At 42.6% G+C, this 72089-nt stretch overlaps 1 protein-coding gene and 12 pseudogenes across 13 annotated transcripts; all 13 read right to left on the bottom strand.

The window, feature by feature from the left end:
• Positions 1-743: 743 nt before the first annotated feature.
• On the bottom strand, positions 744-1751 carry LOC310794516 (P2Y purinoceptor 1 pseudogene; annotated as a pseudogene). Its single transcript has one exon. The product of its transcript is annotated as a P2Y purinoceptor 1 pseudogene (transcript).
• Positions 1752-6992: 5241 nt separating this feature from the next.
• Positions 6993-9983, bottom strand: LOC310794514 (P2Y purinoceptor 1 pseudogene; annotated as a pseudogene). The gene is made up of 2 exons: positions 9717-9983; positions 6993-7733 (listed from the first exon to the last, which is right to left on the bottom strand). The product of its transcript is annotated as a P2Y purinoceptor 1 pseudogene (transcript).
• A 5907-nt stretch (positions 9984-15890) lies between these two features.
• Positions 15891-18285, bottom strand: LOC310794513 (P2Y purinoceptor 1 pseudogene; annotated as a pseudogene). The gene is made up of 2 exons: positions 17948-18285; positions 15891-16539 (listed from the first exon to the last, which is right to left on the bottom strand). The product of its transcript is annotated as a P2Y purinoceptor 1 pseudogene (transcript).
• A 2049-nt stretch (positions 18286-20334) lies between these two features.
• On the bottom strand, positions 20335-21342 carry LOC310794512 (P2Y purinoceptor 1 pseudogene; annotated as a pseudogene). Its single transcript has one exon. The product of its transcript is annotated as a P2Y purinoceptor 1 pseudogene (transcript).
• Positions 21343-22055: 713 nt separating this feature from the next.
• On the bottom strand, positions 22056-23036 carry LOC310794511 (P2Y purinoceptor 1 pseudogene; annotated as a pseudogene). The gene has a single exon. The product of its transcript is annotated as a P2Y purinoceptor 1 pseudogene (transcript).
• Positions 23037-26879: 3843 nt separating this feature from the next.
• Positions 26880-27910, bottom strand: LOC310794510 (P2Y purinoceptor 1 pseudogene; annotated as a pseudogene). Its single transcript has one exon. The product of its transcript is annotated as a P2Y purinoceptor 1 pseudogene (transcript).
• A 1781-nt stretch (positions 27911-29691) lies between these two features.
• Positions 29692-30681, bottom strand: LOC310794509 (P2Y purinoceptor 1 pseudogene; annotated as a pseudogene). The gene has a single exon. The product of its transcript is annotated as a P2Y purinoceptor 1 pseudogene (transcript).
• A 2432-nt stretch (positions 30682-33113) lies between these two features.
• On the bottom strand, positions 33114-34103 carry LOC310794508 (P2Y purinoceptor 1 pseudogene; annotated as a pseudogene). Its single transcript has one exon. The product of its transcript is annotated as a P2Y purinoceptor 1 pseudogene (transcript).
• Positions 34104-37998: 3895 nt separating this feature from the next.
• On the bottom strand, positions 37999-39018 carry LOC310794641 (P2Y purinoceptor 1 pseudogene; annotated as a pseudogene). Its single transcript has one exon. The product of its transcript is annotated as a P2Y purinoceptor 1 pseudogene (transcript).
• A 1591-nt stretch (positions 39019-40609) lies between these two features.
• On the bottom strand, positions 40610-41590 carry LOC310794507 (P2Y purinoceptor 1 pseudogene; annotated as a pseudogene). Its single transcript has one exon. The product of its transcript is annotated as a P2Y purinoceptor 1 pseudogene (transcript).
• Positions 41591-53127: 11537 nt separating this feature from the next.
• Positions 53128-54108, bottom strand: LOC310794506 (P2Y purinoceptor 1 pseudogene; annotated as a pseudogene). The gene has a single exon. The product of its transcript is annotated as a P2Y purinoceptor 1 pseudogene (transcript).
• Positions 54109-55658: 1550 nt separating this feature from the next.
• LOC310794505 (P2Y purinoceptor 1 pseudogene) lies at positions 55659-56651 on the bottom strand (annotated as a pseudogene). Its single transcript has one exon. The product of its transcript is annotated as a P2Y purinoceptor 1 pseudogene (transcript).
• A 2997-nt stretch (positions 56652-59648) lies between these two features.
• ccn5 (cellular communication network factor 5) lies at positions 59649-68943 on the bottom strand. Its single transcript, XM_083656737.1, has 5 exons — positions 68795-68943; positions 65305-65521; positions 63686-63934; positions 62031-62272; positions 59649-61228 (listed from the first exon to the last, which is right to left on the bottom strand). The coding sequence occupies exons 1-5, from the start codon at positions 68855-68857 to the stop codon at positions 60950-60952; spliced, it is 1050 nt and encodes a 349-aa protein (XP_083512863.1). The 5' UTR covers positions 68858-68943; the 3' UTR covers positions 59649-60949.
• Between the last annotated feature and the right edge of the window lie 3146 nt (positions 68944-72089).

Genomic DNA, 72089 nt, shown 5'->3' with positions numbered 1-72089 from the left:
TTAATTCAAAACACACACACACCAGGGGCATAGGCAGAAATTAAATTATGGGTGGGCCTGGATAAAATTGGGTGGGCCTGGATAAAATTGGTGGGGCAATTGCATGACGAAATTTTGCACGTGAAGCGCGCAAAATTCCTAGATGTCACGAAGTCGTCATGCATTAGACTCTGGAAATGATGTGCCCTGCGTTTTTAAGCTACAAAACCATTAGCTAGCAAGGCAGCAGCAAGTTTGACTCTAGAAAACTGCCCGAGTGACACACCGCCCGGACACCGGGACACCACTTAGCCAATTTAACCTAAAAAGATTATTGCTCTTGTGTGTTTCTGTTTTATGATATGTTTCATATTTTATCACACATTGCTTTTTGCTCATATTTGATGTCCTGTGGAGCCTCCCGGCCTAAGAATTTCACACAAGTGTACTTGTGCAACCAGAGTGACAATAAACATGTTGAAAGTTGAATCTTGAACGTGCACCGTGACTGCGCCTATACCCTCCCCACAACACTTCCTGAAACATCACAGTGACAAGAATCGTGGTTTGAGTACACTTCATGTCTTTAATTTGAGCTTTTTTCCCCCTCACATGTGATAACAACAATCTGCCCAATGCAAAAATCCAGGTACAGCAAATGTATTAATGTTGCAAAAATGGCGCTTCTCAGTTAGAAATGAATATTACAAAGATGCAGAAAGAAAAAGAGCCAGTTAAGAGAATGAATGGCAAAATGTTCCATTTCATTCACAAATTGCAAAATGACTTTCCACCATTGGAACTTGATTGTGACTGGTGGGAACTTGAGTTTGAATGATGGACCGTCGCGTGACCTTCTGACGAGCTTGCTGGAACAGTTGTCTGAGCTGAGCTGGAAGGTCTTCATTTCCGTGGAGGTAAACCAGGGGGATGAGGGCGCTGTTCAGACACACAAGTCCACGACTTATTTGATGAGCAACGTAGGCTCTGTTATTCCATTCAGGGCACAACCCCTGATTTATCAAAATTCTGGCTCTGAGGTTGAGGTTCCTCAATACATGATATGGAATGTAACAAACAGAGAAGAGTAGGATCAAAATTAACAACAACTTCAAGCTTCTCTGCTTTTGTACCTGGTCAAGTCTCTTTCTGGTACACAGAACTACAGCCACGTGTCCATAGCAGCCCAGTGTGATGAGGAAAGGGATGCAAAATCCAGTGACGGTCCATCCAAGGCTGTAGTTCAGGTAATCCTCAACGTAGAACGTAGAGGTGGTGTCATAACATTTCTGTTCATTTCCATCTGTCTTGATGAAGAACATGTCTGGGAGGATTTGAATGCTCACCAAGACCCAAACCATTATCGTGATAACCACAGAGTGGGTGACAGTTATTCTTCCCATCACTCTCACTGGGTGGACAATGGCCAGGTACCTGTACACACTGATACAGGTGAGGAACCCAATGCTGCCATATAGATTCAGGTTGAAGAAGAATCTTGTTATCTTGCAGAACACATCTCCAAAGATCCATTTACTTCCCAATAAAAAGTACACGACCAGAAACGGCAGCGTGAGCAGATACAGAAAATCTGTGAGTCCAAGATTGAGAACAAAAATGTTGATGATCTTAAGTTTGTTCCAGTTCTGGATCAAGGACTTCAATCCCAAACCATTAGCTATCAGGCCGACGATGAATACTAAGATGTAAACAACAGGCAGGAAGTTATGTGGAAAGTCAAAGCTTTGTAGTTTACAAGAGATGTTCTTCATTGTGTCTTCTGAAAAGCACAGAATAAAAATGTTGCTCTCACAGTGGATGCTCTGGTGCTTTGAAGGTGTGAGACGTCAGTGTATTTGTGTATTTGATCTGTATCTGTTTAAAGCAGCTACGAGCAACTTTTTCGATTGTTATTAAACAGTATAAATTTAATATCAATGCATCACATCTTACCTCTAATAGTCGACGAGACCAACGCAGAGTAGTCTTGCTTGAACCCCGAGTGAATCGGCCAGTGTAGTCTGTCTGTAGCCAGGGCAGATCAGGAAGTGAAATGAAACGGTTTGCAGCAGCCACTTCGGCCATAACCACAAAATAACTTCCAAAAAACCTGTTAGAATATAACGAGAGATGTTCCCGAGAGTGTCCGTGGCGTTCACATTGTTTATGTTATGTTGCTAGGCAGCGCAAACGGCGTAGGCAGGCATCTGCGTTTCACTTCTGGGTTTCACTTCCGCGTTTCACTTCCGGGTAGCCGGGCCGGCTGTAAGGAGAGAGAGAGAGAGAGCCCCCTGTTGACGCGAGTTTAGACAGACACAGAGTTATTAATCACCTAAGGGAGCAATCTCAGATACACACGGCTTTGGTCTCGTCGACTATTAGAGGTAAGATGTGATGCATTGATATTAAATTTATACTGTTTAATAACAATCGAAAAAGTTGCTCGTAGCTGCTTTAACCCATAGACTGTATAAATAGGTTTAACCAAGAAAACAGATAGAAGTAGGGGTGTGTGTGGTTTTTTCCAGCACCAGAGATAGAGAGAGAGAGAGAGAGAGAGAGAGAGAGAGAGAGAGAGAGGGAGAGGGAGAGAGATAGAGAGAGGGAGGGAGGGAGAGGGATAGAGAGAGAGAGAGAGAGAGAGAGAGAGAGAGAGAGAGAGAGAGAGAGAGAGAGAGACAGACAGAGAGAGAGAGAGAGATGCACTCGGCAGAGGGAGGGGGGCTGCCACAACTTCCGGTCGCAGACCGCTTGCACCACCCTGTGGGTGGAGTATGTCATGAGGCACAAGGGAACATATTTGATTAACCTTGAAACTGCCAGTGATATAGACTATGTATGCATGGGTTAAGTAACTATAGATGAAAATGCAAAAAGTGTAAAATAATTAGAAGTCTTTGCTATTTTTGTGGAAGATTTAAATCTTGTGATTTTCTAGAATCTTTGCAGAATATTTAGTTAAAAAAAAAAAAAATTTTTTAATTGTAATTGTCAGCTTGTGAAGCTCATAACTTTTACATCTTGTTTATTTACACTTAGGGCGCGTTCTTAAATGTCACTCCCAGCACCCAGAGCCCACCCTGGCACAAACTGGACCGTTCGGAAATTGGGAACGCTGTTGGAATACAGCGTTTGGTTATTCAGACTTCGCGCTACACTCTCGGCACTCCATCTGAGGAGACGGAGCAGCAGAGCAACAAGAGCAGATGAACTGCTAAAATGGTTAAAAAAAACAGAGGAAGAGAATAGAAGGGAGGAGAGGAGCTGAGAGCAGATAGGAGTGAGTTGTTGTATGTGTACAGTAGCAGTTAGCTAACTGCTAGCCAGTAGTGTGTTTGTAAAACTAATGACCCGTTCCTTCATTCGTACAGAAAGAGCACGCTCTCATTTCAGTGTAGATCGTCAGATTGGATTTATGAACACAACCTTACTGCAGGCATCCACTTTCTGTTGAACTGATGCAACACATGCAGCCTGCCCACCGCACCATATGATAGGCTACTCTGGGGACACCTCGCCATTCCGAAGTGTCGGCATTCCGATCATTGACTTCTATGCTTTCGGAGAGGCGGCCCTTTTTTATCTCCAAAAAATGTTTCGCCGAGAGGTTAGGTTAGGCTTAGGCGTGGGGGGTGGGAGAGGTTAGGTTTAGGGTTAGGGTCTGGGGGAGGGTTCTTTCGCAATGGCGAGGTTAGGGTTAGAATTTTGTCGGAATGCCGGTATTTCGGAGTGCCGACATTTCGGAATGCCGAGGTGTCCCCGGCTACTCTCCCCACACAACACTTCCTGAAAGGTCACAGTGACAACAAGGTCACAGTGACAAGACTTGTGTGGCATTTGATGTCTTTAATTTGAGCTTTCCTCCCACATCATCAAACCAAATGCAAAAATCTAAGTACAGTCAAATGTATTGAATCAGTACAATAGGCTGAATGTATTAAAAGTGGTGGAATCTGTGCTTCCAAGGTTGAGAACAAAAATGTGGATCTTAAGTTTCTTCCAGTTCTGGAGCAACAACTTCAATCCACAACCATTATGCTTGATGAATGAATACTAAGGTGTAAACAGCAGGCAGGAATTGTGTTGAAAGAGTTGCTTCTTCATTGTGTCTTCTGAAAAGCAGTGAATAATCACAGTGGACTCTCTGGTACTTTGAGTGGCGTAAGGTGATGTCTTTCCCCATAAAGGAGGTTTTCTCTTCCACATTCGTAGAATCTTCTTTACATGAGAGGGAACAGGAAATGTACAAGTCCTCTGCTTGTGAATTTCTGTGGAAAGTCAAAGCTAACGTCACCATGTCAGCACCATGTCAAATGTCTTTAACACCTAAGGCGGTTGAAGTTGCTTATATAAAAAAAAAAAAGTAATTATATTACAGATCATGTAACTTGGATTCAATACTCTTGAAATGATGTGCCTGTGTTCTTGTTCACTTCATCATTGTTATTATTTTTACTCCGTCACTTCATTTTAAAATATTGTATACCCTGTAGGGATGGGATGGGGCGGGGGTGGGGGGGATGGGGCGGGGGTGGGGGGGATGGGGCGGGGGTGGGGGGGATGGGTGATTTTTTATTTTTATTTTCATAATAGTATATTCCTGTATACTGTATGATACATTGTAATAAAAACACTTTGAAAAAAAAAAAGCTAACGTCACAAGTAAGAGGCACCACAAAGGGGGCAGATGTTAACTAATAGATGGGGGAATAAATCTGATTTATGGTCTGAGATTCCAATACGAGGGATCAGACGAGCAGCTGTCATAGGCATTGTGACATCAACAGTGATGTCATAAGAGCAGGTGTGATGTCATCAGTGATGCGAAGTTGTGACATCATCAGTGATGTCATAAGAGCGAGGGAGCCCGCACAGCGGGCGAGCTGCAGGGCGGCGAGGCTGCGCACCGGCCATATCTAGGAATTAGCCGAGCCTAGGAATTACTGGGAGCAAGTGGCACTGTTTGTTTCCATTTTTGTCCCACTGATGATGTCACAATGTTTATGACATCATCAGTGATGTCGTCAGTGACATCATTATTGACCAAAATCAATGGGGGGGACTGCTCTGGGCCTCGGTGCAGGAGTGAGCCAGCTAGCGAGCAGGCAGTCCACGGAGCTCTATTTATATTATATTGTTATAGCTATCCGTCTCTTTCAGTGGATGATGTTTATAGAGATGGAAACTGAATTATGAGCGGTGGAAGAAACACAATGTGTCTTCCTGTTTGAAACCCTGCTCTTATCTTTGTTCACTGATGTGAAAGTCATGTCTCTGTTTTTTCATGTGCCACGCAGAAAAGGCATGATTAACATCTGATATCAGAATCAGAATCAGAATCAGAAAGACTTTAATGATCCCCGGGGGGAAATTGGGACAAGTTACAGTTGCTCGTTCACATAACACACATAGCATAATACATAGATCAGATCAATATTCACTGAAATCATAGCAGTGCACACCATCACCCTTTTCCTCTTTCAGAAAGACAGAGGAAATTAATCTTGGCTAAACAACATAGAACAATTTATGAGCTGCTAATTGTCTGCCATTATGGAGTGTATCTGCAAATTAATCTCAAATACTTCATAAATCTTCAGAATTCCACATTTGATTGAAATTTGAATTGCACCATTTGAAAAGAAAAAAAACATACAGGATAGGCTAATCAATTTAGTAATAAGATCACAGTTATTCAAGTGACATCACTGATGACATCACAACTGCCTGAGTGACATCACAGTTGAGCAATTGTGTACCATGCCAACTTTTGCCCAGGAAGTGATGATGTCTCTCCGTCACTTTTGTGACTGACAGACAGACACCGCCCACGGCCACTTAGCCACTTTTAACTAAGAAAGATGAAAGATAAGATCACGGTTGCTCAAGAGATATCACAGTTGAGCAAATGGCAAATTAATTCAAAACACACACAGACCAGGGGCATAGGCAGAAATTAAATTATGGGTGGGCCTGGATAAAATTGGGTGGGCCTGGATAAAATTGGTGGGGCAATTGCATGACGAAATTTTGCACGTGAAGCGCGCAAAATTCCTAGATGTCATGAAGTCGTCATGCATTAGACTCTGGAAATGATGTGCCCTGCGTTTTTAAGCTACAAAACCATTAGCTAGCAAGGCAGCAGCAAGTTTGCCTCTAGAAAACTGCCCGAGTGACACACCGCCCGGACACCGGGACACCACTTAGCCAATTTAACCTAAAAAGATTATTGCTCTTGTGTGTTTCTGTTTTATGATATGTTTCATATTTTATCACACATTGCTTTTTGCTCATATTTGATGTCCTGTGGAGCCTCCCGGCCTAAGAATTTCACACAAGTGTAATTGTGCAACCAGAGTGACAATAAACATGTTGAAACTTGAATCTTGAACGTGCACCGTGACTGCGCCTATACGCTCCCCACAGCACTTCCTGAAACATCACAGTGACAAGAATCGTGGTTTGAGTACACTTCATGTCTTTAATTTGAGCTTTTTTTTCCTCACATGTGATAACAACAATCTGCCCAATGCAAAAATCCAGGTACAGCAAATGTATTAATGTTGCAAAAACGGCGCTTCTCAGGGTGCTGCGTCTATGTGCCGACAGGCCGCAGTGCCGACAGGTCGCAATGCCGATAGCCCACAAGCAGAACCAGCTGAGCGAGGCGGCGTGCAGCGTGTCGGTGGAGCTATACCTCTCCCAGCCCCCACGCCAAACTTAACCTCCCCCCATGCCTACCAGACCCTAACCCAAAACCTAACCTCTCCCAGCCCCCACGCCAAACCTAACCTCCCCCCATGCCATGCCTAAACCTAACCTCCCTCAGACCCTAACCCAAAACCTAACCTCTCCCACCCCCACGCCTAAACCTAAGGTCGGCATTGCGGGTGGTCGGCATAGCAGGTGGTCGGCATAGCGGGTGGACCCCGCTTCTCAGTTAGAAATTAATATTACAAAGATGCAGAAAGAAAAAGAGCGAGTTAAGAGAATGAATGCCAAAATGTTCCATTTCATTCACAAGTTGCAAAATGACTTTCCACCATTGGAAGTTGATTGTCACTGGTGGGAACTTGAGTTTGAATGATGGACCGTCGCGTGAGCTTCTGACGAGCTTGCTGGAACAGTTGTCTGAGCTGAGCTGGAAGGTCTTCATTTCCGTGGAGGTAAACCAGGGGGATGAGGGCGCTGTTCAGACACACAAGTCCACGACTTATTTGATGAGCAACGTAGGCTCTGTTATTCCATTCAGGGCACAACCCCTGATTTATCAAAACTCTGGCTCTGAGGTTGAGGTTCCTCAATACATGATATGGAATGTAACAAACAGAGAAGAGTATGATCAAAATAAACAACAACTTCAAGCTTCTCTGCTTTTGTACCTGGTCAAGTCTCTTTCTGGTACACAGAACTACAGCCACGTGTCCATAGCAGCCCAGTGTGATGAGGAAAGGGATGCAAAATCCAGTGACGGTCCATCCAAGGCTGTAGTTCAGGTAATCCTCAACGTGGAACGTAGAGGTGGTGTCATAACATTTCGGTTTGTTTCCATATGTCTTGGTGAAGAACATGTCTGGAAGACTTTGAATGCTCACCAAGACCCAAACCATTATCGTGATAACCACAGAGTGGGTGACAGTTATTCTTCCCATCACTCTCACTGGGTGGACAATGGCCAGGTACCTGTACACACTGATACAGGTGAGGAACCCAATGCTGCCATATAGATTCAGGTTGAAGAAGAATCTTGTTATCTTGCAGAACACATCTCCAAAGATCCATTCACGTCCACAAAAAAAGTACACGACCAGAAACGGCAGCGTGAGCAGATACAGAAAATCTGTGAGTCCAAGATTGAGAACAAAAATGTTGATGATCTTAAGTTTCTTCCAGTTCTGGATCAAGGACTTCAATCCCAAACCATTAGCTATCAGGCCCACGATGAATACTAAGATGTAAACAACAGGCAGGAATTTGTTTGGAAAGTCAAAGCTTTCTAGTTCACAAGAGATGTTCTTCATTGTGTCTTCTGAAATGCAGTGAATAAAAAATGTTTGTCTCACAGTGGACGCTCTGCTGCTTTCAAGTAGGTTAGATCTTTATCTGTTTAAGCAACACAACGGATAGAAGGCCGGAAGTGTGTGTGTGTGTGTGTGTGTGTGTGTGTGTGTGTGTGTGTGTGTGTGTGTGTGTGTGTGTGTGTGTGTGTGTGTGTGTGTGTGTGCGTGTGTGTGTGTGCGTGTGTGCGTGCGTGTGTGCGTGCGGACAAACAGGCTTCGTTTATTTCGGATGGGAGTCTATAACACCCAAATTTTCCATTTTAGGCAATATAAAATATATATATATATATATATATATATATATATATATATATATATATATATATATATATATATATATATATATATTGATGGGGACAAATCTGCCATTTCAGAAAGTGGTGGGGACATGTCCCCAGCACCCCCAGTGTGAATGACATCTAAGGATGCAACACATGCAAGCGTGCCTACTACTCCCCTCACAACACTTCTTCAATGGTCACAGTGACAAGACTTGTGTTTCTTAAATGCATTTCATGTCTTTAATTTGAACTTTGTTCCATATGTCATAACAACTATCTGCCAAATGCAAAAATCCAAGTACAGTTATGTATTTTATGTATTTAACCTTTATTTTACCAGGTAGTCACTTGAGATCAAAGATCTCTTTTACGAGCAAGACCTGGCCAAATTAAATCAACTATTAAATCCAGTACAGCAAATGTATTATTGTTGCAAAAAGTTGTGCTTCTCAGTTAGAAATACAGTTTACAAAGAAGCAGAGATGAGCAAGTTAAGAGAAGAACTGTCAAAATGTTGACTGAGTTTCCACCACTGGAACTTAGTAAATGTACAGTAAATGTATTTAATCCAGTACAGCAAATGTATTATTGCAAAAAGAGGTGCTTCTCAGTTAGAAATATATGTTACAAAGATGCATGAGCGAGTTAAGAGAAGGACTGTCAAAATGTTATTCATTCACAAGTTGCAGTCTGAGTGAGTTTCCACCACTGTAACTTTTCTGTGAGTGATGGACGATCGCGTGAGCTTCTGACGAGCTTGCTGGAACAGTTGTCTGAGCTGAGCTGGAAGGTCTTCATTTACATGGAGGTAAACCAGGGGGTTGAGGGCGCTGTTCAGACAGACAAGGCCACAACTTATCTTATCTGCAACGTAGACTCTGTTGTTGTTCCATTCAGGGCACAACCCCTGTTTTATCAAAACTCTGGCCCTGAGGTTGAGCTTCCTCAATACATGATACGGAATGTAACAAACAGAGAAGAGTAGGATCGAAATGAACAACAACTTCAAGCTTCTCTGTTTCAGTACCTTATCAGTGTTTCTGCGGCAGAGAATGACAATCACGTGTCCATAGCAGCCCAGTGTGATGAGGAAAGGGATGCAAAATCCAGTGACGGTCCATCCAAGGCTGTAGTTCAGGTAATCCTCAATGTAGAACTTAGAGGTGGTGTCATAACATTTCCGTTTGTTTCTATATGTCTTGGTGAAGAACATGTCTGGAAGACTTTGAATGCTCACCAAGACCCAAACCATTATCGTGATAACCACAGAGTGGGTGATGGTTATTCTTCCCATCACTCTCATTGGGTGGACAATGGCCAGGTACCTGTACACACTGATACAGGTGAGGAACCCAATGCTGCCATATAGATTCAGGTTGAAGCAGAATCGTGTTATCTTGCAGAAAACATCTCCAAAGATCCATTTATTGCCCAAAACATGGTACACGACCAGAAACGGCAGCGTGAGCAGATCCAAAAAATCTGAGAGTCCAAGGTTGAGAACAAAAATGTTGATGTTCCCCAGTTTCTTCCAGTTCTGGATCAACGACTTCAATCCCAAACCATTAGCTATCAGGCCGACGATGAATACTAAGGTGTAAACAGCAGGTAGGAATTTATGTGGAAAGGTAAAGCTTTCTAGTTTACAAGAGATGTTCATCATTGTGTCTTATGAAAAGCAAAGTACTAATCCGTCTCTTTCAGTGGAGCTCTGGTGTTTTCTAGAGATGGAAAGTGAATTATGAGCGGGGGAAGAAAAACAGGTGACTTTTTTCACCGAAGACTTCCTGTTTGAAACCCTGCGATCTCTCTGCTTCATTTTTAGACATTGCAGGAAATTGTCTGGAAGTGTGACCGTTTAACACATTCAACACTGATGTGAAATTGGGGCACGGTGGCTCAGTGGTAGAGCTGTCGCCTCACAGTCAGAAGGTCCTGAGTTCGATTCTCGCCTGGGACACTGTGGGCGCTGTGGTTGTGTTCCCCCCATATCTTCAGTGCCTACTGCCCAGGTGGGGTATATCGTCGTAAGGGCCTTTCTATCTGTGTGGAGTTTGCATGTTCTCCCCATGCTCCCCCAGGGGGTTCCTCCGTATATAACCCCCCCACTAAAAACATGCAGAAGATCAGATCGTCATCGTCATCCGACCAGTGACCACAACATCCAAAGTTGGTCCCCGGGCGCTGTATGAGAAAGCGACCACTGCTCCTGGCCTGCCCCCCGGAGGAAAGGACATGCCTGGATGGCTTAAATGCAGAGGACACTTTTCACCGGCCACCGTCAGCATGAGTGTGTTGTGGCCGCATGCGTGTGTTGTGGTGTTCGTGTGACAATAAAAGACGGGCTTGTCCCGTTACGAGAGAAATTAATGTGTTAAACATGTCAAACCATTTCACATGTGAAAATGATGACACACAAACAGTGTCGCTATTGTTGTTTTTTGGAAAGGCATGATTAGCATCATCTGATCCATAGAATCAGATCAAGAGGATGTGCATCTGGATGCATATTTTAGCTTTTTGCCACGTTTTGTGCTTTTTTTAACCCATTGATACCTGATGCAGCATTTGTGTGTGTATCCCTGTGTGACGCGGTTCGCGGTCTTAAAGGCATACACACACAAATGAGGGATATACACGCAAATGCTGCATCAGGTATCAATGGGTTAAGGACAATAACATTGTTTTGGTACCCATTTCATTATGCCAATTACCACTTACAGTGTAACCCAGGTCCACTTTAGGGACCAGGGCAAGATTTCAGACTGGTGGTCCACTGCAAGCAATCCAGTCCTCCCACGTTCTATCCATTTTGGCATTTCTAATCAATCAATATTCACACCATCACACTTTTCCTCTTTCAGAAAGTCAGAGGAAATTAATCTTGGCTAAACAACAATTATAATATAATTAATAATAATAGAACAATATTATTATTGTTCACAATAATAGAACATAGAACAATTTATGAGCTGTTAATTCTCTGTCATAGTCTTGTACTTGCTGCAAATGGATATCAAATACTTCATACATTTTCATAATTCCACATTTGATTGAAATTTGAATGGCACCATTTGAAAGAATTAGGCTGGTTACAATGAAATTGCTTCAAGTATTAGCTACATTAAATCTAATATAAGTAACATCACTGTTACTGTGCACTGTCCTAAGCCTAAACAGTAGATCCAGTGGAGTCCACACCTGTTACTGTGCACTGTCCTAAGCCTAAACAGTAGATCCAGTGGAGTCCACACCTGTTACTGTGCACTGTCCTAAGCCTAAACAGTAGATCCAGTGGAGTCCACACCTGTTACTGTGCACTGTCCTAAGCCTAAACAGTAGATCCAGTGGAGTCCACATAACGGTCCCTGTTAATGTGCACTGTCCTAAGCCTAAACAGTAGATCCAGTGGAGTCCACACCTGTTACTGTGCACTGTCCTAAGCCTAAACAGTAGATCCAGTGGAGTCCACACCTGTCATGTACATTGTCCTAAGCCTAAACAGTAGATCCAGTGGAGTCCACACCTGTTACTGTGCACTGTCCTAAGCCTAAACAGTAGATCCAGTGGAGTCCACATGTGCACTGTCCTAAGCCTAAACAGTAGATCCAGTGGAGTCCACATAACTGTTAATGTGCACTGTCCTAAGCCTAAACACTAGATCCAGTGGAGTCCACACCTGTTACTGTGCACTGTCCTAAGCCTAAACAGTAGATCCAGTGGAGTCCACATAACTGTTAATGTGCACTGTCCTAAGCCTAAACAGTAGATCCAGTGGAGTCCACATAACTGTTACTGTGCACTGTCCTAAGCCTAAACACTAGATCCAGTGGAGTCCACACCTGTTACTGTGCACTGTCCTAAGCCTAAACAGTAGATCCAGTGGAGTCCACATAACTGTTACTGCACATTGTCCTAAGCCTAAACAGTAGATCCAGTGGAGTCCACACCTGTTACTGTGCACTGTCCTAAGCCTAAACAGTGGATCCAGTGGAGTCCATAACTGTTACTGTGCACTGTCCTAAGCCTAAACAGTAGATCCAGTGGAGTCCATAACTGTTACTGTGCACTGTCCTAAGCCTAAACAGGAGATCCAGTGGAGTCCATAACTGTTAATGTGCACTGTCCTAAGCCTAAACACTAGATCCAGTGGAGTCCACACCTGTTACTGTGCACTGTCCTAAGCCTAAACAGTAGATCCAGTGGAGTCCACACCTGTTAATGTGCACTGTCCTAAGCCTAAACAGTGGATCCAGTGGAGTCCACACCTGTTACTGTGCACTGTCCTAAGCCTAAACAGTAGATCCAGTGGAGTCCACACCTGTTACTGTGCACTGTCCTAAGCCTAAACAGTAGATCCAGTGGAGTCCACACCTGTTACTGTGCACTGTCCTAAGCCTAAACAGTAGATCCAGTGGAGTCCACACCTGTTACTGTGCACTGTCCTAAGCTTAAAAAGTAGATCCAGTGGAGTCCACACCTGTTACTGTGCACTGTCCTAAGCCTAAACAGTAGATCCAGTGGAGTCCACACCTGTTACTGTGCACTGTCCTAAGCCTAAACAGTAGATCCAGTGGAGTCCACACCTGTTACTGTGCACTGTCCTAAGCCTAAACAGTGGATCCAGTGGAGTCCATAACTGTTACTGTGCACTGTCCTAAGCCTAAACAGTAGATCCAGTGGAGTCCATAACTGTTACTGTGCACTGTCCTAAGCCTAAACAGGAGATCCAGTGGAGTCCATAACTGTTAATGTGCACTGTCCTAAGCCTAAACACTAGATCCAGTGGAGTCCACACCTGTTACTGTGCACTGTCCTAAGCCTAAACAGTAGATCCAGTGGAGTCCACACCTGTTAATGTGCACTGTCCTAAGCCTAAACAGTGGATCCAGTGGAGTCCACACCTGTTACTGTGCACTGTCCTAAGCCTAAACAGTAGATCCAGTGGAGTCCACACCTGTTACTGTGCACTGTCCTAAGCCTAAACAGTAGATCCAGTGGAGTCCACACCTGTTACTGTGCACTGTCCTAAGCCTAAACAGTAGATCCAGTGGAGTCCACACCTGTTACTGTGCACTGTCCTAAGCTTAAAAAGTAGATCCAGTGGAGTCCACACCTGTTACTGTGCACTGTCCTAAGCCTAAACAGTAGATCCAGTGGAGTCCACACCTGTTACTGTGCACTGTCCTAAGCCTAAACAGTAGATCCAGTGGAGTCCACACCTGTTACTGTGCACTGTCCTAAGCCTAAACAGTAGATCCAGTGGAGTCCACACCTGTTACTGTGCACTGTCCTAAGCCTAAACAGTAGATCCAGTGGAGTCCACACCTGTTACTGTGCACTGTCCTAAGCCTAAACAGTAGATCCAGTGGAGCACACCTGTTACTGTGCACTGTCCTAAGCCTAAACAGTGGATCCAGTGGAGTCCACACCTGTTACTGTGCACTGTCCTAAGCCTAAACAGTAGATCCAGTGGAGTCCACACCTGTTACTGTGCACTGTCCTAAGCCTAAACAGTGGATCCAGTGGAGTCCACATAACTGAATGGACTGTAGGAGAAGAAAAGGCACCAAAGAGTAGTTTGGCTTCATTTCGATTGGGACTACCCAAAATGACATTTGTGGTGCTCACCAGCATGGGGGAAAATATATCAATGTTATAGTAAAAAATAAAGTGATGAATGAGCAAGTGAAATATTATAAACATGTATATAAAAGACTATGTACAGAAATTACAAGTATATCTGACATTTAAACACCAATGTCATGCATTTACCATGAGTGAGGAAAAAGGAAGTGAAAAAAGGAAATGCAGACATGTTCGTGAATACCGGTAGTAAAAAAAAAAGTGTGAATACACACGCACACACACACACACACACACACACACACACACACACACACACACACACACACACACACACACACACACACACACACACACACACACACACACACACACACAAAACATTGTAAGTGTCCAAATGTAGGCCTATACGCAACATGAAATATTTCTATTACATAAGAAGTGTTTGTCTAAAATTATTTACAACAAAATAGAGAAGGAAATGAAAATAAGTGCAATGTCATCTGGCTACAAACACACAGATACAAATGTACAAGCTACACTTTGCATTGTTCATACATATGAGGAAACAGTAGGCTATCTGTCAACACATAAGTTGGTGTCATTCTGTGGAATACTAATTCCACAGAATTAAAACTAATATATTTGCTTCCCACAAATACATACCTGGATTTTCTTTTAAGTATTTTTGATATTTGCCCTTAAAGTCATACTTACAGATCAGTAGTGTAAATATGTCTTCAAAACTAAAACATCTTTTTGCCTACCATGGACATCATGGTCAACTGTCCTCAATTCATAGTTTATAATCAGCCACAACAAAAGTCTATATTTGTATTAAAACTCCAAATTGATGGGAAATCTCACTTCCTTGTTTCTCCAGATTTGCTAAATAATTTTAATTCTTGGACCAAGTGTAAAATAATAATATAACCCAAACTAGTTATGGCTTCACATGGTGCAGGAGTGTATAGGAGTGGAGTTGTGAGTTCTTAGTGCAGACTGGGTTTGTCCAGTTGTGAGGACTTTCATCCCAACTCGATCACAGTTCATTACCTACATCAATCTAGACCTGTAATACTTGACACATTATCTCCCTATATCCTGTCCTGTGTGGACAAGCTTCAGTGATGGAGGATCAGTCAGTAAGGGCTAATGTACACAGCGAACAGACCCGAACTCATGTAATCTGTCAAAGTTCAAGGTCACTGTGACCTTACGAACGCCATTTCCAAGCTCGTTAACACGATATCTCAGGAACGCCTTCACGTAACTTCTTCGAATTTGCCTCAAACGTCCACTTGGACTCGCGGATGAACTGATTAGATTTTGGTGGTCAAAGGTCAAGGTCACTGTGACCTCATGACCGCTCCTTTCATGATCGTTAACGCGATATCTCAGGAACGCCTTGACGAAATGTCGTCAAATTTGCCTCAAACGTCCACTTGGACTCAAGGATGAAGTGATTAGATTTTGGTGTTCAAAGGTCAAAGTTCAAGCTCACTGTGACCTCACGACCGCCCGTTTCATGCTCATTAAGGCGATATCTCAGGAACGCCTTGAAGGAATTTCTTTGAATTTGGCTCAAACGACCACTTGGACTCAAGGATGAACTGAGTCGATTTTGGGCATCAAAGGTCAAAGTTCAAGGTCACTGTGACCTCATGAACACCATTTTCTAGCTTGTTAATGCAATATCTCAGGAACGCCTTGACGGAATTTCTCCGAATTTTGCTCAAAAGTCTTGACAGACATGAATGTTGACTGCTCACTTGTTGGCAGAGGCATATATCCACGGTGCAGTCATTCTAGTTTCCACATGTAATAACAACTATCTGCCAAATGGAAAAACCCAAGTACAGTAAATGTATTTAATCCAGTACAGCAAATGTATTATTGCAAAAAGTGGTGCTTCTCAGTTAGAAATATATATTACAAAGATGCATCAGCGAGTTAAGAGAAGGACTGTCAAAATGTTATTCATTCACAAGTTGCAGTCTGAGTGAGTTTCCACCACTGTAACTTGTCTGTGAGTGATGGACGATCGTGTGACCTTTTGACGAGCTTGCTGGAACAGTTGTCTGAGCTGAGCTGGAAGGTCTTCATTTCCGTGGAGGTAAACCAGGGGGTTGAGGGCGCTGTTCAGACACACAAGTCCACGACTTATCTGTTGAGCAATGTAGGCTCGGTTGCTCCATTCAGGGCACAACCCCTGATTTTTCAAAACTCTGGCCCTGAGGTTGAGGTTTCTCAATACATGATATGGAATGTAACAAACAGAGAAGAGTAGGATCAAAATGAACAACAACTTCAAGCTTCTCTGTTTCAGTACCTTATCAATAGTGTTTCTGCGGCAGATAATGACAATCACGTGTCCATAGCAGCCCAGTGTGATGAGGAAAGGGATGCAAAATCCAGTGACGGTCCATCCAAGGCTGTAGTTCAGGTAATCCTCAACGTAGAACTTAGAAGTGCTATCGTAACATTTCAATTTGTTTCCATCTGTCTTGGTGAAGAACATGTCTGGGAGGATTTGAATGCTCACCAAGACCCAAACCATTATCGTGATAACCACAGAGTGGGTGACAGTTATTCTTCCCATCACTCTCACTGGGTGGACAATGGCCAGGTACCTGTACACACTGATACAGGTGAGGAACCCAATGCTGGGTGGGCCTGGATAAAATTGGTGGGGCAATTGCATGACGACATTTTGCACGTGAAGCGCGCAAAATTCCTAGATGTCATGAAGTCGTCATGCATTAGACTCTGGAAATGATGTGCCCTGCGTTTTTAAGCTACAAAACCATTAGCTAGCAAGGCAGCAGCAAGTTTGCCTCTAGAAAACAACCAATCAAAAAAAAAAAAAAGAATTGCTGCCCGAGTGACACACCGCCCGAACACCGGGACACCACTTAGCCAATTTTAACTAAAAATATTATTGCTCTTGTGTGTTTCTGTTTTATGATATGTTTCATATTTTATCATGTGTTGCTTTTTACTCATATTTGATGTCCTGTGGAGCCTCCCGGCCTAAGAATTTCACACAAGTGTACCTGTGCAACCAGAGTGACAATAAACATGTTGAAAGTTGAATCTTGAACGTGCACCGTGACTGCGCCTATACGCTCCCCACAGCACTTCCTGAAACATCACAGTGACAAGAATCGTGGTTTAAGTACACTTCATGTCTTTAATTTGAGCTTTTTTCCCCCTCACATGTGATAACAACAATCTGCCCAATGCAAAAATCCAGGTACAGCAAATGTATTAATGTTGCAAAAATGGCGCTTCTCAGTTAGAAATGAATATTACAAAGATGCAGAAAGAAAAAGAGCGAGTTAAGGGAATGAATGGCAAAATGTTCCATTTCATTCACAAGTTGCAAAATGACTTTCCACCATTGGAAGTTGATTGTCACTGGTGGGAACTTGACTTTGAGTGATGGACGATCGCGTGACCTTCTGACGAGCTTGCTGGAACAGTTGTCTGAGCTGAGCTGGAAGGGCTCCATTTCCGTGGAGGTAAACCAGGGGGTTGAGGGCGCTGTTCAGACACACAAGTCCACGACTTATCTGTTTAGCAATATAGGCTCGGTTGTTCCATTCAGGGCACAACCCCTGATTTATCAAAACTCTTGCCCTGAGGTTGAGGTTCCTCAATACATGATACGGAATGTAACAAACAGAGAAGAGTAGGATCAAAATTAACAACAACTTCAAGCTTCTCTGCTTTTGTACCTGGTCAAGTCTCTTTCTGGTACACAGAACTACAGCCACGTGTCCATAGCAGCACAGTGTGATGAGGAAAGGGATGCAAAATCCAGTGATGCTCCATCCACGACTGTAGTTCAGGTAATCCTCAAGGTAGAACTTAGAGGTGGTGTCATAACATTTCTGTTCGTTTCCATCTGTCTTGATGAAGAACATGTCTGGGAGGATTTGAATGCTCACCAAGACCCAAACCATTATCGTGATAACCACAGAGTGGGTGACGGTTATTCTTCCCATCACTCTCACTGGGTGGACAATGGCCAGGTACCTGTACACACTGATACAGGTGAGGAACCCAATGCTGCCATATAGATTCAGGTTGAAGAAGAATCTTGTTATCTTGCAGAACACATCTCCAAAGATCCATTTACTTCCCAATAAATAGTACACGACCAGAAACGGTACCGTGAGCAGATACAAAATATCTGTGAGTCCAAGATTGAGAACAAAAATGTTGATGATCTTAAGTTTCTTCCAGTTCTGGATCAAGGACTTCAATCCCAAACCATTAGCTATCAGGCCCACAATGAATACTAAGATGTAAACAACAGGTAGGAATGTATGTGGAAAGTCAAAGCTTTCTAGTTTACAAGAGATATTCATCATTGTGTCTTCTGAAAAGCACGGAATAAAAATGTTGCTCTCACAGTGGATGCTCTGGTGCTTTGAAGGTGTGAAACGTCAGTGTATTTGATCTGTATCTGTTTAACCCATAGACTATAAATAGGTTTAACCAAGAAAACAGACCAGAAGTAGGGGTGTGTGTGGTTTTTTCCAGCACCAGAGAGAGAGAGAGAGAGAGAGAGAGAGAGAGAGAGAGAGAGAGAGAGAGAGAGAGAGAGAGAGATGCACTCGGCAGAGGGAGGGGGGCTGCCACAACTTCCTGTCGCAGACCGCTTGCACCACCCTCTGGGCGGAGTATGTCATGAGGCACAAGGGAACATATTTGCACCACCCTCTGGGTGGAGTATGTCATGAGGCACAAGGGAACATATTTGCACCACCCTCTGGGTGGAGTATGTCATGAGGCACAAGGGAACATATTTGATTAACCTTGAAACTGCCAGTGATATAGACTATGTATGCATGGGTTAAGTAACTATAGATGAAAATGCTGTAAGTCAAGTCAAGTCAAGTCAAATTTATTTATATAGCACTTTTCATACACAAAGGCAATTCAAGGTGCTTTACAAAAAAATAATTGAAAAAACAAGCAGCAAAGCAATGCATATATAAAAAAAACACAGTGTAAAATAATTAAAAGACTTTGGTATTTTTGTGTTGGATTTAAATCTTGTGATTTTCTAGAATCTTTGCAGAATATTTAGTATAAATAAATATATATATTTTTTTGTAATTGTCAGCTTGTGAAGCTCATAACTTTTACATCTTGTTTATTTACACTTAGGGCGCGTTCTTAAATGTCACTCCCAGCACCCAGAGCCCACCCTGGCACAAACTGGACCGTTCGGAAATTGGGAACGCTGTTGGAATACAGCGTTTGGTTATTCGGACTTCGCGCTACACTCTCGGCACTCCAGCTGAGGAGACGGAGCAGCAGAGCAACAAGAGCAGATGAACTGCTAAAATGGTTAAAAAAAACAGAGGAAGAGAATAGAAGGGAGGAGAGGAGCTGAGAGCAGATAGGAGTGAGTTGTTGTATGTGTACAGTAGCAGTTAGCTAACTGCTAGACTGTAGTGTGTTTCTAAAACTAATGACCCGTTCCTTCATTCGTACAGAAAGAGCACGCTCTCATTTCAGTGTAGATCGTCAGATTGGATTTATGAACACAACCTTACTGCAGGCATCCACTTCCTGTTGAACTGATGCAACACATGCAGCCTGCCCACCGCACCATATGATAGGCTACTCTCCCCACACAACACTTCCTGAAAGGTCACAGTGACAACAAGGTCACAGTGACAAGACTTGTGTGGCATTTGAAGTCTTTAATTTGAGCTTTCCTCCCACATCATCAAACCAAATGCAAAAATCTAAGTACAGTCAAATGTATTGAATCAGTACAATAGGCTGAATGTATTAAAAGTGGTGGAATCTGTGCTTCCAAGGTTGAGAACAAAAATGTGGATCTTAAGTTTCTTCCAGTTCTGGAGCAAGAACTTCAATCCACAACCATTATGCTTGATGAATGAATACTAAGGTGTAAACAGCAGGCAGGAATTGTGTTTAAATTCAAAGCAAACTGTTTGACGAGAGTTGCTTCTTCATTGTGTCTTCTGAAAAGCAGTGAATAATCACAGTGGACTCTCTGTATGGGCTGATTTATGTGCCACCTCAAATTGAATTCGAATTGGCCTAAGAATTTCACACAAGTGGACTTGCGCAACCAGAGTGACAATAAACCTGTTGAAAGTTGAATCTTGAACGTGCACCGTGACTGCGCCTATACGCTCCCCACAGCACTTCCTGAAACATCACAGTGACAAGAATCGTGGTTTGAGTACACTTCATGTCTTTAATTTGAGCTTTTTTCCCCCTCACATGTGATAACAACAATCTGCCCAATGCAAAAATCCAGGTACAGCAAATGTATTAATGTTGCAAAAACAGCGCTTCTCAGTTAGAAATGAATATTACAAAGATGCAGAAAGAAAAAGAGACAGTTAAGAGAATGAATGGCAAAATGTTCCATTTCATTCACAAATTGCAAAATGACTTTCCACCATTGGAAGTTGATTGTCACTGGTGGGAACTTGAGTTTGAATGATGGACCGTCGCGTGAGCTTCTGACGAGCTTGCTGGAACAGTTGTCTGAGCTGAGCTGGAAGGTCTTCATTTCTGTGGAGGTAAACCAGGGGGATGAGGGCGCTGTTCAGACACACAAGTCCACGACTTATCTGTTGAGCAACGTAGGCTCTGTTATTCCATTCAGGGCACAACCCCTGATTTATCAAAACTCTGGCCAAGAGGTTGAGGTTCCTCAATACATGATACGGAATGTAACAAACAGAGAAGAGTAGGATCAAAATTAACAACAACTTCAAGCTTCTCTGCTTTTGTACCTGGTCAAGTCTCTTTCTGGTACACAGAACTACAGCCACGTGTCCATAGCAGCACAGTGTGATGAGGAAAGGGATGCAAAATCCAGTGACGGTCCATCCAAGGCTGTAGTTCAGGTAATCCTCAACGTGGAACGTAGAGGTGGTGTCATAACATTTCGGTTTGTTTCCATATGTCTTGGTGAAGAACATGTCTGGGAGACTTTGAATGCTCACCAAAACCCAAACCATTATCGTGATAACCACAGAGTGGGTGACAGTTATTCTTCCCATCACTCTCATTGGGTGGACAATGGCCAGGTACCTGTACACACTGATACAGGTGAGGAACCCAATGCTGCCATATAGATTCAGGTTGAAGCAGAATCTTTTTATCTTGCAGAACACATCTCCAAAGATCCATTCACGTCCCCAAAAAAAGTACACGACCAGAAACGGCAGCGTGAGCAGATACAGAAAATCTGTCAATCCAAGATTGAGAACAAAAATGTTGATGATCTTAAGTTTCTTCCAGTTCTGGAGCAACGACTTCAATCCCAAACCATTAGATATCAGGCCCACGAGGAATACTAAGATGTAAACAGCAGGTAGGAATTTGTTTGGAAAGTCAAAGCTTTCTAGTTCACAAGAGATGTTCTTCATTGTGTCTTCTGAAAAGCAGTGAGTAAAAAATGTTTGTCTCACAGTGGACGCTCTGCTGCTTTCAAGTAGATTAGATCTTTATCTGTTTAACGGATAGAAGGCCGGAAGTGTGTGTGTGTGTGTGTGTGTGTGTGTGTGTGCGCGTGTGCGTGCGTGCGTGCATGCGTGCGTGCGTGCGGACAAACAGGCTTCGTTTATTTCGGATGGGAGTCTATAACACCCAAATTTTCCATTTTAAGCAATATAATATATATATATATATATATATATATATATATATTACTGATGGGGACAAATCTGCCATTTCAGAAAGTGGTGGGGACATGTCCCCAGCACCCCCAGTGTGAATGACATCTATGGATGCAACACATGCAAGCGTGCCTACTACTCCCCTCACAACACTTCTTCAATGGTCACAGTGACAAAACTTGTGTTTCTTAAATGCATTTCATGTCTTTAATTTGAACTTTGTTCCATATGTCATAACAACTATCTGCCAAATGCAAAAATCCAAGTACAGTTATGTATTTTATCTTTATTTTACCAGGTAGTCCCTTGAGATCAAAGATCTCTTTTACGAGCAAGACCTGGCCAAATTAAATCAACTATTAAATCCAGTACAGCAAATGTATTATTGTTGCAAAAAGTTGTGCTTCTCAGTTAGAAATACAGTTTACAAAGAAGCAGAGATGAGCAAGTTAAGAGAAGAACTGTCAAAATGTTGACTGAGTTTCCACCATTGGAACTTGTCTGTGAGTGATGGACGATCGCGTGACCTTCTGACGAGCTTGCTGGAACAGTTGTCTGAGCTGAGCTGGAAGGTCTTCATTTACATGGAGGTAAACCAGGGGGTTGAGGGCGCTGTTCAGACACACAAGTCCACGACTTATCTGTTGAGCAACATAGGCTTGGTTGCTCCAATCAGGGCACAACCCCTGATTATTCAAAATTCTTGCCAAGAGGATGAGGTTCTTCAATACATGATATGGAATGTAACAAACAGAGAAGAGTAGGATCGAAATGAACAACAACTTCAAGCTTCTCTGTTTCAGTACCTTATCAATAGTGTTTCTGCGGCAGAGAATGACAATCATGTGTCCATAGCAGCCCAGTGTGATGAGGAAAGGGATGCAAAATCCAGTGACGGTCCATCCAAGGCTGTAGTTCAGGTAATCCTCAACGTAGAACTTAGAGGTGGTGTCATAACATCTCATTTTGTTTCCATCTGTCTTGTCGAAGAACATGTCTGGAAGACTTTGAATGCTCACCAAGACCCAAACCATTATCGTGATAACCACAGAGTGGGTGACGGTTATTCTTCCCATCACTCTCATTGGGTGGACAATGGCCAGGTACCTGTACACACTGATACAGGTGAGGAACCCAATGCTGCCATATAGATTCAGGTTGAAGAAGAATCGTGTCGTCTTGCAGAAAACATCTCCAAAGATCCATTTACGTTGCAATAAATAGTACACAACCAGAAACGGTACCGTGAGCAGATACAAAATATCTGTGATTCCAAGGTTGAGAACAAAAATGTTGATGTTCCCCAGTTTCTTCCAGTTCTGGAGCAACGACTTCAATCCCAAACCATTAGCTATCAGGCCGACGATGAATACTAAGATATAAACAGCAGGTAGGAATGTATGTTTAAAGTCAAAGCTTTCTAGTTCACAAGAGATGTTCTTCATTCTGTCTTCTGAAAAGCAAAGTACAAATCTGTCTCTTTCAGTGGAGCTCTGGTGTTTTCTGGAGATATAAATTGAATTATGAGCGGTGGAAGAAAAACAGGTGACTTTGTACACAGCAGACTTCCTTTTTGAAACCTTACTCTCTCTGCTTCAGTTTTGCACGTTGCAGGAAATTGACTGAAAGTGTGACCGTTTAACACATTCAACACTGGTGTGAAATTAATGTGTTCATCAGTCACATGTCAAACCATTTCACACTGATGTGAAAATCATCTGATCCATAGAATCAGATCAAGAAGATATGCATCTGGAATGCATATTTTAGCTTTTTGCGCTTTTTTAAGGACAATAACATTGTTTTGGTAGGTAAGTTGTGTGCCATCCTGAAAGGAGACTTTTCTTCTGTTTCTCCATTTCATTATGCCAATTACCACTTACAGTGTAGCCCTGGTCCACTTTAGGGACCAGGGCAAGATTTCAGACTGGTGGTCCACTGGGAGCAATCCAGTCCTCCCACCTTCTATCCATGTTGCCATTCCTAATCAATCAATCAATCAATCAATCAATCAATCAATCAATCAATCAATCAATCAATATTCACTGAAATCATAGCAGTGCACACCATCACCCTTTTCCTCTTTCAGAAAGTCAGAGGAAATTAATCTTGGCTAAACAGCATAGAACAATTATAATAGAATTAATAATAATAGAACAATATTATTATTGTTCACAATAATAGAACATAGAACAATTTATGAGCTGTTAATTCTCTGTCATAGGCTTGTACTTGCTGCAAATGAATATCAAATACTTCATACATTTTCATAATTCCACATTTGATTGAAATTTGAATGGCACCATTTGAAAAGATTAGGCTGGTTACAATGAAATGGCTTCAAGTATTAGCTACATTAAATATGATCAAAGTCAGGAGGATGGCAAAAGATCCACACGTTTGAAATGGTACTAATTGTGCACTAAATATAGCTTAAATTAATTTAATTTCTGTTTCCTCTTAAAATGATCTTCACTCCTAAAATCTGGAAATCTATAGGAAGAAAATATTGAGCCCATTCAGAACCCATTCACAATGTTGCAGAAAGCTTACATGCCACCTGAATTGTGTTATTTTAATAGAGGCTATTATTCAGTGAAATGTTTCAATTAGAAATGTATCTCTGACATTGTAAGATTGTGCTCATCAGTAATCTCCCTGTTACTGTGCACTGTCCTAAGCCTAAACAGTAGATCCAGTGGAGTCCACACCTGTTACTGTGCACTGTCCTAAGCCTAAACAGTACATCCAGTGGAGTCCACACCTGTTACTGTGCACTGTCCTAAGCCTAAACAGTAGATCCAGTGGAGTCCACACCTGTTACTGTGCACTGTCCTAAGCCTAAACAGTAGATCCAGTGGAGTCCACATAACTGTTACTGTGGACTGTCCTAAGCCTAAACAGTAGATCCAGTGGAGTCCACATAACTGTTACTGTGCACTGTCCTAAGCCTAAACAGTAGATCCAGCAGAGTCCACACCTGTTACTGTGCACTGTCCTAAGCCTAAACAGTAGATCCAGTGGAGTCCACACCTGTTACTGTGCACTGTCCTAAGCCTAAACAGTGGATCCAGTGGAGTCCACATAACTGTTACTGTGCACTGTCCTAAGCCTAAACAGTGGATCCAGTGGAGTCCACACCTGTTACTGTGCACTGTCCTAAGCCTAAACAGTGGATCCAGTGGAGTCCACATAACTGAACGTACTGTAGGAGAAGAAAAGGCACCAACAAAAAGAAAGAGTAGTTTGGCTTCATTTCGATTGGGACTACCCAAAATGACATTTGTGGTGCTCACCAGCATGGGGGAACATATACCAATGTTATAGTAAAAATAAAGTGATGAATGAGCAAGTGAAATATTAGAAACATGTATATAAAAGACTATGTACAGAAATTACAAGTATATCTGACATTTAAACACCAATGTCATGCATTTACCATGAGTGAGGAAAAAGGAAGTGAAAAAAGGAAATGCAGACATGTTCATACAAAACTGTGAATACCGGTAGTAAAAAAAAAGGTGTGAATACACACCCACCCACACACACACACACACACACACACCCACACACACACACACACACACACACACACACACACACACACACACACACACACACACACACACACACACACACACACACACACACACACACACACACACACACACACACACACAAAACATTGTAAGTGTCCAAATGTAGGCCTATACGCAACATGAAATATTTCTATTACATAAGAAGTATTTGTCTAAAATTATTTACAACAAAATAGAGAAGGAAATGAAAATAAGTGCAATGTCATCTGGCTACAAACACACAGATACAAATGTACAAGCTACACTTTGCATTGTTCATACATACTGTATGAGGAAACAGTAGGCTATCTGTCAACACATAGGTTGGTGTCATTCTGTGGAATACATTTGCTTCCCACAAATACATACCTGGATTTTCTTTTTATGTATTTTTGATATTTGCCCTTAAAGTCATACTTACAGATCAGTGTAAATATGTCTTCAAAACTAAAACATCTTTTTGCCTACCATGGACATCATGGTCAACTGTCCTCAATTCATAGTTTATAATGAGCCACAACAAAAGTCTATATTTGTATTAAAACTCCAAATTGATGGGAAATCTCACTTCCTTGTTTCTTCAAATTTGCTAAATAATTTTCATTCTTGGACCAAGTGTAAAATAATAATATAACCCAAACTAGTTATGGCTTCACATGGTGCAGGAGTGTATAGGAGTGGAGTTGTGAGTTCTTAGTGCAGACTGGGTTTGTCCAGTTGTGAGGACTTTCATCCCAACTCGATCACAGTTCATCACCTACTGTACGTACATCAATCTGGACCTGTAATACTTGACACATTATCTCCCTATATCCTGTCCTGTGTGGACAAGCTTCAGTGATGGAGGATCAGTCAGTAAGGGCTAATGTACACTGCGAATAGACCCACACTCATGTAATCTATCAGACGTGGTCAAAGGTCAAAGTTCAAGGTCACTGTGACCTTACGAACGCCATTTCCAAGCTCTTAACACGATATCTCAGGAACGCCTTCACGTGACTTCTTCGAATTTGCCTCAAACGTCCACTTGGACTCGAGGATGAACTGATTAGATTTTGGTGGTCAAAGGTCAAGGTCACTGTGACCTCATGACCGCTCCTTTCATGATCGTTAACGCGATATCTCAGGAACGCCTTGACGAAATGTCGTCAAATTTGCCTCAAACGTCCACTTGGACTCAAGGATGAAGTGATTAAATTTTGGTGTTCAAAGGTCAAAGTTCAAGGTCACTGTGACCTCACGACCGCCCGTTTCATGCTCATTAAGACGATATCTCAGGAACGCCTTGAAGGAATTTCTTTGAATTTGGCTCAAATGACCACTTGGACTCAAGGATGAACTGATTCGATTTTAGGCATCAAAGGTCAAAGTTCAAGGTCACTGTGACCTCATGAACACCATTTTCTAGCTTGTTAATGCAATATTTCAGGAACGCCTTGACGGAATTTCTCAGAATTTTGCTCAAAAGTCTTGACAGACATGAATGTTGACTGCTCACTTGTTGGTGGAGGCATACATCCACGGTGCAGTCGTTCTAGTTTCCACATGTAATAACAACTATCTGTCAAATGCAAAAACCCAAGTACAGTAAATGTATTTAATCCAGTACAGCAAATGTATTATTGCAAAAAGTGATGCTTCTCAGTTAGAAATATATATTACAAAGATGCATGAGCGAGTTAAGAGAAGGACTGTCAAAATGTTATTCATTCACAAGTTGCAGTCTGAGTGAGTTTCCACCACTGTAACTTGTCTGTGAGTGATGGACGATCGCGTGACCTTCTGACGAGCTTGCTGGAACAGTTGTCTGAGCTGAGCTGGAAGGTCTTCATTTCCGTGGAGGTAAACCAGGGGGTTGAGGGCGCTGTTCAGACACACAAGTCCACGACTTATCTGTTGAGCAATGTAGGCTCGGTTGCTCCATTCAGCGCACAACCCCTGATTTTTCAAAACTCTTGCCCTGAGGTTGAGGTTTCTCAATACATGATATGGAATGTAACAAACAGAGAAGAGTAGGATCAAAATGAACAACAACTTCAAGCTTCTCTGTTTCAGTACCTTATCAATAGTGTTTCTGCGGCAGAGAATGACGATCACGTGTCCATAGCAGCCCAGTGTGATGAGGAAAGGGATGCAAAATCCAGTGACGGTCCATCCAAGGCTGTAGTTCAGGTAATCCTCAACGTGGAACTTAGAAGTGCTATCATAACATTTCAATTTGTTTCCATATGTCTTGGTGAAGAACATGTCTGGGAGGATTTGAATGCTCACCAAGACCCAAACCAGTATCGTGATAACCACAGAGTGGGTGACGGTTATTCTTCCCATCACTCTCATTGGGTGGACAATGGCCAGGTACCTGTACACACTGATACAGGTGAGGAACCCAATGCTGCCATATAGATTCAGGTTGAAGAAGAATCGTGTTATCTTGCAGAAAACATCTCCAAAGATCCATTTACTTTGCAATAAATAGTACACGACCAGAAACGGTACCGTGAGCAGATACAAAATATCTGTGATTCCAAGGTTGAGAACAAAAATGTTGATGTTCCCCAGTTTCTTCCAGTTCTGGATCAAGGACTTCAATCCCAAACCATTAGCTATCAGTCCGACGATGAATACTAAGATGTAAACAGCAGGTAGGAATTTATATGGAAAGTCAAAGCTTTCTAGATTGCAATAGGTGTTGTTCTTCATTCTGTCTTCTGAAAAGCAAAGTACTAATCCGTCTCTTTCAGTGGAGCTCTGGTGTTTTCTAGAGATGGAAAGTGAATTATGAGCGGTGGAAGAAAAACAAGTGACTTTGTACACCGAAGACTTCCTGTTTGAAACCCTGCTCTCTCTGTAGCTATCTTTGATGTTTGCACCTGGCACTAAAGGAAATTGACTCTTGAAATGAAAGTGAATGAAATGCTGTGTCGCTCAATCATCCGCCAATCTGATTGGCCAGAATGGATTATGCCATGAGTTTCTTTACCCTACGATATGTACACAGTGTTGTACCTACCACTTTTTTTTTTTTTTTTATGTTTTTTCAACTCTGAATCAAGTGTTTTATTCTCACGATTCTCTTGAAGACCGGTTGGCTTGGTTCCTCCTGGCTTAAAACTCTTTAGATGAGGATTTTTCAAAATGTGCTTTTGAAAAATGAATACTCTTCTGGAACACTGACATCACAGAAACCCCAAGCCTTTCTGGAAGAAGACCTTTCTGTAAGAAAGCCACACCCCAAACTCATTTGATTGTTCGCCAAAACTGCTTCTACCTGAAAACGTGTGACAAGTAAAAAAAAATATGTGGCCAAGTTAGTAGTTAGTGTATGGGCTAGAAATTCTGCCAGATGACAGGCACTAGTCGCCATTTTCTCCTTCATTTGGAAGAGAAAATTATCCTGAAATGAAGATTTGATTGACAGCTGCCATGTCGTGATATGAGTGGTTGAAATGGGGTAGAAATGTAAAAGTACTAGGTGATGTCAGCAAACTGTAGATTACTGTTATGAATGAAATCTGGAAAATGAACTTTTGATGTGAAAAAGTGTGAAAAACTAAATGAATGAGATTTTTGTGTTTTTTTTTGGCATACATTAAAAAATAGGTGCACTGAATACCCAGGTATTTGAACTAAAATAAAATAAAAGTCATTTTTGGGTTCAGCTCGACTTGAAATGTATTTCATGTCTTTATAAGTTTAACTTTTTCTGCCTCCGCCGGAGATAGCCTGGCCAGAGGCATTATGGTTTCAGGTTGTCCGTCCGTCCGTCCGTCCGATGTTCTGATATACTGTATCTGAGGAAAACCTGACAGAATTTCATCAAATTTGCCTCAAACGTCCACTTGGACTCAAGGATGAACTGATTACATTTTGGTGGGTAAAGGTCAAAGTTCCAGGTCACTGTGACCTCACGAATGCCATTTCCAAGCTTGTTAACGCGATAACTCAGGAACGCCTTCACGTAAGTTCTTCCAATTTGCCTCAAACATCCACTTGTACTCAAGGATGAATGGATTCGATTTTGGTGGTCAAAGGTCAAGGTCACTGTGACCTTACGACCACCCGATTCATGCTCGTTAACGCGATATCTCAGGAATCCCTTGAAGGAATTTCTTTGAATTTGGCTCAAATGTCCACTTGGACTCAAGGATGAACTGATTTGATTTTGGGCATCAAAGGTCAAAGTTCAAGGTCACTGTGACCTCATGAACACCATTTTCTAGCTTGTTAATGTGATATCTCAGGAACGCCTTGACGGAATTTCTCCGAATTTGACTCAAAAGTCTTGACAGACATGAATGTTGACTGCTCACTTGTTGGCGGAGGCATATATCCACGGTGCAGTCGTTCTAGTTTCCACATGTAATAACAACTATCTGTCAAATGCAAAAACCCAAGTACAGTAAATGTATTTAATCCAGTACAGCAAATGTATTGTTGCAAAAAGTGGTGCTTCTCAGTTAGAAATATATATTACAAAGATGCATGAGCGAGTTAAGAGAAGGACTGTCAAAATGTTATTCATTCACAAGTTGCAGTCTGAGTGATTTTCCACCATTGGAACTTGTCTGTGAGTGATGGACGATCGCGTGAGCTTCTGACGAGCTTGCTGGAACAGTTGTCTGAACTGAGCTGGAAGGTCTTCATTTACATGGAGGTAAACCAGGGGGTTGAGGGCGCTGTTCAGACACACAAGTCCACGACTTATCTGTTGAGCAATATAGGCTCGGTTGCTCCATTCAGGGCACAACCCCTGTTTTATCAAAACTCTGGCCCTGAGGTTGAGGTTCCTCAATACATAATATGGAATGTAACAAACAGAGAAGAGTAGGATCAAAATGAACAACAACTTCAAGCTTCTCTGTTTCAGTACCTTATCAATAGTGTTTCTGCGGCAGAGAATGACAATCACATGTCCATAGCAGCCCAGTGTGATGAGGAAAGGGATGCAAAATCCAGTGACGGTCCATCCAAGGCTGTAGTTCAGGTAATCCTCAACATAGAACTTAGAAGTGCTATCGTAACATTTCCCAGGCGTGTTTCCATCTGTCTTAGTGAAGAACATGTCTGGGAGGATTTGAATGCTCACCAAGAACCAAACCAGTATCGTGATAACCACAGAGTGGGTGACGGTTATTCTTCCCATCACTCTCATTGGGTGGACAATGGCCAGGTACCTGTACACACTGATACAGGTGAGGAACCCAATGCTGCCATATAGATTCAGGTTGAAGCAGAATCTTGTTATCTTGCAGAACACATCTCCAAAGATCCATTTATTGCCCAAAACATGGTACGCGACCAGAAACGGCAGCGTGAGCAGATCCAAAAAATCTGAGAGTCCAAGGTTGAGAACAAAAATGTTGATGTTCCCCAGTTTCTTCCAGTTCTGGATCAACGACTTCAATCCCAAACCATTAGCTATCAGGCCGACGATGAATACTACGGTGTAAACAGCAGGTAGGAACTTATGTGGAAAGGTAACGCTTTCTAGTTTACAAGAGATGTTCATCATTGTGTCTTCTGAAAAGCAAAGTAATCCGTTAAAATCCGTTGTAGGGAAGTTGTAGCTTCCACTTAGTTTGTGCTGGATTATTAAAATTGGAACTCGCTAGATGACCGATGAGAACCACGGAGATGTCCTTCAAGCTTTATTGGAGGAACACAGGCAGAAAAGGTAGCAGATCAACTAAGTAACAGTCCAACAAACAGGGCATCAGGGAGAGTAGAGATAGACCGAAACATCACTTATTTTATATCTTGGCATGTATGACATCATCGATGACCTCACAGTTGCAGTGACATCATTGATGACCTCACAGCTGCAGCGACATCATCAATGGCCTCACAGTGGAGTGACACCGATTACGGTGGTCAAGTCCATGACATCAATCAGATTCTTATAGGTCGCGGGTTCGCATCCGGCCCGTGGGTGTTTCTGATGTGCTTGGTCTCATCAGTCGGTATGAGAGGGACTTTTCTACATCCGTCTCTTTCAGTGGATGATGTTGTTTATAGAGATGGAAACTGAATTATGAGCGGTGGAAGAAACACAATGTGACTTCCTGTTTGAAACCCTGCTCTCTCATGAGGCTATCTTTTATTTTTGCACGTGGCACTAAATGAAATTGACTTGAAATGAAAGTGAAAGTGTGACTGTTTAACACACTAGGCATCTCGCGCGCTACTGTACGTGCACTCGATTCCTACGTTCGCCCACTGCGCGGGCTCGCTACTGGAGCTCGGACGCTGTGTGGCCTCGCCTGTCCTGCAGCTGGCTTCCTGAGCACTGTGGATAACATTTTAGTGAGCCTCAGTCAGATTGTACATCTAGTGTGACCCCATTTAACTTGTATTTTTTTTTGCTCAACTTTGCATGGATTGTGCTGAGAAATAACTCTACCAATCAAGCAGCATAGGGCAAAGCTTTAAAAGATGTGAACTATCCCTTTAAAGTCAGAATTCAGAGATTAATCTTAGAACTCAAATTGAATTTATAAAAAATAAAATGTTCACATGTGGCCCTAATTCTTTTACACATCCACACAATGGTGTATATTTGATGCAGATCTATTTATTGTATTTTAAAGGTAATTGTCAGCTTGTGAAGCTCATACAACTTTACATCCTGTTTATTTACATTCACGATGAGGCATACACTTCCTGTTGAACAGATGCAGCACATTCACCACGACCATAGTCTCTTAAAACAGACTGTCTCATCTACATCCGGCGAATGCAGCTAAACAGTCTGTACGTTACACCCCCAGAATATGCACAAGGAAGTTGGGTAAAAAATCTTCAGACTGGAAGGAAGTTCGACGGAATCCGACCAATCACGACACGTGTGTCCACGAAAAAAAATTCTGATTGGACTACTGAGCGGAAGACCCGCCTTAAAAAAATTCTGATTGGACTAATGAGCGGAAGACCCGCCTTTGTGCTTCCCATTCCGGTTGGCGCATGCTTCTCACCCACAGGGACGGTTCCAGAACAAGATGACTAGGGGTGCATCCTAGATAGGAAGGGGTGCAGATGCCCGGCCAAAGGCCGGGCCCACTCGGGTGGCCGGCCGAAGGCTGGCCGCCCGACAAATTTGACATGTTATTTTACTAAAAATAATGCATTTGACCATCATTTCAAGTAGAATGATACCACCCAAGCAAGAATATTTCAAGTGTTTCAAGTGCTTTACTGAAATATTTGGACCATATAATGATAATACAATTATCTCAACCTTAAAAGGTTACATATAGTTGCCAAAAAGCCATAAAATCACATCAAAGAACAAAGAAAAACAACAACTATAATTCAAGTTTAAACAGTAAGTGTGCAGCTGTAGCATTTATTAAAACATTTTTTTTTTTTTTTTAACTTTTCAACTGAGCATGCAGACAATTAAAATAAGGGTGCAATGCATGCTTTTGCACCCCCGTAGAACCGGGCCTGCTCCCCCACGAATTACAGACGGTATGGCAGAAGCATTTGAAAATTGCGGAAGCCAACTCGTCTGTTCTAAGAGACTACCACGACCACAACACTTCCTGAAAGGTCACAGTGACGAGACATGTGACTGAAATGCATTTCTTGATTTGAGCTTTTCCCCCACGTGATCCTAATCTGCCAAATGCAAAAATCCAGTACAATAAATGTATTAAATCCAGTACAATAAATGTATTAAATCCAGTACAGTAAATAATAACTTTATTTATATAATGAATAAAGGTAATAATAATAATAATAATAATAATAATAATAATAATAATAATAATAATAATAATAAAGGTAATAGTAATAATAATAATAATAATAATAATAATAATAATAAATGTATTATTGTTACAAAAAGTGTTGCTTCTCATAATATGTATAAAGATGCAGAGATGAGCGAGTTCAGAGAATGACAGACAAAAACATTACAAGCATTACAGAAAGGTTCCATTTCATTCAATTCATACATGCAAGTTGCAGTGAGTTTCCACCATTGGAACTTCTGTGAGCAATGGACGATCGTCTGACCTTCTGACGAGCTTGCTGGAACAGTTGTCTGAGCTGAGCTGGAAGGTCTTCATTTCCATGGAGGTAAACCAGGGGGTTGAGGGCGCTGTTCAGACACACAAGGCCACGACTTATCTGTTGAGCAACGTAGACTTGGTTGTTCCATTCAGGGCACAACCCCTGATTTATCAAAACTCTTGCCCTGAGGTTGAGGTTTCTCAATACATGATACGGAATGTAACAAACAGAGAAGAGTATGATCAAAATGAACAACAACTTCAAGCTTCTCTGTTTCAGTACCTTATCAATAGTGTTTCTGCGGCAGAGAATGACAATCATGTGTCCATAGCAGCCCAGTGTGATGAGGAAAGGGATGCAAAATCCAGTGACGGTCCATCCAAGGCTGTAGTTCAGGTAATCCTCAACGTAGAACTTAGAGGTGGTGTCATAACATCTCATTTTGTTTCCATATGTCTTGTCGAAGAACATGTCTGGAAGACTTTGAATGCTCACCAAGACCCAAACCATTATCGTGATAACCACAGAGTGGGTGACGGTTATTCTTCCCATCACTCTCATTGGGTGGACAATGGCCAGGTACCTGTACACACTGATACAGGTGAGGAACCCAATGCTGCCATATAGATTCAGGTTGAAGAAGAATCGTGTTATCTTGCAGAACACATCTCCAAAGATCCATTTACTTTGCAATAAATAGTACTTGACCAGAAACGGTACCGTGAGCAGATACAAAATATCTGTGATTCCAAGGTTGAGAACAAAAATGTTGATGTTCCCCAGTTTCTTCCAATTCTGGAGCAACGACTTCAATCCCAAACCATTAGCTATCAGGCCGATGATGAATACTAAGATGTAAACAGCAGGTAGGAATGTATGTTTAAGGTCAAAGCTTTCTAGTTTACAAGAGATGTTCTTCATTGTGTCTTCTGAAAAGCAAAGTACAAATCCATCTCTTTCAGTGGAGCTCTGGTGTTTTCTAGAGATGTAAATTGAATTATGAGCGGTGGAAGAAAAACAAGTGACTTTGTACACAGAAGACTTCCTGTTTGAAACCTTACTCTCTCTGCTTCAGTTTTGCACGTTGCAGGAAATTGACTGAAAGTGTGACCGTTTAACACATTCAACACTGGTGTGAAATGAATGTGTTCATCAGTCACATGTCAAACCATTTCACACTAATGTGAAAATCATCTGATCCATAGAATCAGATCAAGAAGATATGCATCTGGAATGCATATTTTAGCTTTTTGCGCTTTTTTAAGGACAATAACATTGTTTTGGTAGGTAAGTTGTGTGCCATCCTGAAAGGAGACTTTTCTTCTGTTTCTCCATTTCATTATGCCAATTACCACTTACAGTGTAGCCCTGGTCCACTTTAGGGACCAGGGCAAGATTTCAGACTGGTGGTCCACTGGGAGCAATCCAGTCCTCCCACCTTCTATCCATGTTGCCATTCCTAATCAATCAATCAATCAATCAATCAATCAATCAATCAATCAATCAATCAATCAATCAATCAATCAATCAATCAATCAATCAATCAATCAATCAATATTCACTGAAATCATAGCAGTGCACACCATCACCCTTTTCCTCTTTCAGAAAGTCAGAGGAAATTAATCTTGGCTAAACAACATAGAACAATTATAATAGAATTAATAATAATAGAACAATATTATTATTGTTCACAATAATAGAACATAGAACAATTTATGAGCTGTTAATTCTCTGCCATAGGCTTGTACTTGCTGCAAATGAATATCAAATACTTCATACATTTTCAGAATTCCACATTTGATTGAAATTTGAATGGCACCATTTGAAAAAATTAGGCTGGTTACAATGAAATGGCTTCAAGTATTAGCTACATTAAATCTGATCAAAGTCAGGAGGATGGCAAAAGATCCACATGTTTGAAATGGTACTAATTGTGTACTAAATATAGCTTAAATTAATTTAATTTCTGTTTCCTCTTAAAATGATCTTCACTCCTAAAATCTGGAAATCTATAGGAAGAAAATGTTGAGCCCATTCAGAACCCATTCACAATGTTGCAGAAAGCTTACATGCCACCTGAATTGTGTTATTTTAATAGAGGCTATTATTCAGTTAAATGTTTCAATTAGAAATGTATCTCTGACATTGTAAGATTGTGCTCATCAGTAATCTCCCTGTTACTGTGCACTGTCCTAAGCCTAAACAGTATCCAGTGGAGTCCACACCTGTTACTGTGCACTGTCCTAAGCCTAAACAGTAGATCCAGTGAAGTCCACATAACTGTTACTGTGCACTGTCCTCCTAAGCCTAAACAGTAGATCCAGTGAAGTCCACACCTGTTACTGTGCACTGTCCTAAGCCTAAACAGTAGATCCAATGGAGTCCACACCTGTTACTGTGCACTGTCCTAAGCCTAAACCGTAGATCCAGTGGAGTCCACACCTGTTACTGTGCACTGTCCTAAGCCTAAACAGTAGATCCAGTGGAGTCCACATAACTGTTAATGTGCACTGTCCTAAGCCTAAACAGTAGATCCAGTGGAGTCCACACCTGTTACTGTGCACTGTCCTAAGCCTAAACAGTAGATCCAGTGGAGTCCACAACTGTTACTGTGCACTGTTCTAAGCCTAAACAGTAGATCCAGTGGAGTCCACACCTGTTACTGTGCACTGTCCTAAGCCTAAACAGTAGATCCAGTGGAGTCCACACCTGTTACTGTGCACTGTCCTAAGCCTAAACAGTAGATCCAGTGGAGTCCACACCTGTTACTGTGCACTGTCCTAAGCCTAAACAGTAGATCCAGTGGAGTCCACACCTGTTACTGTGCACTGTCCTAAGCCTAAACAGTGGATCCAGTGGAGTCCACGCCTGTTACTGTGCACTGTCCTAAGCCTAAACAGTAGATCCAGTGGAGTCCACATAACTGAATGTACTGTAGGAGAAGAAAAGGCACCAACAAAAAGAAAGAGTAGTTTGGCTTAATTTCGATTGGGACTACCCAAAATGACATTTGTGGCGCTCACCAGCATGGGGGAAAATATATCAATGTTATAGTAAAAATAAAGTGATGAATGAGCAAGTGAAATATTATAAACATGTATATAAAAGACTATATACAGAAATTACATATATATCTGACATTTAAACACCAATGTCATGCATTTACCATGAGTGAGGAAAAAGGAAGTGAAAAAAGGAAATGCAGACATGTTCATATAAAACTGTGAATACCGGTAGTAAAAAAAAAAAAAGTGTGAATACACACACACACACACACACACACACACACACACACACACACACACACACACACACACACACACAAACACACACACACACACACAGACACACACACACACACACACACACACACACACACACACACACACACACAAAACATTGTAAGTGTCCAAATGTAGGCCTATACGCAACATGAAATATTTCTATTACATAAGAAGTATTTGTCTAAAATTATTTACAACAAAATAGAGAAGGAAATGAAAATAAGTGCAATGTCATTTGGCTACAAACACACACAGATACAAATGTACAAGCTACACTTTGCATTGTTCATACATATGAGGAAACAGTAGGCTATCTGTCAACACATAAGTTGGTGTCATTCTGTGGAATACATTTGCATCCCACAAATACATACCTGGATTTTCTTTTATGTATTTTTGATATTTGCCCTTGAAGTCATACTTACAGATCAGTAGTGTAAATATGTCTTCAAAACTAAAACATCTTTTTGCCTACCATGGACATCATGGTCAACTGTCCTCAATTCATAGTTTATAATGAGCCACAACAAAAGTCTATATTTGTATTAAAACTCCAAATTGATGGGAAATCTCACTTCCTTGTTTCTTCAGATTTGCTAAATAATTTTCATTCTTGGATTAAGTGTAAAATAATAATCTAACCCAAACTAGTTATGGCTTCACATGGTGCAGGAGTGTATAGGAGTGGAGTTGTGAGTTCTTAGTGCAGACTGGGTTTGTCCAGTTGTGAGGACTTTCATCCCAACTCGATCACAGTTCATCACCTACATCAATCTGGACCTGTAATACTTGACACATTATCTCCCTATATCCTGTCCTGTGTGGACAAGCTTCAGTGATGGAGGATCAGTCAGTAAGGGCTAATGTACACTGCGAATAGACCCACACTCATGTAATCTGTCAGACGTGGTCAAAGGTCAAAGTTCAAGGTCACTGTGACCTTACGAACGCCATTTCCAAGCTCGTTATCACTATATCTCAGGAACGCCTTCACGTGACTTCTTCGAATTTGCCTCAAACGTCCACTTGGACTCAATGATGAAGTGATTAAATTTTGGTGTTCAAAGGTCAAAGTTCAAGGTCACTGTGACCTCACGACCGCCCGTTTCATGCTCATTAAGACGATATCTCAGGAACGCCTTGAAGGAATTTCTTTGAATTTGGCTCAAACGACCACTTGGACTCAAGGATGAACTGATTCGATTTTAGGCATCAAAGGTCAAAGTTCAAGGTCACTGTGACCTCATGAACACCATTTTCTAGCTTGTTAATGCAATATCTCAGGAACGCCTTGACGGAATTTCTCAGAATTTTGCTCAAAAGTCTTGACAGACATGAATGTTGACTGCTCACTTGTTGGCGGAGGCATACATCCACGGTGCAGTCATTCTAGTTTCCACATGTAATAACAACTATCTGTCAAATGCAAAAACCCAAGTACAGTAAATGTATTTAATCCAGTACAGCAAATGTATTATTGCAAAAAGTGATGCTTCTCAGTAAGAAATATATATTACAAAGATGCATGAGCGAGTTAAGAGAAGGACTGTCAAAATGTTATTCATTCACAAGTTGCAGTCTGAGTGAGTTTCCACCACTGTAACTTGTCTGTGAGTGATGGACGATCGCGTGACCTTCTGACGAGCTTGCTGGAACAGTTGTCTGAGCTGAGCTGGAAGGTCTTCATTTCCGTGGAGGTAAACCAGCGGGTTGAGGGCGCTGTTCAGACACACAAGTCCATGACTTATCTGTTGAGCAATGTAGGCTCGGTTGCTCCATTCAGCGCACAACCCCTGATTTTTCAAAACTCTTGCCCTGAGGTTGAGGTTTCTCAATACATGATATGGAATGTAACAAACAGAGAAGAGTAGGATCAAAATGAACAACAACTTCAAGCTTCTCTGTTTCAGTACCTTATCAATAGTGTTTCTGCGGCAGAGAATGACAATCACGTGTCCATAGCAGCCCAGTGTGATGAGGAAAGGGATGCAAAATCCAGTGACGGTCCATCCAAGGCTGTAGTTCAGGTAATCCTCAACGTGGAACTTAAAAGTGCTATCGTAACATTTCAATTTGTTTCCATATGTCTTGGTGAAGAACATGTCTGGGAGGATTTGAATGCTCACCAAGACCCAAACCATTATCGTGATAACCACAGAGTGGGTGACGGTTATTCTTCCCATCACTCTCATTGGGTGGACAATGGCCAGGTACCTGTACACACTGATACAGGTGAGGAACCCAATGCTGCCATATAGATTCAGGTTGAAGAAGAATCGTGTCATCTTGCAGAACACATCTCCAAAGATCCATTTACTTTGCAATAAATAGTACTTGACCAGAAACGGTACCGTGAGCAGATACAAAATATCTGTGATTCCAAGATTTAGAACAAAAATGTTGATGTTCCCCAGTTTCTTCCAGTTCTGGAGCAACGACTTCAATCCCAAACCATTAGCTATCAGGCCGACGATGAATACTAAGATATAAACAGCAGGTAGGAATGTATGTTTAAAGTCAAAGCTTTCTAGTTCACAAGAGATGTTCTTCATTCTGTCTTCTGAAAAGCAAAGTACAAATCCGTCTCTTTCAGTGGAGCTCTGGTGTTTTCTAGAGATGGAAAGTGAATTATGAGCGGTGGAAGAAAAACAATGTGACTTTGTACACCGAAGACTTCCTGTTTGAAACCCTGCTCTCTCTGTAGCTATCTTTGATGTTTGCACCTGGCACTAAAGGAAATTGACTCTTGAAATGAAAGTGAATGAAACGCTCTGTCGCTCAATCATCCGCCAATCTGATTGGCCAGAATGGATTATGCCATGAGTTTCTTTACCCTACGATATGTACACAGTCTTGTACCTACCAAGCCTTTCTGGAAGAAGACCTTTCTGTAAGAAAGCCACACCCCCAACTCGTTTGATTGTTCGCAAAAACTGCTTCTACCTGAAAACATGTGACAAGTAAAAAAAGAAAAAATGTGGCCAAGTTAGTAGTTAGTGTATGGGCTAGAAATTCTGCCAGATGACAGGCACTAGTCGTCATTTTCTCCTTCATTTGGAAGAGAAAATTATCCTGAAATGAAGATTTGATTGACAGCTGCCATGTCGTGATATGATTGGTTGAAATGGGGTAGAAATGTAATAGTACTAGGTGATGTCAGCAAACTGTAGATTACTGTTATGAATGAAATCTTGAAAAATTAACTTTTGATGTGAAAAAGTGTGAAAAACTAAATGATAGATTTTTGTGATTTTTGTTTGGCATACATTAAAAAATAGGTGCACTGAATACCCAGGTATTTGAACTAAAATAAAATAAAAGTCATTTTTGGGATCAGCTCGACTTGAAATGTATTTCATGTCTTTATAAGTTTAACTTTTTCTGCCTCCGCCGGAGATAGCCTGGCCAGAGGCATTATGGTTTCAGGTTGTCCGTCCGTCCGTCCGTCCGTCCGTCCGTCCGTCCGATGTTCTGATATACTGTATCTGAGGAAAACCTGACAGAATTTCATCAAATTTGCCTCAAACGTCCACTTGGACTCAAGGATGAACTGATTACATTTTGGTGGGTAAAGGTCAAAGTTCCAGGTCACTGTGACCTCACGAATGCCATTTCCAAGCTCCTTAACTCGATAACTCAGGAACGCCTTGACGTAATTTCTTCCAATTTGCCTCAAACATCCACTTGGACTCAAGGATGAACGGATTAGATTTTGGTGGTCAAAGGTCAAGGTCACTGTGACCTCACGACCACCCGTTTCATGCTCGTTAACGCGATATCTCAGGAATCCCTTGAAGGAATTTCTTTGAATTTGGCTCAAATGTCCACTTGGACTCAAGGATGAACTGATTTGATTTTGGGCATCAAAGGTCAAAGTTCAAGGTCACTGTGACCTCATGAACACCATTTTCTAGCTTGATAATGTGATATCTCAGGAACGCCTTGACGGAATTTCTCCGAATTTGACTCAAAAGTCTTGACAGACATGGATGTTGACTGCTGTTGACTATCTGCCAAATGGAAAAACCCAAGTACAGTAAATGTATTTAATCCAGTACAGCAAATGTATTATTGCAAAAAGAGGTGCTTCTCAGTTAGAAATATATATTACAAAGATGCATGAGCGAGTTAAGAGAAGGACTGTCAAAATGTTGACTGAGTTTCCACCACTGGAATTTGTCTGTGAGTGATGGACGATCGTGTGACCTTTTGACGAGCTTGCTGGAACAGTTGTCTGAGCTGAGCTGGAAGGTCTTCATTTACATGGAGGTAAACCAGGGGGTTGAGGGCGCTGTTCAGACACACAAGTCCACGACTTATCTGTTGAGCAATGTAGGCTCTGTTGCTCCATTCAGGGCACACTCCCTGATTTTTCAAAACTCTGGCCAAGAGGTTGAGGTTCCTCAATACATGATATGGAATGTAACAAACAGAGAAGAGTAGGATCAAAATGAACAACAACTTCAAGCTTCTCTGTTTCAGTACCTTATCAATAGTGTTTCTGCAGCAGAGAATGACAATCACGTGTCCATAGCAGCCCAGTGTGATGAGGAAAGGGATGCAAAATCCAGTGACGGTCCATCCAAGGCTGTAGTTCAGGTAATCCTCAACGTGGAACTTAGAAGTGCTATCGTAACATTTCAATTTGTTTCCATATGTCTTGGTGAAGAACATGTCTGGGAGGATTTGAATGCTCACCAAGACCCAAACCATTATCGTGATAACCATAGAGTGGGTGACGGTTATTCTTCCCATCACTCTCATTGGGTGGACAATGGCCAGGTACCTGTACACACTGATACAGGTGAGGAACCCAATGCTGCCATATAGATTCAGGTTGAAGAAGAATCTTGTTATCTTGCAGAACACATCTCCAAAGATCCATTTATTGCCCAAAACATGGTACACGACCAGAAATGGTACCGTGAGCAGATACAGAATATCTGTGATTCCAAGGTTGAGAACAAAAATGTTGATGTTCCCCAGTTTCTTCCAGTTCTGGAGCAACGACTTCAATCCCAAACCATTAGCTATCAGGCCGACGATGAATACTAAGATGTAAACAGCAGGCAGGAACTTCTGTGGAAAGTCCAACTTAACTTCACAAGAGGTGATGTTCTTCATTCTGTCTTCTGAAAAGCAAAGTACAAATCCGTCCCTTACAGTGGAGCTCCGGTGTTTTTCAGAAATGGAAAGTGAATTATGAGCGGTGGAAGAAAAACAAGTGACTGTACACAGAAGACTTGTTTGAAAACCTGCCCCTGCAAGTTTGATTTTTGCACCTGGCACTAAAAGAAATTGTCTGTTAAAATGAAAGTGAAACAGTGGTGTGAAATGAATGTGTTACTGTAAACAGTCACGTCAAGTTTCATACAACACTGATGTGAAAGTAATGAGTATCAGTATGACACACAAACGGTGTCTCTGTTTATGTATCGCACAGAAAAAGTAGGTAGGTAGGTACTTTTATTATAGCCTAGGTAAACCCAGCCCCCACGTGATCTGCTCTCATTGTTCCCAGTCAGGTGTCACTGTCACTGTAGTGACTGAGAACAGGTCTGAGAGCAGGTCACGTGGAGGCTGGGTTCACCCAGGCTACTTTTATTAATCCCAGAGGGGAAATTCCTTTGTGACAGCAGCAATACAGCACACAAGCAATGAAATAATAGGAATAGAAATAAGAAATAAACTATGACTAGCCTATTTAGCAGCAAGATACATCCATAAGTGTATCAAACGAATATACATATTTATGTAACAGATTTACATGTAATAAATACACATATTTATGCTGCAACAGATTTACAGATTACACAAGTGTGGTCTTGACTATATTTCAATCGTGAAGACTGACTTCTACAGCATCATTTAGTGCACCCCATGCTGTACACGCCCCATGTCATTCAGGGTGTGTAACTCCTTAGTGACATCACTGATGACATCACAATTGCTCAAGTGACATCACTGATGACATCACAATTGCTCCAGTGACTTCACTGGGGACATCACAATTGCTCCAGTGACATCACTAGTGACATCACAACTGCCCCTTCTCCATTTCTCAATATCCAATTAGCTAAGGACATCTGTCTCTCCTGATCTGCTGAGCCAATCACCTAAGCGGTGGTGGTGGTATATAGAGCCCTTGCTACTACGTCATTACTCACATTTGTGCCATCATCCTCAGCTGCTGTTCATTATCACTGGAGCAGTTGTCTCGCCCCACCCCCTCCCCTGATCACCACCAATGTCATGGCTCCTGTAGAAATCCCTATGGGGGGATTATCGGTAACACCTTACAATACTGGTGCAAACATGTGCATGAATTGATGCTTAACTCATGATGAATTAAGCCATTAATTGATGCTTACCGCATCATCAACTAATGAAAGGTATGTTTGATGAACATACTGAGTCATATATGAATTACTATTAATTAACTAGGCTATGCCTATATCATCATGGATTAATTCATCATCATATTATATATCATATTAATTAATACCGTAATTCATGTCTTAATTACCATTGAAGACTGGATGCGCTACAGAGGAAACATACTCGACTTCGGGGAAAGAGAGTTCTCTTTGTTTGACCAGTGCCTAGCTGGCTGTAAAGAGAGGCGTTCGGGGTGCAGCGGAGTCGCCTCTGCTGTTTACAGTAGTTTGTCAGTGGTGGTGGCCTGGCGGGGACACTGGCTCTATGTATGACTGGGAAGCGTGTGTGTATGGGCGCCCCGGCCCGGCTACGGCTATTTCAGCAGCTGTGCTGTAGTCTATCAGTATCATTCTGATTACTTGTTACTAGTGTAGACTAGTGTACGCTATTTTATGGAGGTTCCTCTCGTGGCTCAGGCTGATCGAGTGATTGATGCTTGGTGCGCACCGGGTAAACTCAAACTGACAGTAGCCTAGAAGAGGCTTGCCCGTGGGACCTGTGTGCTGTGAGCGAATATAAGAGCTAGCGAATATAAGAAGTTCCGGTGAGATTTTTCAAAAAATTTCAAAGTAAAAGAACGATTCTGCACAATTATAGAGCAGACAGGGGCGATTGAAAAATCATTATTTTCCACATTAAACTAATAAACTAAGCATTTAAATGAAGCTATATAATACAAATGATGTTTATGTATGACAATAACTGTTTCAATAACATTGAGAACGTTCTTCTCATTATCTTAATAGATAAAAGCTGTTCACTGGAGTGCATAGCCTTTACAAATTGGACACTGGACAGGTTTGTGTTCAAAGTGGGAGCTTGCCAAACATATGCACGCGCTCTGATAGACCTCCTCTGTGACATCACACTGTCAGCTAACCTGGGGAGGGGTAAAAACAACCATGCCAGGCCGTCAAACCCACCCAGAGCCCAGAGGTCATATTGTCATTTCTGGAGTAATATTGAACACTGTACACCCCTAGTGGCAGCACAAACGATGTATGCACGCGCTCTAATAGACCTCCTCTGTGACATCACACTGTCAGCTAACCTGGGGAGGGGTAAAAACAACCATGCCAGGCCGTCAAACCCACCCAGAGCCCAGAGGTCACTCATATTGTCATTTCTGGAGTAATATTGAACACTGTACACCCCTAGTGGCAGCACAAACGATGTATGCACGCGCTCTGATAGACCTCCTCTGTGACATCACACTGTCAGCTAACCTGGGGAGGGGTAAAAACAACCATGCCAGGCCGTCAAACCCACCCAGAGCCCAGAGGTCATATTGTCATTTCTGGAGTAATATTGAACACTGTACACCCCTAGTGGCAGCACAAACGATGTATGCACGCGCTCTAATAGACCTCCTCTGTGACATCACACTGTCAGCTAACCTGGGGAGGGGTAAAAACAACCATGCCAGGCCGTCAAAAACCCACCCAGAGCCCAGAGGTCATATTGTCATTTCTGGAGTAATATTGAACACTGTACACCCCTAGTGGCAGCACAAACGATGTATGCACGCGCTCTGATAGACCTCCTCTGTGACATCACACTGTCAGCTAACCTGGGGAGGGGTAAAAACAACCATGCCAGGCCGTCAAAAACCCACCCAGAGCCCAGAGGTCACTCATATTGTCATTTCTGGAGTAATATTGAATACTGTACACCCCTAGTGGCAGCACAAACGATGTATGCACGCGCTCTAATAGACCTCCTCTGTGACATCACACTGTCAGCTAACCTGGGGAGGGGTAAAAACAACCATGCCAGCCAGGCCGTCAAAAACCCACCCAGAGCCCAGAGGTCATATTGTCATTTCTGGAGTAATATTGAACACTGTACACCCCTAGTGGCAGCACAAACGATGTATGCACGCGCTCTGATAGACCTCCTCTGTGACATCACACTGTCAGCTAACCTGGGGAGGGGTAAAAACAACCATGCCAGGCCGTCAAACCCACCCAGAAGCTATTGCCTATGTATATGCACAGAAAATATACATTTCTATTTGAAACAGAAAGATTTAATCAATTAAAAATAAATAGCACAGTCAAATGAATACAAAATAAAACAAACTCTGTTTTCTATATACCAACAGACAGGGTTGTGATAATGCAGTGCATACTCTGAATCATATTCCTGATCTGATTTGTTGAATTTTCTGATATGTACAATTTCACAAGTACCGGTATACAGATATTGTATTGATACTGTTTTGCTATGACACATGGTGTGGGCTATAGGCAGCCTATTAACTGAGTGACGTGCAAAAGAGCATAATATATCAATAGACAGGGTTATGTGAATGAAGTGGATACTCAATGTATCACATTATTATACATAGAGTAATGCAAAAATACTGACATATCAATAATGAAAGAAACACATTACTGTAAAAGTTCAAAGCATCTGAATAAACAAAGGAGCAATTCAAAAATGTGCAAGGATCAGTCTACAGCAAAGATGCTATTAACTAATGAAAAATACATATGTCCAAAATATACAAAGACTTAAAAAAAAAATCCAAAGTAAAAAGTAAACAAAGCCAAAATGACGTTCCCTCCTGGTGTCTTTTGAAAATGTCGGTTGGGGTCCCTTGCATCCTCCATTTGTGCCGTTCTCCTACAACATAGACACAACAGAGCCTTTTAGGTAGTTTGTCCAAGGTAAGCCAGTACATGCTTAAACTATGTACTCAGAGAAGTAACTTTCCCTCTGACAACTCATACATAAAACACTCTCGCTTTCCACTCTCGCTTTCGAAAGTGTTGAGGCTCACATCAAACAGAACGGCTTTGGAAAACAAACAAGTGAAAATACCACAGCTGTTGCCATCATTTTGTGGTATGAAGTTGGGACATCTGTGATAACATTCATATCTAAATGTGATACCCGTACTTCTACCGTGCAATGCAAAGTACTGTAAGGCTAAGTACCTTTGCAGTGGATAGAATACCTTAACCAGCTCCTGTTCATACACACGTAGTGAATCCATTATCACAACATCTAATACTATGCCATTATCCTTCACTGTCTTATTGGTGAAATCTATGACGATGGATCCCCAATGGGACTTTGCATGGACGGGCAATATCACCAACTCAAAGTTCCACCAATTAAGTGATGCTCGTGGTACATCTGGGAGAACACTAATGTCATCACACCAAAGACTCCTTAACTCTTGGCTTACAAAAGTGCTGTGACAAATGTGTGCCATTTTGTCAACACTAGAGAGCAAGAGCTGATGGTACACATCGATCGTCCAATCACTCAGCCACCCACCATTCCTCACACTAGCAATGTCTTCAGCAGAAAGACGTGATGTACCTGTATGAGTGTTCATTAGCTTTGGAACATGTCTCATTTGTGTCTCACTTGTCTGCTTTTGTTGTTTGCATCTATCTGTGCATTTATGTTTTTGTCCAACCTGCTGAAAGTTGATGTGTTTCACACTCTTAGTTTTCTCGTATGACACAAAAAAGAAACTAGCTGTGGTCAGTATTTTCTGCATCAGCTCAAAGCTATAGCCTACTGTGTCATTCGATACCTTTGTCATGATATGCCATTCCTGATCTTTACAGGTGTACAATGACACATATGGTGGCTTGTCAAAAAATGCACAAACACTGGACACAGCATACGCCATCATAAGCAGTACAGTAGAACAAGAAATTAATTTTGTTTTCAATTTTGCGTAATTCACATACTAAACAGAGTCTATCTTCTTCAGGGGTTGCGTTAAACCTACCAGTCTCTAGTGCTAATGGAAGAGTTCCAGAGCACAGTTGAGCACACAGGGATCTTTTTTGTCTGTTCAAATCAAACTTCACATAGTGACACCGTAACTGTCTTTTATGAGACGATAAGTTCTTAATTGTGGTTTATACCATAAGTTGACAGACAATTTATCTTTATACAAACAGAACATATTACTCATAGTCTCTCGGGTGTCACAAAGTCCGACACCGGACAGACACATGAGTTATACAGTTGTGTGTAAGTATGAAAACCCAGATTGCCACATTGTTTAACTTTGTTCAATACAGAACCCAGTGCTCTGCCCGCTGATTGAGCTAGGACATTGACACCCTCTTTAAAGGTCATTATGTTCGTTAAGAAATGTATGACATAAAACATGTCACTTTTACACAAGCTGCAGTATTCTCTTACCTCTCTGAGTGAGGGAAGTTTCTTTCTGTAGACAGGTAGCGTACCCCCATCCGAGCAGATACTCTGTGATACTCATCCTTCAGGTGTTGTTGGTACTCCAGGCATATGTCCTTATCCTCAACATCAAACCGACGGAGGGGGAAGTCCAGAACAAAGACCTATAAAACAAAAACAAAAATAAAATATATATAAATAATATATATATATATATATATATATATATATATATATATATATATATATATATATATATATATATATTGATTGTATATTGATTGTTTAGACACTAGGATTTTCTTTTATTTCTGTATTTGATATGTACTATGTGCGGCGCAGGGACTACAGATGCAAATTAGCTCTTAGCTATCTCTGGTGCAATATGTTTATTGTGTACTGTCCCTGCTCAAATAAACAATAAAGATAAAGATATATATATATATATATATATATATATATATATATATATATATATATATATATATATATATATATATATACAGTCTGCACAGAAAGAGACGTTATGTATGTGGTCACATTTCAGTAGATGTGATTGTATACCTTTGGCCACTTGTACAAAGCTGTGCGAAGAAGACCCTCGAACGCTTTGGCAGCATGGTCGATTGTGAGACTTGACGTCAGGTTGTTGCTTGGTGCCAGGATGCAGACAACATCAGGTGGGCAAGGCAGGTCTCTAGCATGGCATATCTCCTTTCTGAGGTCATCAGCATCTCCAGATGGAGTTGACATGAAGCCAAACGTCAGCCTGCCGGATGGCATGTCCACAACACCATCGACCAGAGAGCGTAGGTGGGAGTCTCCAATCACCAGGACGAACTGTGCACACAAAAAAACAGTCAAGACCCATTTGAATGCAACGACACAGGGGTGTACAGTGTTCAATATTTGTCCAGAAATGACAATATGAGTGGCACACAACACATCATCACATCATTCAGGAGAGGATTTGTGACTCTTGCTGTTGACAACTGTATAAAGACATGTTATAATGACAATAACAATAATAACATTGAAACAACACATTGAAAGTAAGTTCAAGTCAGACCCATATTAGCATTTTTTAACTTTCAAATATTGAAATTGACTATTGTTAATTTTCCTAGCCATGCCTATGAGACCAAATATCCCACCTCTTTCTCCTTGATCACATCCTCCGATGGAATGAGTGTCCGATGACACTTGCCTGTGATCTTTGACCGTGGCCACTGCTGGACTTTGTGACGCTTTCCGTAAGATGCCATCACTGTGAAAAATAAGAAGAAATATAAATATTTGAGTGGCCCCACTAACAAAAGTTGCTGCTGGAAACCTGCTTATTGATGATGGTCATTGGACGGTGTTATCGCCACACACACAAGAAACATAAGTAAAAAGTACAAAATGTCTATAAAGCATTATGAGCAAATTCATAAGGCTTTATAACAATAACAAGTCTTATAAAGCCTTATAAATGCATTATAATGCCTTGTGATAATGGCTTATAGACATGCCCTTCATAGAAAGTGTTACCGTAATGACATCTGAAACCTAAATGTTAATCTAAATGTAATATTTTTCTCTTTTCTGAAACAAAAATAAATAATGTATGTGCATAACCAATGGTTGCTATGTGTTAGAATTTACTGTAGGCCAGTTTCTGACATGAGCAGAATATCTGTACTGTTAGCCAACATGCAAACTGAATGAAGAAATACCTGACACCAAAATATGCCAGTATGTTTGATAGATACAACAGATTTTGGCAATGGTAGTCACACACAAGAAAGCCACAAATGTCTTACCTTACTCCAGGAGATCTGACCTGAATGTGGCAAAGTAAACTCATTTTAAGCAAACTGGATGACACACCTTGTTCCTGTGAGGGCGAATCAGAGCTGGGCAATGCTAATTTGAATCATTTACAGGTCACTTCATCCCTGGCAGAGAAGACAAAAACATTCCATCACTTATGTAGAGACAATAGTAGCCTAAATTAGGCAACTGTTGTCACCTGGTCACGGGGCCAGGTGTAGAAGAGGGGGTAATGTTATACTCCCTCTGATAAAGGTTACACTTTATAAGAACGTTCATCTACTATAAGCCATTTATAAGCAGTTAGTTAAAGGGAAATATTCCATAGATCAAATGAGAATAGTGTTTAAAAGTGTTTTAAAGTGTGTTAAATGTGGGTGATTGGAGTCAGTCTCATGCTCAGTGTTTGAGAGATGCCAGCCACCTATAATAGTGGCAACTATTCTGGATGTGTCTGGAAACAGCATAATTGTGGCTCTCACTAACCCAGTCAAGAGCTGCACTCGATATACGTCCAGTCTCAGGGCACATTGGCTTAAAAGCCTGCATATGAATTTATTTTAATGTTTCTTTATTTGACCAGTTGTTTTTTAAAGTGAAATGTATATTTTTTATGTTATTTGTGTGTATCTATGTATTTATGTATGTATGTTTTTTCTATGGACCATGAGTCTGCAATAAAGCAATCAATCAATCATCAGGTTTCTTTATTTTTTCCAAATATCTTTTATTGAATAGTCTTATGTACAAACAAGTGAACATAATACATAGATAGACGAGGCAGTGTCAGAGGGGAAGCCTATAGGCAGTCACTCAATAAGACTAAACACATGACTATGTATGACAGTCATAGCTTGCACTTCATGTACAGTGTCAGACACATACAAATACCTGGACAGTACAAACAAGTAGTTATTCAATCAAACAAACAAACCAAAGCGCACACCCACACACACACACACACACACACACACACACACACACACACACACACACACACACACACACACACACACACACATACATACATACATACATACATACACACACACACACACACACACACACACACACACACACACACACACACACACACACACACACACACAGAGACAAAACCAAAAAGGTATTATATAAAAAAATATGAGAAACAGTCTGTACAGAAATTGCATAGGCCTATATACAGAATGGCAGAACTCACAATCTAGTTTAGAGTTAATTTAATGACGCACAGCAGTATAATACAGATGTTTCAGCCTAATGAGGCTTTCTTCTGGGAAGATCAGTTATATATGGTCAGTTATATTTCTTGATCAAATGAGAATAGTGTTTAAAAGTGTTTTAAAGTGTGTTAAATGTGGGTGATTGGAGTCAGTCGCATGCTCAGTGTTTGAGAGATGCCAGCCACCTATAATAGTGGCAACTATTCTAAGCTATTGGGATGAGCAATGATGGTATTAACATACATAGTGGCATTAATTAGGGAGAGTAAGCCGCAAGTGAATGCAGGTCAAAGTAGCACTAAGGCCACCGTTCTCACATCATGACCTTAAACATGGTCATGAGGCAGGTGAGAGGGGGAAGCTAACACTTTTTCATTTAAAGGAACACTCCGCCCATTTTCAACCAGCTTTGTATCATTAGAACATCAGTAGTATATCAGAAAACTGTAAACTGTTTTGAAGTCTGTCATCATTGGCTCTTCAGCCGAACACCTCAAATATGCCAGTCTGAGAACAGCTCCTCTTCTCTCTTTATGCTTTACTGGGTTTATGGTCCATGGCCTGTTGCCTGACTCAATGCTTTCTGTCTTATTAGTAGGAGAGAGAGAGCCAGCACACAAAAATGTCCTTTCGTTTAGTTTATTCCAGCTTGACACCAGGTACAGCACACACGCGGACGTTTCAGCCTAACGGCCTTCTTCAGCGTGTCAATTCTGTCTTATTAGTACCTGTTGTCAAGGACAAAAGTGGGAAAATAAGTAGCCTAGATAACTACAGGCCTATAGCTCTTGCTAGCATCCTATCTAAAGTCCTTGAATTAATTATCTTGGATAAAATCAATGAGTGTATCCACTCCACAGATAACCAGTTTGGTTTTAAAGCCAAACATGGCACTGACCTGTGTGTTTATGCACTGAAGGAGATTGTGAACAAATACAAAGGCCTGAAGTCATCTGTGTTTATATGTTTTATTGATGCTTCCAAAGCCTTTGATCGGGTTAACCACTGTAAACTATTTACAAAGTTGAGAGAAAGAGGTGTGCCTGGATACTTGGTAAGGATTCTAGTGTACTGGTATGCCAACCAAACTATGCAGGTGAAATGGGGAGATAGTGTATCTGGCCCATTTAGGGTAAGCAATGGGGTCAGGCAGGGAGGGATTTTGTCCCCTGTTCTGTTCAATCTTTATGTTGACGACCTGTCCAAGAGACTGAACGCCTGTAAGACTGGGTGCATGATTGGCGTTACATTGGTGAACCATCTGATGTACGCAGATGACTTGGCCGTCCTCAGCCCGAGTAGCGCTGGTCTTCAGCAGCTCCTTGCAATATGCACCGAGTATGGCTTGGAAAATGATATAAAATACAATGCACACACACACACACACACACACACACACACACACACACACACACACACACACACACACACACACACACACACACATATATATATCGTTTGTGCTGCCACTTTCGACACAGGGGTGTACAGTGTCCAATTTGTAAAGGCTAGCACTCCAGTGAACAGGTTTTATCCATTTACATACTGAGAAGAGCGTTCTCAATGTTATTAAAACAGTTGGTGTTAAACAGAAACATAATGTGTATTGTATACCTTCGTTTAGATGCTTTGTTTATTGTTTTAATCTGCCAACTAACCATTTTTCTATGAATTTTAAAAACATGATTACGCCGCTTTTACTCTGAAGGTAACCGGAGGTCTTATATTCGCTAGCTCCGCAAACCGGAAGTAAACCGGAAGTTTTATATTCGTTCATAGAACGGAGCTGCCCGTGGGCTTACCCAGTCTGGCATCCGCTGCAACTATCTTTGGGACTTTGTGCCCCTGGTAATCCGAAATAGACCAGAGAGGCTAAAAGCGCACTGAGTGAGTGTGCTATTCTCTCTGGTCTATTTTGGATTACCAGAGGCCTGGGCCACTGTCAAGGTAGCCACGAGAAAACATATGGTTTCCGGCCAGACTTTCAGAATAAAAGTCGAAATTCATGTTGTAACAATATATATATGTTGTATATATATATATATATATATATATATATATATATATATATATATATTACTGATGGGGACAAATCTGCCATTTCAGAAAGTGGTGGGGACATGTCCCCAGCACCCCCAGTGTGAATGACATCTATGGATGCAACACATGCAAGCGTGCCTACTACTCCCCTCACAACACTTCTTCAATGGTCACAGTGACAAGACTTGTGTTTCTTAAATGCATTTCATGTCTTTAATTTGAACTTTGTTCCATATGTCATAACAACTATCTGCCAAATGCAAAAATCCAAGTACAGTTATGTATTTTATGTATTTAACCTTTATTTTACCAGGTAGTCACTTGAGATCAAAGATCTCTTTTACGAGCAAGACCTGGCCAAATTAAATCAACTATTAAATCCAGTACAGCAAATGTATTATTGTTGCAAAAAGTTGTGCTTCTCAGTTAGAAATACAGTTTACAAAGAAGCAGAGATTGTCACGCCCTCAGTCTCAACTGGCCCCTAGGCTTTCCCTCTCTTTTGGTGTTGTGTGTGTGTGTGTGTGTGTGTGTGTGTGGTGCTGATTGCAGGAGATTGGACCCTGGTGTGCTGGAGTGGAGGCGTCACCCGCACAGCTGCTGGCTATGTCAATCAGCCTACAGCCAGGCTACATATACTCCAGCCAGACATCCAGTCTTCGCCGGATTATAGACAATGCTACGTCAGTCGTGTAAACCTGCTAAGTTCTCATTCAGTCTTGCTCCTTTGTTCCGTGCTTGTGCTAACCATCTCTTCATCTCCATGCCCAGGATCTCCTGCCTGCCTGTCTACCAGCATGCCACAGCCGATGGACCCCTGCTCTGACCATGCCTGCCAGCCTCTACCACCAGCCACACCGAACCTTTAATTAAAAACTCTTTCTTACATCTTCAACTGCCTTGCCTGCTTCTCTGCTCAAAAGCCACCTATTATACTGGGTCTTAACAGAGATGAGCAAGTTAAGAGAAGGACTGTCAAAATGTTGACTGAGTTTCCACCACTGGAATTTGTCTGTGAGTGATGGACGATCGCGTGACCTTCTGACGAGCTTGCTGGAACAGTTGTCTGAACTGAGCTGGAAGGTCTTCATTTACATGGAGGTAAACCAGGGGGTTGAGGGCGCTGTTCAGACACACAAGTCCACGACTTATCTGTTGAGCAACGTAGGCTCTGTTGCTCCAATCAGGGCACAACCCCTGATTTTTCAAAATTCTTGCCAAGAGGTTGAGGTTCTTCAATACATGATATGGAATGTAACAAACAGAGAAGAGTAGGATCAAAATGAACAACAACTTCAAGCTTCTCTGTTTCAGTACCTTATCAATAGTGTTTCTGCGGCAGAGAATGACAATCACGTGTCCATAGCAGCCCAGTGTGATGAGGAAAGGGATGCAAAATCCAGTGACGGTCCATCCAAGGCTGTAGTTCAGGTAATCCTCAACGTAGAACGTAGAGGTGGTGTCATAACATTTCTGTTTGTTTCCATATGTCTTGGTGAAGAACATGTCTGGGAGGATTTGAATGCTCACCAAGACCCAAACCAGTATCGTGATAACCACAGAGTGGGTGATGGTTATTCTTCCCATCACTCTCATTGGGTGGACAATGGCCAGGTACCTGTACACACTGATACAGGTGAGGAACCCAATGCTGCCATATAGATTCAGGTTGAAGAAGAATCTTGTTATCTTGCAGAAAACATCTCCAAAGATCCATTTATTAACCAAAACATGGTACACGACCAGAAACGGTACCGTGAGCAGATACAAAATATCTGTGATTCCAAGGTTGAGAACAAAAATGTTGATGTTCCCCAGTTTCTTCCAGTTCTGGATCAACGACTTCAATCCCAAACCATTAGCTATCAGGCCAATGATGAATACTAAGATGTAAACAGCAGGCAGGAACTTCTGTGGAAAGGTATAGCTTTCTAGTTTACAAGAGATGTTCATCATTGTGTCTTCTGAAAAGCAAAGTAATCCGTTAAAATCCGTTGTAGGGAAGTTGTAGCTTCCACTTATTTTGTGCTGGATTATTAAAATTGGAACTCGCTAGATGACCGATGAGAACCACGGAGATGTCCTTCAAGCTTTATTGGAGGAACACAGGCAGAAAAGGTAGCAGATCAACTAAGTAACAGTCCAACAAACAGGGCATCAGGGAGAGATGTATGACATCATCGATGACCTCACAGTTGCAGTGACATCATTGATGACCTCACAGCTGCAGCGACATCATCAATGGCCTCACAGTGGGGTGACACCGATTACGGGGGTCAAGTCCATGACATCAATCAGATTCTTATAGGTCGCGGGTTCGCATCCGGCCCGTGGGTGTTTCTGATGTGCTTGGTCTCATCAGTCGGTATGAGAGGGACTTTTCTACATCCGTCTCTTTCAGTGGATGATGTTGTTTATAGAGATGGAAACTGAATTATGAGCGGTGGAAGAAACACAATGTGACTTCCTGTTTGAAACCCTGCTCTCTCATGAGGCTATCTTTTATTTTTGCACGTGGCACTAAATGAAATTGACTTGAAATGAAAGTGAAAGTGTGACTGTTTAACACACTAGGCATCTCGCGCGCTACGTGCACTCGATTCCTACTTTCGCCCACTGCGCGGGCTCGCTACTGGAGCTCAACGCTGTGTGGCCTCGCCTGTCCTGCAGCTGGCTTCGTGAGCACTGTGGATAACATTTCAGTGAGCCTCAGTCAGATTGTACATCTAGTGTGACCCCATTTAACTTGTATTTGTTTTTGCCCAACTTTGCATGGATTGTGCTGAGAAATAACTCTACCAATCAAGCAGCAAATAGATGTGGCTTTAAAAGATGTGAACTATCCCTTTAAAGTCAGAATTCAGAGATTAATCTCAGAACTCAAATTGAATTCATAAAAAATAAAATGTTCACATGTGGCCCTAATTCTTTTACACATCCACACAATGGTGTATATTTGATGCAGATCTATTTATTGTATTTTAAAGGTCATTGTCAGCTTGTGAAGCTCATACAACTTTACATCCTGTTTATTTACATTCACGATGAGGCATACACTTCCTGTTGAACAGATGCAGCACATTCACCACGACCACAACACTTCCTGAAAGGTCACAGTGACGAGACATGTGACTGAAATGCATTTCTTGATTTGAGTTTTTTTCCGCCACATGATCCTAATCTGCCAAATGCAAAAATCCAGTACAGTAAATGTATTAAATCCAGTACAATAAATGTATTAAATCCAGTACAGTAAATGTATTAAATCCACTACAATAAATTAATCCAGTAGGCTACAGTAAATAATAACTTTATTTATATAATAATAATAATAATAATAATAATAATAAAGGTAATAATAATAATAATAATAATAATAATAAATGTATTATTGTTACAAAAAGTGGCGCTTCTCAGAATATCTATAAAGATGCAGAGATGAGCGAGTTCAGAGAATGACAGACAAAACATTACAAGCATTACAGAAAGGTTCCATTTCATTCAATTCATACATGCAAGTTGCAGTGATTTTCCACCATTGGAACTTGTCTGTGAGTGATGGACGATCGTGTGACCTTCTGACGAGCTTGCTGGAACAGTTGTCTGAGCTGAGCTGGAAGGTCTTCATTTCCGTGGAGGTAAACCAGGGGGTTGAGGGCGCTGTTCAGACACACAAGTCCACGACTTATCTGTTGAGCAATGTAGGCTCGGTTGTTCCATTCAGGGCACAACCCCTGATTTATCAAAACTCTTGCCCTGAGGTTGAGGTTTCTCAATACATAATATGGAATGTAACAAACAGAGAAGAGTATGATCAAAATAAACAACAACTTCAAGCTTCTCTGTTTCAGTACCTTATCAATAGTGTTTCTGCGGCAGAGAATGACAATCATGTGTCCATAGCAGCCCAGTGTGATGAGGAAAGGGATGCAAAATCCAGTGACGGTCCATCCAAGGCTGTAGTTCAGGTAATCCTCAACGTAGAACATAGAAGTGCTATCGTAACATTTCAATTTGTTTCCATATGTCTTGTCGAAGAACATGTCTGGAAGACTTTGAATGCTCACCAAGACCCAAACCATTATCGTGATAACCACAGAGTGGGTGACGGTTATTCTTCCCATCACTCTCATTGGGTGGACAATGGCCAGGTACCTGTACACACTGATACAGGTGAGGAACCCAATGCTGCCATATAGATTCAGGTTGAAGAAGAATCTTGTTATCTTGCAGAAAACATCTCCAAAGATCCATTTATTGCCCAAAACATGGTACGCGACCAGAAACGGCAGCGTGAGCAGATACAAAATATCTGTGATTCCAAGATTGAGAACAAAAATGTTGATGTTCCCCAGTTTCTTCCAGTTCTGGAGCAACGACTTCAATCCCAAACCATTAGCTATCAGGCCGACGATGAATACTAAGGTGTAAACAGCAGGCAGGAATTTATATGGAAAGTCAAAGCTTTCTAGTTTACAAGAGATGTTGTTCTTCATCATGTCTTCTGAAAAGCAAAGTACTAATCCGTCTCTTTCAGTGGAGCTCTGGTGTTTTCTAGAGATGGAAAGTGAATTATGAGCGGGGGAAGAAAAACAGGTGACTTTTTTCACCGAAGACTTCCTGTTTGAAACCCTGCTCTCTCTGCTTCAGTTTTGCACGTTGCAGGAAATTGACTGAACGTGTGACCGTTTAACCCTAGAACACTAACGTCGGGTGATTTTCACCCGGACAATTGAATTCACGTGATTTTCATTGTCTTGCTGCTGTCTGAGGTGGGCGGGTCCTTAGATACCTTCAGGATGCTCACTGACATCATGTAGGTTTGTTTCCCTGCTCCCATTCATGGTTTTTTTCTACCGGCTACGTGTTCGGGTGATTTTCACCCGACGTTAGTGATAGAAGGTAAAATATCTTCGGGTTAGGGTTAATGTTATTGTGGTGGCTTGTGTGGTGATTTTCACCACACAAGTCCCATATGAATGGGTGGACCAAAGGAGAAGTTGGGCGGATTTTTTTGTAACGATTGCCTAATTTTTCCCGAATTTGACATGTTTTTTATAGTGTCCCCCATAATACATTTTTTTGTGTTTTTTGTGATATTTCACATTTAAAAATAAAAGAAGAGTACCTCAATTTGCCATGTATTGTTGTACTTTAAGATATTTTGATGAGAAGTATGTTTTATGATATTGCATCGTTAGTGATGGTGTGACTTTAAATCACGTTGGTGTTCTATTAACACATTCAACACTGGTGTGAAATTAATGTGTTAAACATGTCAAACCATTTCACATGTGAAAATGATGACACACAAACGGTGTCGCTATTGTTGTTTTTTGGAAAGGCATGATTAGCATCATCTGATCCATAGAATCAGATCAAGAAGATGTGCATCTGGATGCATATTTTAGCTTTTTGCCACATTTTGTGCTTTTTTGAACCCATTGATACCTGATGCAGCATTTGTGTGTGTATCCCTTTTGTATCCCCGCGTCACGCGGTTCGCGGTCTTAAAGGGATACACACACAAATGAGGGATATACACGCAAATGCTGCATCAGGTATCAATGGGTTAAGGACAATAACATTGTTTTGGTAGGTAGGTTGTGTGAGACTTTTCTTCTGTTTCTCCATTTCATTATGCCAATTACCACTTACAGTGTAACCCTGGTCCACTTTAGGGACCAGGGCAAGATTTCAGACTGGTGGTCCACTGCGAGCAATCCAGTCCTCCCACCTTCTATCCATGTTGGCATTTCTAATCAATCAATATTCACTGAAATCATAGCAGTGCACACCATCACCCTTTTCCTCTTTCAGAAAGTCAGAGGAAATTAATCTTGGCTAAACAACATAGAACAATTATAATAGAATTAATAATAATAAACAATATTATTATTGTTCACAATAATAGAACATAGAACAATTTATGATCTGTTAATTCTCTGCCATAGGCTTGTACTTGCTGCAAATGGATATCAAATACATTATACATTTTCATAATTCCACATTTGATTGAAATTTGAATGGCACCATTTGAAAGAATTAGGCTGGTTACAATGAAATTGCTTCAAGTATTAACTACATTAAATCTAATATAAGTAACATAACTGTTACTGTGCACTGTCCTAAGCCTAAACAGTAGATCCAGTGGAGTCCACACCTGTTACTGTGCACTGTCCTAAGCCTAAACAGTGGATCCAGTGGAGTCTACATAACTGTCCCTGTTAATGTGAACTGTCCTAAGCCTAAACAGTAGATCCAGTGGAGTCCACACCTGTTCGCGCACTGTCCTAAGCCTAAACAGTGGATCCAGTGGAGTCCACATAACTGTTACTGTGCACTGTCCTAAGCCTAAACAGTAGATCCAGTGGAGTCCACATAACTGTTACTGTGCACTGTCCTAAGCCTAAACAGTGGTTCCAGTGGAGTCCATAACTGTTACTGTGCACTGTCCTAAACCTAAACAGTAGATCCAGTGGAGTCCATAACTGTTACTGTGCACTGTCCTAAGCCTAAACAGTAGATCCAGTGGAGTCCACATAACTGTTACTGCACACTGTCCTAAGCCTAAATAGATCCAGTTGAGTCCATAACTGTTACTGTGCACTGTCCTAAGCCTAAACAGTAGATCCAGTGGAGTCCACATAACTGTTACTGTGCACTGTCCTAAGCCTAAACAGTAGATCCAGTGGAGTCCACACCTGTTACTGTGCACTGTCCCAAGCCTAAACAGTAGATCCAGTGAAGTCCACGCCTGTTACTGTGCACTGTCCTAAGCCTAAACAGTAGATCCAGTGGAGTCCATAACTGTTACTGTGCACTGTCCTAAGCCTAAACAGTAGATCCAGTGGAGTCCACACCTGTTACTGTGCACTGTCCTAAGCCTAAACAGTAGATCCAGTGGAGTCCACACCTGTTACTGTGCACTGTCCTAAGCCTAAACAGTAGATCCAGTGGAGTCCATAACTGTTACTGTGCACTGTCCTAAGCCTAAACAGTAGATCCAGTGGAGTCCATAACTGTTACTGTGCACTGTCCTAAGCCTAAACAGTGGAGTCTACACCTGTTACTGTGCACTGTCCTAAGCCTAAACAGTAGATCCAGTGGAGTCCACACCTGTTACTGTGCACTGTCCTAACTAAACAGTAGATCCAGTGGAGACCACACCTGTTACTGTGCACTGTCCTAAGCCTAAACAGTAGATCCAGTGGAGTCCACACCTGTTACTGTGCACTGTCCTAAGCCTAAACAGTAGATCCAGTGGAGTCCACACCTGTTACTGTGCACTGTCCTAAGCCTAAACAGTAGATCCAGTGGAGTCCACACCTGTTACTGTGCACTGTCCTAAGCCTAAACAGTAGATCCAGTGGAGTCCACACCTGTTACTGTGCACTGTCCTAAGCCTAAACAGTGGATCCAGTGGAGTCCACATAACTGAACGTACTGTAGGAGAAGAAAAGGCACCAACAAAAAGAAAGAGTAGTTTGGCTTCATTTCGATTGGGACTACCCAAAATGACATTTGTGGTGCTCACCAGCATGGGGGAAAATATACCAATGTTATAGTAAAAAATAAAGTGATGAATGAGCAAGTGAAATATTATAAACATGTATATAAAAGACTATATACAGAAATTACAAGTATATCTGACATTTAAACACCAATGTCATGCATTTACCATGAGTGAGGAAAAAGGAAGTGAAAAAAGGAAATGCAGACATGTTCATATAAAACTGTGAATACCGGTAGTAAAAAAAAAAGGTGTCAATACACACACACACACACACACACACACACACACACACACACACACACACACACACACACACACACACACACACAAAACATTGTAAGTGTCAAAATGTAGGCCTATACGCAACATGGAATATTTCTATTACATAAGAAGTATTTGTCTAAAATTATTTACAACAAAATAGAGAAGGAAATGAAAATAAGTGCAATGTCATCTGGCTACAAACACACACAGATACAAATGTACAAGCTACACTTTGCATTGTTCATACATATGAGGAAACAGTAGGCTATCTGTCAACACATAGGTTGGTGTCATTCTGTGGAATACATTTGCTTCCCACAAATACATACCTGGATTTTCTTTTATGTATTTGTGATATTTGCCCTTAAAGTCATACTTACAGATCAGTAGTGTAAATATGTCTTCAAAACTAAAACATCTTTTTGCCTACCATGGACATCATGGTCAACTGTCCTCAATTCATAGTTTATAATGAGCCACAACAAAAGTCTATATTTGTATTAAAACTCCAAATTGATGGGAAATCTCACTTCCTTGTTTCTCCAGATTTGCTAAATAATTTTCATTCTTGGACCAAGTGTAAAATAATAATCTAACCCAAACTAGTTATGGCTTCACATGGTGCAGGAGTGTATAGGAGTGGAGTTGTGAGTTCTTAGTGCAGACTGGGTTTGTCCAGTTGTGAGGACTTTCATCCCAACTCGATCACAGTTCATTACCTACATCAATCTGGACCTGTAATACTTGACACATTATCTCCCTATATCCTGTCCTGTGTGGACAAGCTTCAGTGATGGAGGATCAGTCAGTAAGGGCTAATGTACACAGCGAACAGACCCACACTCATGTAATCTGTCAGACGCGGGATAGAACAAAAGTAGAACAGGTGCGTCACTTTTTTCGTACCGCATGTATTGCCCCTCAATTAACATGGGCGAAAGTCGATGCCGGATCCGCAACGTATCCGCAACGCATCTGGTGTACATTGCCTGTAAGTCAGTCAGTGCTTTGGACCGATCAGGGCCTGTATCCCCACAGGGCAGGGTTGCTGTACGGTGCGTAGGGGCAGTTGTAATGACAGGCGCACGAGTGGATCATCATCACAGCGCGCCGTAGCACCCGGCCGGTCGGGCAGTGGAAGGCCACCTCAGCGGTGTGGGTCCTGTAAGGCGTGCAGCAGCGGGAGTCTGTGCACTGTCCGCAGTAACGGAGCCGGTAGACCCGAGTGCTGTAGCAGCCCTGGTGAACCAGCCGGATGGGCACCGGTGACCTGTAGCTGGCCTTGCAACGTCCATGCTGTCCCACACACACACACACACACACACACACACACACACACACACACACACACACACACACACACACACACACACACACACACACACACACACACACACACACACACACAGTGAATGCAGATTAGAGATCATACAAACATTTGTCAGAGGTAGAGATGCTCTGGAGGCCGAAATAAGTTAGTTTAGGGCCAGAGGTCAGTTTTTTGGAGCGCAACTTAAGTTAGCTAGCTTAGCTAGCAAACCTGTAGAACTTCTGTACAGAATTAGCAATGATTTCTTTATTTAATTCATTCGTAGTCTCACTTGCCAGACTCTCCCAGCAAAGGGGCTGGGAGAGTCTGGCTGGGGACGCTTTCTATTGTGACTTACAGCCATCCACCGAACGTACCATGCAGGCTGCTTCATTGCATAATAATCCACATCAATCGTTTTCAGCGTGTAGCAACGAGCTAGCGGCTAGCGCTGCTGTTGTTATTGTTTCAAAGGCAGCGGTGCAGGCATTTGAGCTCAGCAGATTCAACACGTACAGCAGCAGAGACAAACAGATTCAACACGTACAGCAGCAGAGACATACAGATTCCACACATACAGCAGCAGAGACATACAGATTCAACACGTACAGCAGCAGAGACATACAGATTCAACACGGGGGGCGTGGAAAGGAAATCCAAATATGGTCGCAGCCGCAGTCAGAGCAGGTTGGAGGCAATTGCAGAGTTTTTGGACACTTACCTATATCGGTAATAAAGAGAAATGTAAGGTGAGAGTTAGGATATGCAGTCAAGTTTGTAAGAACTCACCGTGGGTCTCCTAGGGGGTGGCTGGACTGTCTGACAGGGCCGCACCTTACAAAGCCTCGTCTGCATTTGCAGCTTGCAGGCTGGGTTCTGGTTGGAGACCCGTGTGGAGACTCCAGCGCCGCAGCTCTGCGAACAGGCGCTCCAATGAGTGCTCTGCTCTCTACAGGTGGAGGCAGCTGGGACCAGCTTGTCTGGATGGTGGGCACCGGGGAGAGCTGGCCACAACCTTTCAGCTCTCGAGGCTGGAGGAAGAGCAGAGAAGACATGATGAGAGTAAGAAGACCAGAGAAGACATGATGAGAGTAAGAAGACCAGAGAAGACATGATGAGAAGACCAGAGAAGACATGATGAGAGTAAGAAGACCAGAGAAGACATGATGAGAAGACCAGAGAAGACATGATGAGAGTAAGAAGACCAGAGAAGACATGATGAGAGTAAGAAGACCAGAGAAGACATGATGAGAGTAAGAAGACCAGAGAACACATGATGAGAAGACCAGAGAAGACATGATGAGAGTAAGAAGACCAGAGAAGACATGATGAGAAGACCAGATGAAAGTAAGAAGACCAGAGAAGACATGATGAGAGTAAGAAGACCAGAGAAGACATGATGAGAAGACCAGAGAAGACATAATGAGAGTAAGAAGACCAGAGAAGACATGATGAGAAGACCAGATGAAAGTAAGAAGACCAGAGAAGACATGATGAGAGTAAGAAGACCAGAGAAGACATGATGAGAGGTAGACTTCATTATGATGTGGCAGATCTTTAATCACAAGGCAAAATAGAGAAAGAACCAGATGTCATGATGGAGCCTTGACTGACGATTGGAGTGACTCACACAGCAAAGCACCAAGAGTTGAATGAGGGTCAGACAGAATTCACTGACTTACTGTATCTCATTTACTTCAGTCGCTCACTTCCAGTAACTTTAATGTCTTGATCGTTTGTTGATGTTCACGATAATTTCACAACAACACTGTTCTCTGAAAGAGTTCCTTCCAAGATAGCATGCAAATAATAATAATCAGCTGATCTTTTGGCATAGCATAGCATTCTTCTTAGGTTTTGAATTCAAGAACGTTCAAATAGAACAAAATGTTCCTTTGCTATTCGCATGTGTCCCGGACAGTCTTAGAAATTCCAGATGCCTTTGGAGTGGGTTCACCTCCCTCGCCTCCCCCTTTTGGAGTATTGCAGGCTCCAGTTGACTTCATATGTTTAATTGTTACATAGCGTAGCTGTGGGTGTTGTTATGAAACTTGGAAACCGAGTGGCTAGGGGAAAAAACCTCCTGTTTTGACTTTTCCAAAGTAATGAGGGTTATATTTGGACTTTGAGAGTTCTTTTGGCCAGACACACCCCAATGTAATGCAGGAACTACCCCAATAAAAGCTTCCAGACATGTGGAAAGTGAAAAAACTCATATAAATGAAGCATAATATTGTCTTACGGACCGATGACCAATGAGCAGCATTTTTAATTGACACATCCAGTGGTGTGTGAAAACACATCTGGTGCCATTGAAATGTCTTGTAAGGTCAAGCTGTTTGCTATCAGGAGTCCACTGTGAGGCCTCCATCTTCCCTGCTGTTTGTGAGGAATCTACTGCAGAACATCAATAAAAGCATGCATGAGAAGCTAGCTTAGCTGACCTGTGATGGCATCCTGGATGACGGTGTTCTCCAGGTTCTCACACACCCACTCCTTGCAGCACTTCCCTGGCAGCAGAAGGTGCTGTGGGCTGGGGCAGTCTGGGGTGGGCAGACGGGCGTCCACGGCGCACGTTGGCACACAGGTCACCCCTCCGCCCTCGCAGCGGCAGTAGGTGTCACAGGAGGGCTGGAAGGCCTGGCCTTCCTGGTACGTGACTCCGTTCATCTCACAGCCCAGATCCTCCTGACCTGTTGAGTATTAAGAGCACAGACGCCCTCTTAGCATTCTCAGCCAGGATGAGGTACACTGCAGCCACACCCGGCGTGGGAAAACCCAGTTAGGAAGTGAAAAGGCTCAAGCTGAGGAAGAGAGGGAGAGGGTGGAGGGGTGCAGGGGGGGAGACAGAGGGAGAGGGTGGAGGGGCGCAGGGGGGGAGACAGAGGGAGAGGGTGGAGGGGTGCAGGGGGGGACACAGAGGGAGAGGGTGGAGGGGTGCAGGGGGGGAGACAGAGGGAGATGATGAGGGTGGAGGGGTGCAGGGTGGGGATACAGAGGGATATGGTGGTGCAGGGGGAGAGACAGAGGGAGAGGGTGGAGGGGTGCAGGGGGGGAGACAGAGCAGAGGAACAGAGGGTGGAGGGGTGCAGGGGCGAGACAGAGCAGAGGTGGGAGGGGTGCAGGGGGAGAGACAGAGCAGAGGTGGGAGGGGTGCAGGGGAGGAGACAGAGGGTGGAGGGGTGCGGGGGGGGAGACCGAGCAGAGGGGGGGAGACAGAGCAGAGGAACATGAGAGGGAGAGGGTGGAAGGGTGCGGGGGGGAGACAGAGGGAGAGTGTGGAGGGGTGCAGGGGGGGAGACAGAGGGAGGGGGTGGAGTGGTGCAGGGGGGGAGACAGAGCAGAGGGGGGGAGACAGAGCAGAGGAACAGAGAGTGGAGGGGTGCAGGGGGGGAGACAGAGCAGAGGGGGGGAGACAGAGCAGAGGGGGGGAGACAGAGCAGAGGAACAGAGGGTGGAGGGGTGCAGGGGGGGAGACAGAGGGAGAGCGGGGGAGACAGAGCAGAGGGGGGGAGACAGAGCAGAGGGGGGGAGACAGAGCAGAGGGGGGGAGACAGAGGGAGAGCGGGGGAGACCGAGCAGAGGGGGGGAGACAGAGCAGAGGGGGGGGAGACAGAGCAGAGGAACATGAGAAAGAGAATGCGTCTTTAAGAGGTGAGGACACAGGAGTGGCTTGTCCCTCCCTGCCAATGGTTCTGTCGTTTTTATGGGAAAGCGGGGCCTCTACGGAGAAACCCAGGAGTCTGTTTTTCAATCCGTGTTGTCTCTGCAATCTATCACGCTCACAGGCCAGTCATTAGCAGAGGAGTGTCAACAGCCGCGCTGCAAATACAAGTTGAGACCTTTTGGATTCGTGTCAAAGCCCCCGCCCGCCTCCCGGCTGGCCGCCACACTCGACTGAGCGCGCTCTAAACAGAACTGTCTGTTTGTCCCGCTCATGCAGACAGAGTGAGTCTCCGTCATCGCCCCCTCCCTCCCTCCCTCCCTCCCGTTATGTCCTCCCCTCTGTCTTGCCCCCGCAGACCAGACAGCTGTTTGCTTGTTATAGGAGAGAGACACTCACTGAGACACTCCCCGGCGTCTCCGGGGAAGCTGGCGCTGTAGTCGCACTGCAGTGCCCTCTGGTGGTCGCAGGGGAACATGTCGGTGCAGGGCTCGCCTCGCTGCCTGGCACAGACCTGGCAGCACTGGCAGCCGTCCAGCACCAGCGGCACGCCGGCCGGGCACTGGGGGGCGGCAGTGAGGCAGCGGCATGGCCTCTCACACAGCTGACACAACACCTAGCATTGGACGACACACGACACCAAGTCAAGTCAAGTCAAGTTTATTTGTATAGCACATTTCATACACAGAGGCAATTCAAAGTGCTTCACATAAAATGGTTGACAGGAAAATAAAAGAATAAAAGAAGAGAAGAAAATGGACATTTAAAAGCATCACAACAAAACTTTAAAAAAGAGTATAAAAAGTGCATTAAGCAACAGGCGCAGCAGTTTCAAAAAGAGCTAAAAACTTAAAGAGGACTCATTGGGTTTGCATAATAGAATAAATCAATTTATCTATATTTAGTCCCCCGACATACTATATAAGAAGCATGACTACACACACATAAAACTCAGGTCTGGGTACGGTGTCCTCTTTTAAACTCCACTTACGCGTGCGTCCCTCCTGACGCATCACCTCACCCTCTTGTGAGTATATCCGTATTACGGAACCATCCCCCAGACCTGCAGCTAGCAGTAATTGCAATCATCTATGTTTTAAAACCAATTGTATAATCCAGGTCAGGTTAGACTAGAGGATGGTACAGTTTAGACTAGACTAGAGGATGGTACAGCTTAGACTATAGACTAGAGGCTAGGACTGGTTTGGCTGATTCCTATTGGGAACAAGTGTGAATCAAAATGATCATCGTGGCAGCCACTGCTATCAAGAACATCAGCGTCATTAGATAATCGAAGACTCAACTTGTTCTAGTCATAATGTTGACCATCATCATCCACCACCACCATCATCGACCACCACCATCAGCAGCAGCAGCAGCAGCAGCAGCATCAGCAGCCCCACATGGAAAGAATCTATATGTACCCTATATGTTTTAATATAGGGCCACATATAGTTTCCCCATATATGGTGCATACATAAAATTGGCCGTTTTCCTATATTATATGTACATATATGTACCTATATGTATAGGTACATATATGTACCTATATGTACATATAATATAGGAAATCGGCCAATTTTATGTATGCACCATATATGGGAAACCTATATGTACATATATGTACCTATATGTAGGATTTTAAATAAATAAAAAATAGCAGCGCACACGGGATTCGAACCCCGTTCTCCAAGGTTCAAGCCGTGCGCTCTAGTGCTGAGCTATACATTTTCTTATACTAACCAGAGAGCCGGGCACATTATATACTCTCTCGCACACAACGTAGACCACATTGTCAGCGATCGGGAAGTTATTTTATGTGATGCGTACGATCGTAACAGACTAAAATGATGTTGTGTGTGTGTGTGCATCTATAGTGCTGTACGGCTTCAGAGGTTAACTTCATTTAACACCAGAGACTCAGGAGGTAGGCCTACACAGAGCCTCGTATAGTCTGTGTGCCCAGAGCACCTCGTTCCGCACTTGGTGCAGACCGGTGCAGACTTGCTTTGGTCTAGTAGTCAGTCACAGCTAGTAAGTACTTGCGCATGCTCGTTGCTGCAGGAACTGAATTCATTATTTTATAGTATTGCGCTAAACTATTAACCATAGTTGTGTCCTGGAAGCTTTTTGCTGGCACCACATAGCCTATAGTCCCATATTTATGATATTTCATGTGACATAAAATGCGTTGAAATGTAGTTTTCGTGTAGATCAGATTTCAACTCTCAGTTACACAATAAAAGACAATAAAATGCCAATTCACACACTATCAATATTGTCTCTATTCCAAACTACAACAAATGTTTTAACAATATGATGAACCAAATTGTGTTTTTTTACACGTTTACGTTGTAACCGCATTTTAGCCGGTTGAAAAGAGGGTGAAATTAGGTCTTAGACGTTCAAACCCAATATCACCCAGATTTAAACTAAAAATCAACGTTGAAAAAACGTTTTGTGCTCGCTGGGTATATGACACAGTGTATACAAACAGATTTGTAAATGACCTATATAGGAGGCATATACCTTGTATTGTGTACATATATGGCCTATATGTGGATATAAAGAAGTGAGACCTATATGACCTGTATTATGAACATATAGGGCCTTTATGTGTATATAAAGAAGCTATATAGGAGACATATATGCCCTGTATGTGCACATATAGTACCTATATGTCGATATAAAGAAGCTATAGGAGACCTATATGCCCGGTATATGCACTTATATGCACCTGAATCTGGCCTATATGCAACCTATATGCGGCATAAATGTGGCCTATATGCGCATATATGCACCTAAATCTGGCCTATATGCAACCTATATGCGGCATATATATGGCCTATATGCTCCTATATGCGCATATATGCACCTAAATCTGGCCTATATGCAACCTATATGCGGCATATATATGGCCTATATGCTCCTATATGCGCATATATGCACCTAAATCTGGCCTATATGCAACCTATATGCAGCATATATATGGCCTATATGCTCCTATATGCGCATATATGCACCTAAATCTGGCCTATATGCAACCTATATGCGGCATATATATGGCCTATATGCTCATATATGCTGCATATAGGTTGCATATAGGTTGCATATAGTTGCATATATGTTCATATAGATTCTTTCCATGTGGGGCAGCATAATCATCATATCTAAATGATAATAAGTAGAGGAAGTATTCTTCGTATTCTTAAAGTCAGACTCCCTCTCCTGGTCATGTAGTGGATGTATTTTTAGTGGCACTACTTTGTTTAGGAAACACACCGGTAGGCTATCTGCTGCAGCCAACCCACAGGCAGCATCTGGACCAGCCCAGTCTGTCTCACTTATCAGAGCAGCAATGATCTCCTCATGGAGTTACATGTAGGAGCAGAGCAGCAATGATCTGCTCATGGAGCTACATGTAGGAGCACGCAGAGAAGCTTTGCTTTGTCCTTCATCTACGTTCAACCACAAAACAAGCTTTATTATAATAACTATGAAATGAGCCCAGCAAAGTCACAGGGAATCAGCCTCACTGCGTCACACAACTCCCACTCCTGCTCTCTCTCTCTCTCTCTCTCTCTCTCTCTCTCTCTCTCTCTCTCTCTCTCTCTCTCTCTCTCTCTCTCTCTCTCTCTCACACACACACACACACACACACACACACACACACACCGCCACACACACACACACACACACACACACACACACACACACACACCCACACACACACACACACACACACACACACACACACACACACACACACACACACACACACACACACACACACACACACACACACACACACACACACACACACACACACACACACCATCTCCTTCATAAGTCACTCTACTGTGAAGAAGCAGAAACAGATTGGACTCACCTGCGTAGCCACACAGAGCAGCAGAGCCAAAGCTATCACATTGTCACACAGTAGTCTGTCCATCAGGGCCAGTGATGTTCTGGGTGGTGCTGCTCGGTCCGTGTGGTGATGATGCTGGTGGTGGTGCTGCTCGGTCCGTGTGTGATGATGCTGGTGGTGGTGCTGCTCGGTCCGTGTGGTGATGATGCTGGTGGTGGTGCTGCTCGGTCCGTGTGGTGATGATGCTGGTGGTGCTGCTCAGTCCGTGTGTGAGGATGCTGGTGGTGGTGCTACCCAGTGCAGCTGTTTGCTAAACTGCTCATTCTTGTGCCTGGCTGACATTTATAAAGTCCGGACTCTGATGTCACGGGCTGACTGCCGTGTAAACAGCCACTGGACCGGCATCAGAAATGTTTCACATTCCTCCTCCCTGCTACCCATTTCCACTTCAAGACACATCCCTCCCCCCCCTGCCCCCCCCCCCCCCACCACTCGTCCCCCTCCCCTCCCTCCCTCCCCCCAGTTTCCCTCCCCTCCCCTCCCAGCTTTCTTTCCAGTCTTGTGGTGTTCTAAGTTTACACAGCTTAACACGAGCCGAGGGGCAGAAAAATACATTATCCCAGTTGTCTGCATGTCAAATAACCTCCAGAGCTGTGTGGCCTGAACCACTCTGATCGAAATGAGTGCGGGTTTTTTTTTTTTTATCTCGCTGATGTTTTCACAAGCTGCTGCCTCTCCACATGGTCGGTCAGACGTAGGGGCAGGCAGCAGATCTTCACATGGTCGGTCAGACGTAGGGGCAGGCAGCAGATCTCCACATGGTCGGTCAGACGTAGGGGCAGGCAGCAGATCTTCTCCACATGGTCGGTCAGACGTAGGGGCAGGCAGCAGATCTTCTCCACATGGTCGGTCAGACGTAGGGGCAGGCAGCAGATCTTCACATGGTCGGTCAGACGTAGGGGCAGCAGGCAGCAGATCTTCACATGGTCGGTCAGACGTAGGGGCAGGCAGCAGATCTCCACATGGTCGGTCAGACGTAGGGGCAGGCAGCAGATCTTCTCCACATGGTCGGTCAGACGTAGGGGCAGGCAGCAGATCTTCTCCACATGGTCGGTCAGACGTAGGGGCAGGCAGCAGATCTTCTCCACATGGTCGGTCAGACGTAGGGGCAGCAGATCTTCTCCACATGGTCGGTCAGACGTAGGGGCAGCAGATCTTCACATGGTCGGTCAGACGTAGGGGCAGCAGATCTTCACATGGTCGGTCAGACGTAGGGGCAGCAGATCTTCCCAAAAGGACAAATATAGAGTCGTTTTTTTTCTTCTCCCCCTCCGTCATTTCACTTTTCATTCCAAAACCTCAGAATGCTTCTGAAACCATCATCTGTGACTTCAGCAGCCAGACTTGAAAGAGATGTAATCTGTTCTCCTCCCTCGTGGTTTCCATGGTGACAGGGCAGCATGTCTGCGGCTGGCTGTGAACTTGAATCATCGAGATCACTTCTATCGTGAGAGAGGCTTGTGCGCCTGAAGATCATCCAAACGGGGAGTTGGAAAGGGGCTCCTCAGAGGCTCCCCGAGGGACCACACGGAGACATGATGTAGTAGTCGAGAGCGCATAGCTGAGCTGTTACATTACTCAGACTGATTCTGTTCAGGATATCTGGTGTAGGTTGTAAGCAGACAGACCTAAACACATATAGCATATGTGTGTTATGTGTGTGTGTCTGTTATGACTGTAAGTCATCCTGAAATGCCACTGGAAAAATCGTTTTAGAGCAATTACGTAGTAGGACATACTGCATATTAGGAAGATGCAGTCATAGCTGCAGCGTGGCCATCTGATTCACAATACACTGAATCACTGAACACGATAGCAACCAGATGGCGCTGAGGAAGGAAGTCAGACATCCATGGTAACAGAGCTGCTTTTTGCCACCCAGAGAATTCGGCGAGCGAGTCTTTCTCGGTCAAAAGTAACGCTGAATTCCTGAATTTCGAGATCATTCACTTCTCACAGAGCTGGGTGGGCGCTGAAGACCCCCGGGCGGCCGCTGATGGGTTATAAATAGAAGGAGACAGACAGACAGAGAGGGAGAGAGGAGGAAAGTATGTGTTGTGCAGAGCAGAGGACAGGTGGGCTCCAGGTGGTCCGGCCAGTCGGGGGACGGACACGCACTGCAACACGTCTTCTGAAAACCATGCTTTCCATTTGCTCTCCACGCACTCTAACAATCACTGCCAAGTGCTCTACTGTTAACATGCAGTGTTGTTCTGAAGAAGACCTCACATAGACAACTGAGTTGATTGAAATGTCTGTAAACACTGGACATTGTTTGGTATTATTGTAATAATGTCCAGCATTCTTCGTTACAAAAATATAGCATGACACTATCATTTATATACTTTGTATTAATAGATATGTAATAATAGTATTAAATGCACATGGCTGATTTCCAGAACAGATATTTCTTTGTGCCTAAAATCAGAACCAATTTAAAATTTAAAAAAGCATTTTCTTTTCAGAGAGGAACAAATTAATTCATTTGCATTTGATACATCCAAAAATAAGTGAGACCTCCGCAATATATATATATATATATATATATATATATATATATATATATATATATATATATATATAGCACATCCACTTAGACTGCAGATTTGAAAATACTATATTATAGACTATATTATATTATTCTATGTATCTCAATGCTACAGCTTCTGAATGTGATGCAGCTTTGTGGAACACAGCAACAAACATGATCCTTGCATGATGTTCTAACAGGTATGTTGGATATAGGCTCATTGGCTACAGTAGATATGCTTGTTTGAGGACAATACAGCCATGCAAAGCATACGATTAACAATGGCAGCCCATATCAGTCATACGTCAATGACATCTGCCGAATCAAAACCAAGAGGGGCAGAGAGGTTCTGCAGATCCAGGAGGGGCAGAGAGGTTCTGCAGATCCAGGAGGGGCAGAGAGGTTCTGCAGCTCCAGATGTTAGGAAAGCTCCCAGACAATAAAGCATCAACCTGACTGACAGTGGACATTGCTCTTTTGAAGAAACCCCTAAGTCCTATACAATGACCCCATTCAGCTTGAAGGAATACAGTTTTGCTATGTGATGTACGTACAGAAGGACTATTGGCCCTCCATGGGGATTCTAACATGCATAATGAAAACAGTATGTGTCCTATAAATGTTAGAAAAGAACACACTGATCTTTACAGGAAGTGCTGAAAGAACACACTGATCTTACAGGAAGTGTTCAACGACAAAGAGAATCACTCGAGCAAATGTGTCATT

This window comes from Poromitra crassiceps (genome assembly GCF_964638095.1).
Source record: "Poromitra crassiceps genome assembly, chromosome: 20".
Taxonomy (NCBI): Eukaryota; Metazoa; Chordata; class Actinopteri; order Beryciformes; family Melamphaidae; genus Poromitra; species Poromitra crassiceps.
The sequence above is the reverse complement of the archived record's forward strand: the minus strand, read 5'-3'. Positions and strand labels throughout refer to the sequence as shown.

Excerpts from the sequence above, each read along its gene's own strand:
- ccn5 (XM_083656737.1), bottom strand. The coding sequence starts at position 68,857 with ATGGACAGACTACTGTGTGACAATGTGATAGCTTTGGCTCTGCTGCTC. Across the intron at positions 65,522-68,794 it reads TGCTCTGTGTGGCTACGCAG|GTGTTGTGTCAGCTGTGTGA; the intron begins GTGAGTCCAATC and ends GTCCAATGCTAG. Across the intron at positions 62,273-63,685 it reads CATCCAGGATGCCATCACAG|CCTCGAGAGCTGAAAGGTTG; the intron begins GTCAGCTAAGCT and ends CTCTTCCTCCAG.